Source organism: Lactuca virosa, chromosome 9, assembly GCF_052849685.1.
Source record: "Lactuca virosa cultivar CGN04683 chromosome 9, Lactuca_virosa_CGN04683_v6, whole genome shotgun sequence".
In the NCBI taxonomy this organism is placed as follows: domain Eukaryota; kingdom Viridiplantae; phylum Streptophyta; class Magnoliopsida; order Asterales; family Asteraceae; genus Lactuca; species Lactuca virosa.
This window is the reverse complement of record NC_136434.1, coordinates 159,464,452-159,536,540: the sequence shown is the minus strand read 5'-3', so window position 1 is coordinate 159,536,540 and position 72,089 is coordinate 159,464,452. Positions and strand designations below refer to the sequence as shown.

The following is a 72,089-nucleotide window of genomic DNA, read 5'->3' as shown; positions in this document are numbered from 1 at the left end:
TAGCATTGAAATGTGCCATAACGGCTGTCACAACAGCTGTGACCACAACCTGAAAAGTAGCGGAGTCTATCTGCAGAATTGGTGCCTCGCCTGTTGGTTGGTTTCCTCCTTGTGAAGACATGATTCTGTTGTATGGTGAAGAATGATCTCGTGAGTAATGATGGTCATCACTAGATGTATCCCAACAACTTAAATGTATTAAACAATTTCATGCTTTGCTGGACTACTCTCACTATTTCTGTCAACATTTCTGAGATATGTCCACGATAGTAAGTAGAAGTGGGTATTGTACGAGTGATATTTGAACTAAGTTATCCTTGTTTCCTAGTGTATCTGGTTCTGACTTTCATGGGGTTCTGAAAAACAATTCATAATGGAAGTCTATGTATAAAATAAACTTTATGAATCAGAAGTAGTTATCCTTGAATGAATTTCTATGAACTGAATATCTGTTACTGGCTGCATGAAAAGTAATAATCTTAACACATAGTGTGAGTAGTGTATTCACTAACTCAGTAAATCAATTAAGGTTATTATTTATTAGTGTGACGCATAAGACGTTTTAGTTCCTCTGGCTGATCACTCTTTGAAAATTTCTCATGAACCTACTTTTGTTCCTCCTTGACTCTTATGTTGACCGCTATGAGGATGTGGTTACATTTATCTGGGTTTGTCGTGCGAGAATGGAAGTGTCTAAAGAATTCATGAGTTTAAGTGTAACATTATGGGGTGATCCTTTCCGAATCCTCCTATAATTGCTCAATGTATACAAGTTGTATATAATTTAATATTAAATAGACCTTCGAATAAGTGATCCTACTCCAAAACCACAACCAAACAAGGAACAGGTAGTGGAGCATAGATCACAAATTCTAAGTCTATAAAATCTCAATTATATAAAAACCTTGGAAGTATACATTCCTAAATCATAGACCTACCAGAAGGGTCTTTTAAGTTCTCACATAAGTTATTTGTAGTGCCTAAAATACTCTTATAGTATTTTAATGTATTGAACTTCGTATGTTTTAAACTTGTTGTTGTCTTATAGTATCATAAAATACTCCCATAGTATTTTAACTTTATCTTCTGATCTAGAAATCCCTTGAATAGAGTTAGGTAAGTTTTAAGATTGTTGCAACACCACATCACTCCCAAACACATGTCGGTCACATCTCAAATGAATATAGTTGATCAGGCTATATTGATTCCAGATATGATTACATAACTGTCTAGGTTTGACCGCAGTGTTCAACCCTTAAATACTTCTGTTATGTTCTTCTTGTGATAGTTGGTCTAGTATGTATATATGTATAAGCAAGTATGTATACTTTTATAAGGTATTGTTATACCTTTAAAACATATTATTATCCAGAGTACTTTGGCCCCATTGTATTTATAGTTGTATATCTTTTATAGGTTGATATACTTAGTTCACTATAAACAATGCTCAGATACCAATCTGTCACACCCCCAAACCGGAACGGCAGAAACGTTCGGGGGCGGAGGACGTCATGTTTAGTATCACAAGACATTATCATAGTAATCAAAGTAACAAACAACCATTGTATTAATATTAAAGTGTTTACAAAGTAGTGATTCACAAAAGATTGAATCCAAAAGTAAATAATAAAACAAGACATGAAGCTACTATGCTCCATCTTCTGAATCCCAGCACGCGTACCTGTCTACTAGTTACCTGAGAATACAAGTTATTTTGAAAGAGTAGATCAAAATTTAAGTTGGTGAGTTCATAAGTATTTTAGTGATGTATTAGTAAGTTGAAAGTTCTTTTAGAAAAGTTCGCCTGTTCCTCCAGAAGATCCTATACCTTCTGATATGATGAAAGATAAGTATAAATGGCTCTACAATCCTTTCTATGAAAACTAAATGAATATAAGTTATATAGAATACAGATCAAACAAACAATCGATTGTGTGAATCTGCCCTAAGCCCACAACCAAACAAGGAACAGGGGATGAGGCGGAAGTCACACATCCCATTGTTTGTTAGATCTTTACTGTATATAACACTGGTGCATTCATTTGGTACTCACGGAGTTAATTGTAATAGTTCCTTTATATTTGATGAAAATTTTCTTTAAGAAAAGCCTTATTTCTATAATCACTTAGTTTATACTAGTTATATATAATCTAATATCAAACAGATAGTTAATTGTGTGAATCTGCCCTAAGCCCACAACCAAACAAGGAACAGGATGTAAGGCGGAAAGCACACATCTAACTATCTGTCGGATATTACATATATATAACCCTTATGTGTAAACTAAGGTATTATAGAATTAACCACTTAAGGTCCTTTCAGTTGTACTGGTTTAATAAAATGGATTAAACCTTTCACTGATAAGTTTCTAGTCTAGTTTACTCATTGTTCTATCTGAAAGTATGTTTTTGTACTAGAAAACGGTGTATTGAATTTGTATACTATGACCTGACCTATACCTGGTACTCCTTATGATTACTTGGTGTATACGGAATATATATATATATATATATATATATATATATATATATATAGTCAAGATCGAAAAAATAGTAGACTGGGTGCATTTGCTCTAAGCCTACAACCAAACAAGGAACAGGAAATGAAGCGGAAGGCACACATCCTACTATCTGCCGGACTCGATTAATATATATCCCTGATGTATCTACCGTGGAATCATAAAGTTAGCATTATAGGCCCCTTTCTAACTGAATGTTCATGTTACGAGTAAGTTATGTGTTTTATTTATTATTGTCCAGTACTTTGAAAATATACTTAAGTTTAGTTAATTATACACTAACGTATTGTTAATATCTTTTATGAGTTATTATAACCATACTGACTAGATGGTCTGACCCAACGCTATGAATGCGCTGAAAGCTGTTGATAACAATTTGTCACTCACAGGCGTGTATGCTTGACTGTAGCTAGCAGTCCGAGTGCGGGGTTGTCAATCCAAATATAGATCTATACACACATTGTTTTGATCCCCCGCTGGATATTCTGGTTATAATGTCAGGACTTTAACTATATTGTTTAAATGAATTAAACAACCAGTATCACTTGACTCATAAAAGCATATAAACGTTACATGTATAATAGTTATGAAAAACCCAATCATTCCGAAATAAATGACTGACAGTATGTTCTTGAATTAGTATTCTTAACATGTATCTGAAAGATGTATATCTGTCACAACTAGCATTTTTGCTAGGAAATTCTACTCTCATGTAAACATCATCTATTTTAAAACTTGTACTCTAAGTGTATATCATACCCTATGCTCAATCAAAATCGTTCATTTGAAATCAAACCACACTCAAGAGGTTCAAGACCTAATACAATACACCTCATATGTTCAATTAAGGGTTAGAAACCCTAGAAATCCCGGTTCCAGCTCTATATGAACTAAGATTCTCTTATTGGGCCTAAAGGACCAATAAGCATTCAATTCAACTACTTTGGGCTTGGAAACCCTTATATGGGCTCTAATTGGACCCATTTTCATGAAACTTAACATTTTGGGCCATAATAGGCCTAAGATGAATAGGGTTACCGCTAATGGGCCTTGTTGGGCCATAAGTAATTCCAATAGCCTTAATGGACCCTAAACATCTTTAATTAGACTCATTGGGCCGTGGACATCTATGAGGTCCCAATGGGCCGAAAAGTAATTATTGGGCCTCATAATTTCGAGTAAAAACAAGTAAAGGCCCAAACTACTCAACCCCTTTTCTCCTAGCCTAAGTTCTCGGCCCAACAACATCACTTAACAAAAAAAATATTGCATGGGGAAGAGGTTGACACCTCATTTTTACATGTAGGACTTCCACACTAATTACCTCTCATGTATCAACACACTCTCATACTTCCATGCAAAGGTCACTTCTCTCTCTTCCCTCCATATTTCTTTCTCTCGGCCGAGACCACACACCTACACCACCATCTTCAAATTTCTTCAAACAACTCTCCAAGAATTTCTCCCTCTCCTTCATAATTTCGCAAGTTGTGGGTGTCTTCAAGAGAGTTTTTCTTCAAGATCATCATATTAAGTAAGATCTTTACAAACCTAAGTTGGATTCTCACATCTTTACTCTTAAATCACTCCTCTTACCACCTTATTTTCTTGAATCATACTCTTAAAACTTCCTAGAATTCGAGAATCCCATCAAAGAAACAAGCTAGGCCAAAAACAACACCATCTTCTTCCATTTCTTCTTCAAAACCGAAACATCAAGGCAAAGGTGAGTTCATACCCCCTATTTTCGATTTTTACTTGGTTTTGGGGGAGAATACAAGTTGCTTTATGCAGGTCTATGTGTATATGCATGAATATGTGTGTTTTTCATGACTTATTTGTTGATTATGTGCTATATACTTCATAAATCTAAAAATATGTTAAGAATATTAAGTTTATCACTTGGATCTACATCAAAATCTTGAGAAAAGTATGTGTTATCACATATAATACATGTAAACTAGTAGATTTGGGATTTATACACTTAAAATAGCAAACATGAGTGTTGTGTTCAAAGATCTATAAACTAAACTCAAAATTCAGCCCTTGACAGAAAAGTTTTGGTCCAATCTCGAACTGTTTTGACCACCTACATGATAATATTTTTCAAAACTGTTTTACATGCAAAACTTTCAGGTTTATACCTTTAAAATGACTACTCTCACGTTTTCCTACAATTTTTCTATAATTTTTGGCGAATTTTACAAAACTGCCTATCATATTTGAAATAATTTCGGACCAGCCTGTGAAGGTGAGCAATTTCTCACTTGCTAGAGGCCATTAAAAATTATGATAAAAATTGTGAACAAAGTAGACACAATTTACAAACTTACATAATTTACAGATCTAAATTTCGACTTACGATGATTTTTCTACAAATTTTCCAACAACCGGGTCAGAAAAGCCAAAAACCAGAAAAATGTGTATTTTCACAAAAATCAAGCCAAAAATGATATTTTTGACAAAAATGGGTTTAAAATGTTATTTTTACCACAAACTAATCATAAACACAAGTTTTGAACAAAATGGGGACTAAAGTGTTATTATTACAAAAATTGGGCCTTAATTGTAAATTTTGCCTTATTGGGCCAAGAACGTCATTTTTACAAAAAAGTAGGCCTTTTATGCTATTTTAGTGAATACTTGAACCAAAACCAACAATAAACTAACAAACGGATTAATTTTGATCATTTTCTAGGTTATTGGGCCTTAGTGGCCCATTTATATGCTTGATAGGTTTTGTATACTATTTGCGTGCTATTTTGGCCTATAAATACCTTACATGTGAAATGGGCCTTAGTTGTCCTTTTACATATATTTTGTGCTCATGTTATATAATCTCATTCATATTAGGTTTTGAAATGACTCACATGTTTAGCGATGCCCTAGTGGCTCACTTACATGGTTCGTTGGGCCTGGAATGAGTTTTATACGTTTATCTTCTCGTAAATTCGATTAAGGATCTAAAGAGTTTTTGTCGGTTGACACCTATTAAGTGTTCGATCGTAGCCTGTAGTTATAATCAGAGTCTCTTGGAAGGAGAGCGGGGTTTTGTGTATAGATCTATACAGGGATGACACCCCACACCTGAGCTGTTCGCTACAGTTAGACTACATCGGTCTAGGGTGACTATAACCTTATTCTATTTTTCAGTCGACGTTCACTAACGCCAAGACAGGTGAAATTGTAATTAGTTAGTATGGTTATAACGGCTCACTTAGAGGAATTAATGTTAGGAAGTTTGCGGAAGACTATTTTCTTTTATGATGGATTGCTCGGAAACTTACTCACACTGGTACCCCCACCTCGGTGTTGGTATGGCAGCATTATCTATTTTCTTTTATGATTGGATTACTCGGAAACTTACTCACACTGGTACCCCCACCTCGATGTTGGTACGGCAGCATTAACTATTCTTCTTTTACGGGCAACGTCGGGTTGTCTGGGGACATTCTATATACATTCTCTTCAATCACTTTTGACATTCTATTAAACAATAACACACATGCATTAATACTAGATAAGACATAAACATACCAAACTATTTTAAGAAAATACATGATTTTCTTGTGATTACAAAGTTATACAAATCATTTTCTCAAATATACTTATGAACTCACCAACATTATATATGTTGACGTTTTAAAAATAACTTGTATTCTCAGGGACTCGTTAAGCAGAAGAATCAACAAGTATAGGGGATTTTGTTTTGTGTACTGTTAAACATCATACATTGAATGTTTTGGTCATGTTATTTAAAAGATTGTACTTGATGTAAACAATGGCAGTTGTATTATATTATGCATGGTAATGATGATGTTATGTTTCATTTATATTCACTGTAATGATATTTCAAGGTGAAGTCACGCACAAGCCCCCGGACGTTTCCGCCGTCTGGTTCGGGGGTGTGACAATATCCTTGAATAGTTTTGAATCAAACCCTTGTTCTTGTAAAACAATGTACTTTTAGTATACTTGACTCATGAATTAATGTTCTGTGAATCATAAATTATACCTATTATAATTTATATGTACTATATGATTTGATAACGACTATTCATGAATGCAACCCCTTGCTCAACATGTTACAAAGGGTAATTGAACTTAATGAACTAACTTTTATACTTGTATACATATACAATTATATATAAGTAAAATTTAAATGACACTCGGACAAATAACTGATGCTTATAATCCCACATCCAAACAAGGAAAAGGAACCAAAGTGGGTTATCAGTCCTAAGCCTTTTAAATCTTATTTATATGAATATATATATACTAGTATGATTTTTGGGAGAAATATAAGTTTATAAAAATATTTAAAAGAAGTTTGATATTTTGAAATTCATTTAGGTGACTTGATGTCATTTTGATAAAATCATTGAAAAACATTTGTTTATAACACAAAATCTTTGTGTGAGACTTGTATTCCCCCCCCCCCCCTAAAACAGTAAAAACTATGAAAATACGGGGGTATGAACTCACCTTATGTGGGTGATTCAATTGCAGATTCGCGTAAGCATGAGAAGTTCCACGAATGAATTCCCGAGACACAAACAAGTCCTAAATGACATATAATGGCATATATATATAAGCATGAAATTAGTGTTTAAAAGCAACTAACACGCAAGAAAACACCCTCCGGGACTAGGAAACACTTGGACTAAGTGTTAGAATCACATGTGATTGATCAAAGGGGGTTTAAGGCCACAACATGGAGTGTACGGCCAAGGGGTGTACGGCCATGGAGTGTACGGCCGTACACTCATGGTAAATCATGCAAAAGAGGGTGTTTGAACCATGGGGAAGCTAGTGGGTCTATTGCTCAATAAGAAAATGAACAAAGATCTCATTTTGGAGGGTTTTGAGGTGTGTACGGCCATGCAAGGGTGTACGGCCGTACACTCCTTTTCTTCCAGTAAAATGGTCGTTTCTAGGGTGTTAAAAAAGAGTTCCTAACGTATACTAGGCATATGGAAAGGATACTTACGATTTGGAAGCTTGAAGAGGGTTCACGGCCACCAAGAACAAGTGTGTGTTCCTGGTGTTCTTGGTGAAATAGATGAATGTTTGAAGATCTAACATAAAAAGATGTTTTCATGGATGAATCAAGAGATGTTTACAACACTAAGGAAGATATCAAGAAAGATAGAAGAATCACTTACGATTTTGGAGGATTTAGGATGAAGAACTCAATGATACTTGAGAGAGAATCGATTTTCTAGACTTGGAAGTGTGAGAAATGACTAGAAATGAAGGGATACTCTACATATGGGGGAGGGTTTACGGACAACATGGGTGTACGGTCGTACACCCATGTGTACGGGCGTACACTCCCTTTGATGGAGTGCTCGGCTCGATTACAACGCGAAGAACTTTAGCTGACACTCCCCTAAACCCAAAGCTTGATTGTACTGAGCTTAGAACCCTTAAACAGACTCTAAACAATGCTAAAAGATAGCAGAAATGAGTCTGACACACGGTTGAATTGCATGGCTGGACTTACAAGGCAAAAAATTTCGGGTTGTCACACTCCTGGTATTGGTCTGCAGCTCAGCCAATATCCAATACATGGTGTTCGCCACAATTAAGCTCCCAGATATCCCTCCTCAGAATACTTAAATATCGGATCACACGGGCCTGCTCCATGGATACATGCTCAGGGGAAAACAAATCCCTCTCATGAAACATCCTGGTGATCTAAGTCACCGTCTCTGTCCTCTGCTTGAGAGACAGGAACTCCTGGGACAGCCTTCGTCGCTCGAATACGAGTAAAAACTCATCCTGAACATCTCAGTAAACCTCTCCCAGGTCATCGCAGTATGCTCTGCAATAGAGTAGTCAACTGTCACAAACTTCCACCAGTCCTTCGCTCCCAAGGGAAACAGATTCAGTGCGAATCGAACCCTCAAATTCTCCGGACAGAAGCAGGTATAAAAACATCCCTTGACATCAGAGATCCATCTCATAGCAGAAATATGTACCTGGGTCCCATCAAACTCGGGTGGCTTCGTGTTGGTGAACTCCCAGTACCACAACGAATCACCCCTCTGCGGCCTCGCAGCAACAAGAACTGTGGTGGCTGTGGCAGCAGCAGCCTTAGTGACAACGGCATAGAGCTCATCAAAAGTCTCAATCAACGTGGTCTTGAGAGACCCAAAATCTCCGGGATAGCCTCTCTGATAGTTGCGGCTGCCTCCGTAACAACAATCCTACGGATCTCATCATCATTGGCACTCGGCCTATCGGGGTCGCTGGAGCCTGAACCTCGGGTAACCACCATAATGAAACACATAAGAAAATTATTAGCAAACAGGCTAAAAGCGAATATACCGACACTCGCACCCCTACAAGCTCTTTAGTCCCTTGAACTTATCCCTCGAGCCGTGTATGGATCCAGTGCTTTCAGTAGTACGGGCCCAATACTACCTTCCACATCAACCCATATTTGTCTCGAGTCGTACCCTTAAGACCCCAAGTCACAAGGACTCTACCTCCTCAAATCCGTTATGGACTCACCCTACTGGTTCCCTAGAACCACCACTAAGCATCTAGACTCTAACTCTAGACAGCTCCCAGCACTGCTCTGCCTCGCAAGGTCTCCGCTGCCCTCGCCCTTTGCTTCGTATATGCCAATTGTAGATAATATGAGATTCAATAGACATTCAAATAAATGATTCTACCTCAAATCCACAACCAAACAAGGAACAGGAAGAAAGGCTAAATCAGGCATTCTAAGGCTTTAAAATCCTAACTATGTACAACTATGTAGCATACACTAAGCAAATAGCAAGGACAAATTCAATCTCACAAGAATAAATTCCTAGGATAAGGCATCACAAATCAAGCAACTTTACCACACCATTCCTGCAAGATTCCTTAGCCTATCACTAACTAGCATGCAATTCTATCAGCTCATAGTATAGATATATCTGCTCTGCACTACTCCTAATATAAATTATGGTATTTTGGGAAACTACCGCTCGAGCGCTGGTTGATTGTACACACTGCTTCTCTGGGTTTTTTTCCTATAGAAATCTTCATTCCTTGTTAAGTTCTTAAAATTTTAAGATCCTTAGTTTTAGTTTGCAATCACCCAGAGGTTCATCCAAATCCTTCAAACCAGGGCTCTGATACCAAGTTGTAACACCTCAAATTTTAGACCAAAATTTTCATTTTTAGTTCTCCAAAATCAGAGTTTCACAACCAAGTTATCAATTACATAATTATCCCAAAACAACTAGTATCACAAATATCATAGTTCATAAACATGTCCCAGTAGTAAATCTCCCAGTACGTGTATACAATCAGACCTTCACCTTCTGCGGTCCTCGGAAGTCCCTCCCACATATAAATCAACAACTGTAAGCACAAAGCTTAGTGAGTTCCCCAAGATACCACATACAACACAACATACATATACAACTATGGGCTATCAGCAACCCTAAGGACTATCAGTAGTCCCAATGAGCTAACTGATGGGTTTTATGCATAAGAAACAATCCTATGTGCTCATACAAACCCTAATGATTGGATCTAGGTTTCTCTGTTGTACATGCTTTGAATCCAAGACTTACAAAACTAGATCTATCATATATAATTCGAAATTATCATAAAGAAAACAGATCTAAGTGGTTTACCTCTTTCAAGTAGCTTGAATCCTTCGTAATCTTCTTGATCTTGAGCTTAGAGTCACAATTGTAACTCCTCTAATGGTTCACAAACCCCACAAGCAAGAAGGCAATATGAGAGAGAGTTAGAGGTGCTAGAAATTGGCCCTAGGGTTCTCTTAGAAGGAAGTCTAGCCGATTTCCATAGCCTAGGGGTCTTATTTATACTTGCAGGCTACTAGGGTTTCAGTCTAAACCCTAATGGACAGCTTAGCCACCAAGCAGCCCAAAGAACCTTCTGGAATAAGGCCTTGGACGAAAATATGATGGATCCCCATCATAATTTCGTTCCCCCTTAAGTCCATTAGGTTTCCTTAACCCAAAACTTAACTATCATACATTTGACAGTTTATACCCCTTTATTTAATTAATCTCTTTTAGTCACCAAATTAATTCCTAATTAATTTATGACTAATACTAATTAAATAAATATGATTTCTCCTTTAATATATTATTCTTATAATATATTAATAAACCATAATATTCTCTCTTTCTCCTTAAATTACCTTGTCAAGTTGCTTTGGAGAAGGCAACCCAAAAGGACCATGCACAACCGGGTCAAGTACATACCAAATATAGTTACGGGCTTAGACACTATTCCAACACTAACAACACGCCCGATGGGTTATCAGCAACCCTGGTTGGCTATCAGCAGCCTCAGTCACATATAAATAGCACAACATAACCATAACAGCTAGACCCAGCTGGTCATCATAAATACATATATCCTACCACACAGGTAAGAGTAAGTGAGGAGACTCACATGATACTGACTTCACAAAAACCTAGCACCTGAACTGTCGGATCTAGACTCCGCCTAGTTAACAAAATAATTAACCCTAATTAATAATTAAGGTCCAAAAACCCACTTGCGAGTCCAAATCCCACGGCTAAACCTTCTAAGGGCAAAAGGACCATTGCCCTTCTCATGGTCCAAAAACCCTAAATCTTAACCAAGGATCAAAGTCAACAAAAGTCAACGCTCAGCGAGTACGCTGAGCGTACCAATCTTTACGTTGGACGTATAATGAAGCCATGTTTCATTGGGTAAGGATCTAGCTACATTGCGCGTAGCCAGGAGTACGCCCGACGTAATCTGTCTGCCTCTACTTCCACCAAGTTAGTGTCTTAATCCTTTAAAACAACTAACCCAACCACAGATCTGACTAATCTAAAATGTCTTCAGTGGCGGATGCTCTTAGGGGCTAGAGGGGGTCATGGCCCCATGGTTTTAAGGGTTAGAACAGGTACATATATGGTTATTTAACAATAAAAAATCATCAAAATGACTAAAGGCCCCCTTGATTTTAAGCTTTACATGCGTCTATAGATAAGTTAATTTTTTTGGAAAATTATCAACCAAATTATAAGACAATATAACTCATTAACAAAATTACAAGATAGTAGCTTTACTCATAAATAACACAATTTTATTTATTCATCAAATGTCAAGTACAAACTATCTATTACACGTTTCCTATCTAATCCAAACTTATATCATCCTTCAGCCCAATGCTCCTAGCGTGCTGCAAGTGTTTGACCCTACTCAGTCCCTTCGTAAGGGGATCTGTTGGGTTTTCTTTTGATGATACCCTCTTCACAACGAGGAATCCCTCTTCTACCCGATGTCTGATAAAATGGTATTTTCTGTCGATATGTCGAGATCTACCATAATCTCTCGGTTCCTTGGTCAAGGCAACCGCTCCTTCATTATCACAGAAAATTTCCATCGGCTCCTTTATGGATGGCATAACTCCAAGGTCTCCAATGAAGTTCTTCAACCATATAGCCTCCTTTGACGCTTCGCTCGCCGCAATGTACTCTGATTCGCATGTTGAATCAGCTACGGTCTCCTGTTTGGAACTTTTCCAAGTCACTGCTCCTCCATTTAGGGTAAAGACCCAGCCCGACTGCGATCGGAAATTATCCCGATCCGTCTGAAAACTAGTGTCACTGTACCCTCGTACCCTTAAGTCATCACTCCCACCGAGGACTAGAAACCATTCCTTGGTCCTCCGCAGGTACTTAAGAATATTCTTAACCGCAATCCAATGGGCTCTACCAGGGTTCCCCTGATATCTGCTGACCATGCTCAAAGCGATGGCCACATCAGGTCGATTACAAGTCATACCGTACATGATAGAGCCTACTGCAGAAGCGTAAGGTACTCGGCTCATATCAGCTATCTCTGCCTCTGTACTCGGGCTTTGAGTCTTACTCAACTTGGTATTGCTTTGGATTGGCAACTCCCCTTTCTTGGAATTTTCCATACTAAAACGCTTTAGTACCTTGTCCAAGTATGTATCCTGACTGAGTCCTATCAGTCTCTTTTCCCTGTTTCTTACTATCCTTATTCCCAGAATATAAGCAGCCTCTCCGAGGTCCTTCATAGCGAAACATTTCCCAAGCCGGTACTTGACCTCCTGCAAGGTTGGGACATCGTTTCCTATGAGTAGTATGTCGTCGACATACAATACGAGGAAGCTCACTATACTACCACTGGCTTTGACATACACACAAGATTCATCTTCGCTTCGCAGAAAGCCAAACTCTTTAACCTTCTCGTCAAAACAAAGATTCTATCTGCGAGACGCTTGTTTTAATCCATAAATGGATTTCTCAAGCTTGCATACTCTATTTGGATGCTTCGCATTGACAAAACCCTCTGGCTGATTCATGTAAACAACCTCAGCCAACTTTCCATTAAGGAAAGCGGTTTTCACGTCCATCTGCCATATTTCATAATCATGAAACGCAACTATTGCAAGCATTACCCTAATAGACTTTATCTTCGCAACTGGTGAGAAGGTCTCATCATAGTCAACTCCGGGAGTTTGAGTAAAGCCCTTCGCAACCAATCGCGCTTTATAAGTATGCACTTTCCCATCCATGTCCGTCTTCTTCTTGAAGATCCACTTGCACCCGACTGTCTTGCGACCCGGTACATGATCAACCAAATTCCAAACTTGGTTGTCGTACATGGACTGAATCTCGCTGTCCATTGCCTCTATCCATTTCGCATACTCCGGGCCTGCCATGGCTTCCTTGTAGCTGCTAGGTTCGTCCAAATTTACTAGTGTACTATCACTAATAAATGTATCCCCTTCAGTAGTAATATGAAAGCCATACAACTGGGGTGGAACACTAGCCCTAGTGGAACGTCGAAGAGGTAAGGACTCGTCAACAGGTTCAACAGGAGTTTCCTCCTCAGGTTGAGTGCCAGTGTCAGAGGTTCCTTTATCGCTTTGATCTTGAATCTCTTCAAGTTCAATTTGCCTCCCACTGTCTTCTTGGCTTATCAATTCCCTTTCTCGGAAAACTCCTCTTCTAGCAACGAAGACAACATTGTCACTCGGTCTATAGAAAAGGTAGCCAAAAGACTTATGCGGATAGCCGATGAAATAACACTTCTCACTACGAGGTTCGAGCTTGTCGTGAGTCTCTCGTCTTACGAAAGCCTCGCAACCCCAAACCTTGATATGTGCCAACGAGGGAGCCTTCCGTGTCCATATTTCATGAGGAGTCTTGGTAACCTTCTTGGTGGGAACTAAGTTAAGGATATGGGCGACAGTCTCTAAGGCATACCCCTAGAAAGCTATTAGTAACGAAGTCCGACTCATCATAGAACGAACCATGTCCAACAAGGTCCGATTACGTCTCTCAGCCACACCATTCAATTGTGGCGTCCTCGGAGGGGTCAATTGCGAAACAATTCTGCATTCCTTTAGATAGCCGTGAAACTGAAGACTTAGGTACTCTCCTCCTCGGTCTGACCGAAACATCTTGATTTTCTTGCCCAGCTGATTCTCCACTTCATTCTTAAATTCTTTGAACTTTTCAAAGGTTTCCGATTTTTGCTTGATTAAGTAGATATATCCATATCTGCTATAATCATCTGTAAAAGTCACGTAGAAGCGTCAAGCATCCCTTGTGGTGGATCTAAAGGGCCTACACACATCGGTGTGTATGAGATCCAATAGACCCTCACCCCTTTCACAAGTGCCAGTAAAGGGTGACTTGGTCATCTTCCCAAGTAAACAAGATTCACACGTGTCATCGTCCCTAAGGTCGAATGACTCCAACACTCCATCCTTTTGGAGTTGGGCTATGCGTTTCTTGTTGACATGGCCAAGGCGACAATTCCACAAGCATGCTTTGTCTAGACTAGTAGACGAATCAATATTCAAAACATTATTTCCTAAATTATCAACAACCATCACAGATTCATAAATCCCATTACAAGGTAATGCATTGAAATAAAAGACACCATTCAAATAAACATTAATAGAACCATTACTATTATCAAAAGAATATCTGAAACCTTGTCTAAACAACCCATGAAATGAAATAATGTTTCTTGCCATATCTGGCGAATAGCAGCAATTGTTTAAATCTATCCCTAACCCATTACTCAACACTAAAGAATAAACACCGACTTTGGTCACAGGCGACGATCTTCTGTTTCCCATAATCAGGTTCATCTTTCCATGTTCCACCTCCCTACTTCTTTTTAGGCCCTGCATATCAGAACAAATGTGGTAACCACACCCTGTATCAAGAACCCATGAAGTAGCAAATGATGAGTTATTAGATTTAATAGAATACATACCTGCAAAGGTGGGCTTAATCTTCCCATCCTTTATATCTTGCAGATACTGAGGGCAGCTTCGTTTCCAGTGGCCCTTTTGGTGACAATAGAAGCACTCTGCTTCCTTGGGATCGGATGAGGGTTTAACAGGGCCTGCTTTGGTCCCACTTGAGGACGAACCATCACAGGGCTTCCCCTTATGGTGGCTCCTACATGGAGCCTTCCTCTTTTTACCCTTTCCTTGACCTATTGCCATCACAGGAGCGGCCACAGCAGGGGATGGTGCAACGGATTTGTCTTTGAGGTTGCTCTCAGCAGTCCTCAAAAGTCCTTGGAGCTTGCTCAATGAGACCTCCTCCTTGTTCATGTGGTAGGTCATCCTAAACTGGTTGTAGCAGGAGGGCAAGGAGTGGAGGATTATGTCGATAGCCAAATCCTCATCAAACTTAACATTAAGTTTGAGAAGACGATCAACATACCTCTGCATTTTCTGCAAATGAGAGGTTAGGGATTCTCCACTCCCCATCTTAGCGGTGATTATGTTAGTAATGATCTCATAGCGCTCTTGTCCCGCGCTCTGGTGATACATGTCCAGCAAATCTTGATGCATTTCATACGGATACATGTCCTCATAGGACTTTTGGAGTTCGAGGTTCATGGTGGCCAGCATGATGCAGTGAACTTTCGTAGCATCACGCTCGTGGGCCTCAAAGACGGCCAGCTCTTCAGGAGTAGCAACATCTGGGATGATCTTTTCAAGCTTTTCATCGAGGACATATTCTTTGTCCTCGTAGCGTGTGATCATGCGAATATACCTCATCCATTCGTTCAAGTTTGACCCATCAAATGTCACTTTCTGACACAGGTTCATCAGCGAGAATGACCCAGAAGCGTTGTTGTTGTTATTGTTTGCAGACATCTGAAAAGAAAGGAAAAAAGTTTGGTTAGAAATGAATCCCTAATTAAACACCCAAATGAGAAATTAGGGCTAGGATCCAACAACATTATTTACAACTTAGAAAGGGATGCCGTACTCTAAAAGTAAATAATTTGAAGGTAAGTGAATGATGATTCACTAATTCTCACCATGAAAAACGAAAAAGAAATTTAGGTTTTAAATGTATTGAAAACTCCTAGATCTTTGAGATTCATTGAACTTTTCAATGGCATGTTTAAATCTCGATATGCATTTCAAATTTGCGACTGTGATACCGAGGATCGCAAACAAATTGTGAATAACCATGCGAATCAACATGGTGCACTCAATGTCTCTATCACCTAATCAATGTGTCGGTAAACCACACACGCTCCATTGATCTATGACAAACATCGAGTCACCCTTCGCTACCAATGTCATCCCCAAATTGATGTGTCGATTAACCACACGCGCTCCACCAACGTTTGATAAGGGTACAAAGTGTAATTCCATGGATTAGCATCATTTTCACATTTTACCCTAAAGTAACTAAGATTGGGAATTTGTAAAACATGTAGTTACTTTGTATTTTTTTCATTATACTTTTAATGAGGAGAGGGTTGCCCTATCCTACCCGTTCGGCTAACGACCCTCCACCAGTCAAGCAAGCAGTGGGTGTGAGTGTACACCCATTAAGCGCCATTTTATAGGCAGCAACCTTATACCCACCTTATAGACTGGCTTCGTGAATGAGGCCTACTAACGGTAAGACTAGCATTTTAAGTTATACATATATATATATATATATATATATATATATATATATATATATTAATTAAGCTTGTAATAATATATAATAGTATAGGGTTGAATTTTAAACTTGTAAAATTCTAAGGGTTTGAAATTTAAATTATTCAAAATTAAACTTTAAATCACAAAATTCAAATTTCAAAACTTGAGGGCAAGTTTTTGAACTTTTCAAAACATAAGGGATCAAATAACAAATAATTTAAATTAAACAATTAATATCATAATTTCTATATTTGACCTAATCTTATTTTAGTCATTAGATAATTACCAAATAATTTTTAAATAATCCATATTTATCATATAAACAACCAATATTCAAAAGATTTGAAATTATTTATTGTTTTTGCAAGGATAATCATTGAATTAAGATAAAATTCGGATTTTAACTTCAAAAAATGATTTAGGCATCAAATCCAAGTCAAAACAGCAACTAAATCACGAAATACCCTCTGCCTGACGCACGAACTCGCCGAGTCAGCTCTGAACTCGCCGAGTAGGGGCCAACTCGCCGAGTCCAGATACTGACTCTCCGAGTTGAGTCGGGCAGAGGCAAAAAACTCGATTTTCAGCAAGCAAAACAGTTAAGCATCACATACAATTGAAACCAATCATGGCTCTGATACCATTGATGGGTTTTATGCATAAGAAACAATCCTATGTGCTCATACAAACCCTAATGCTTGGATCTAGGTTTCTCTATTGTACATGCTTTGAATCCAAGACTTACAAAACTATATCTATCATATATAATTCGAAATTATCATAAAGAAAACAGATCTAAGTGGTTTATCTCTTTCAAGTAGCTTGAATCCTTTGTAATCTTCTTGATCTTGAGCTTAGAGTCACAATTGTAACTCCTCTAATGGTTCACAAACCCCACAAGCAAGAAGGCAATATGAGAGAGAGTGAGAGGTGCTAGAAATCGGCCCTAGGGTTCTCTTAGAAGGAAGTCTAGCCGATTTCCATAGCCTATGGGTCTTATTTATACTTTCAGGCTACTAGGGTTTCAGTCTAAACCCTAATGGACAGCTTAGCCACCAAGCAGCCCAAAGAACCTTCTGGAATAAGGCCTTGGACGAAAATATGATGGATCCCCATCATAATTTCGTTCCCCCTTAAGTCCATTAGGTTTCCTTAACCCAAAACTTAACTATCATACATTTGACAGTTTATACCCCTTTATTTAATTAATCTCTTTTAGTCACCAAATTAATTCCTAATTAATTTATGACTAATACTAATTAAATAAATATGATTTCTCCTTTAATATATTATTCTTATAATATATTAATAAACCATAATATTCTCTCTTTCTCCTTAAATTACCTTGTCAAGTTGCTTTGGAGAAGGCAACCCAAAAGGACCATGCACAACCGGGTCAAGTACATACCAAATATAGTTACGGGCTTAGACATTATTCCAACACTAACAACACGCCTGATGGGTTATCAGCAACCCTGGTTGGCTATCAGCAGCCTCAGTCACATATAAATAGCACAACATAACCATAACAGCTAGACCCAGCTGGTCATCATAAATACATATATCCTACCACACAGGTAAGAGTTAGTGAGGAGACTCACATGATACTGACTTCATGAAAACCTAGCACCCGAACTGTCGGATCTAGACTCCGCCTAGTTAACAAAATAATTAACCCTAATTAATAATTAAGGTCCAAAAACTCACTTGCGAGTCCAAATCCCACGGCTAAACCTTCTAAGGGCAAAAGGACCATTGCCCTTCTCATGGTCCAAAAACCCTGAATCTTGACCAAGGGTCAAAGTCAACAAAAGTCAACGCTCAGCGAGTACGCTGAGCGTACCAATCTTTACGTTGGACGTATAATGAAGCCATGTTTCATTGGGTAAGGATCTAGCTACATTGCGCGTAGCCAGGAGTACGCCCGACGTAATCTGTCTGCCTCTAATTCCACCAAGTTAGTGTCTTAATCCTTTAAAACAACTAACCCAACCACAGATCTGACTAATCTAAAATGTCTTCAGTGGCGGATGCTCTTAGGGGCTAGAGGGGGCCATGGCCCCCTGGTTTTAAGGGTTAGAACAGGTACATATATGGTTATTTAACAATAAAAATTCATCAAAATGACTAAAGGCCCCCTTGATTTTAAGCTTTACATGCGTCTATAGATAAGTTAATTTTTTTGGAAAATTATCAACCAAATTATAAGACAATATAACTCATTAACAAAATTACAAATATATCGGAAAATCACTAACAAATCAAAACTATCCTTCTTTCAACTATGTAAATGTTAAACTCTACAAAAAACCATAATCGTATCTAGTTTACAATTAACTCAATCGTTGAGTTTAAATAAATCAGTAAACCCTAAAAAATAATTGGTACCGTCGGAAAAGAATTTCTGAAACCTACCTGAAGAATAACACGGTCATCGGAAAGTTCACCTCTTGACCTTTCTCTATGCGCTCTCACTGCTTCCTCTCCACCGGTCGCCAGATTGATTTCTTTCTTCGTGAGCTTTCTCTCATCTAGTGTTCACTAGATTACTAATCTTGAAACTATGCTTTCCGGCGCTTTAATTTCTCCCCCGTCTCCTCTCTATCAGAAGTTGTAAGTTATCTCTTCCCTCTCAATATCTTTCTTTCTCTCAAAGTTATTAAATAAGATTGTAATAGTGGGTATATCTCGTTTATCTATATCAAAAGACTAAACTTGAAGGCGTTAAAAGACTACAAAAGTCTAGACTTAAAGTTGCAAAACACTTAAAAACAAAAGTCTAGACTTAAAGCTCCAAAACACTTAAAGAGGCATGTATTACTTTATCATAAAAAATCTACTCTTATTTTTCATTCTGGTAATTATTAAGTGTATATAAGATTTCTATAACAATAAAAAATCACTAAAATCTATTACAATTGTGTTTTCTTTTTATCATCAAAACAAGTTGTCAAGGTACAATAGCAAATAAATAAAACAATTTGTTATGACATTATAAATATACGTTTAGAATATAACAGTTGAAAACTTTTGTTAATTAATTTTGTTATGTATTATTGCGCATCAACATAAATAAACAATATATTGTTGAAGTGTTTTTAAACCGGTATAAAAAATAGTTTATATAAATTTCTTTTGATGTTTTGGTTTCGGCCCCCTAGTCATAACTAGATTACTAATCTTGAAACTATGCTTTCCGGCGCTTTAATTTCTCCCCCGTCTCCTCTCTATCAGAAGTTGTAAGTTATCTCTTCCCTCTCAATATCTTTCTTTCTCTCAAAGTTATTAAATAAGATTGTAATAGTGGGTATATCTCGTTTATCTATATCAAAAGACTAAACTTGAAGGCGTTAAAAGACTACAAAAGTCTAGACTTAAAGTTGCAAAACACTTAAAAACAAAAGTCTAGACTTAAAGCTCCAAAACACTTAAAGAGGCATGTATTACTTTATCATAAAAAATCTACTCTTATTTTTCATTCTGGTAATTATTAAGTGTATATAAGATTTCTATAACAATAAAAAATCACTAAAATCTATTACAATTGTGTTTTCTTTTTATCATCAAAACAAGTTGTCAAGGTACAATAGCAAATAAATAAAACAATTTGTTATGACATTATAAATATACGTTTAGAATATAACAGTTGAAAACTTTTGTTAATTAATTTTGTTATGTATTATTGCGCATCAACATAAATAAACAATATATTGTTGAAGTGTTTTTAAACCGGTATAAAAAATAGTTTATATAAATTTCTTTTGATGTTTTGGTTTCGGCCCCCTAGTCATAATGGTCAAGTCCCGCCCCTAGATGTCTTAATCCATAAATTCATTGGCTTTAAGCCTTTGCATGGCTATGAAGGACCCAATGCAACAATCTTTAGCTTCTAATGCACTCTAAGCTACTTTACTCATGCATGAACCAAAGGGAATGATCAAGGAACCATTTTTATGAATCTAAAGGCCCTAAAATGCATGAAAGGATAACTACAATTCCCTGGAGTGCTCCAAACTCATGAAGGTCCAATCTTGGTGACAAAAGTTCATAAAACTTCAAACATGGAGATCTAAAGAAAGGCTTGCCAAGGTATAAACTTTATACCTGAAAATGATGTACAAGGAGGGAAGGTTTCTGGATCTACAAGCTTGTTAGCACCCACTCCTTATTCTCCAGCTTCCTTCTTCCACTACAAGCACCAAGAACACTTAAAAACTTGCAAAAGCTCACACAAGGACACAACTCGGTATTAGGGTTTTAGAGAGGGTTTGGAGGCTGATAAGGATGCTCAAAATGAAGAAACAATGTTCTTTAAATAGCGGGCAACCCTTAAAATCATGGTTTGACATATGGGCTAGTACGCCCGACATACCACACGTACGCCCAACATATTAGTTGTCCATCATCGATCATTCACACTGCGTGAGTACATTGTGCGTACTCATACGTACGCCCTGCGTACGACCAATTATGCGAGCCTTTTTCTTTAAGGGACCAAATGTGCCACTTTTGATAGAGATTCAAGAGATAACAGAATATACATGATTTCGGGATGTTACATTGATCATCTCTCGTGTTTGAGAGTTCTATCAACTTTCAGTTTAAGCTTTAACAACTCTTTTGAATTCCGTGTTATTTACTTGTTTAACTTGGGTGGGTGTTGGTGTGATTTTTTTTTTATATTTCCACATTCGGTATTTGTCTATGCAAATAAAAATTTATACTTTTAGTATCATAAAATAGGAATATAATGGAAGTGTTTAAATCACGACTTACCTTAATCGGCTCTAATTCAGATGGTTCTTGTAGATGGTTTATAATCTTGTTATCTGTAAAACTCACACAAATTGATCGGGGGTACCTACTTACTCATTCAAACCCCTGCTTCTAATTTCAGAATTATTCAGAAAAATTGGTTTTATGCAAATCATCATTAGTTATTAAGTAAAAAAGATACAACAGTATGGAAAAAAGTATTAGTTATTTCGGGCATTTCTTGGCTTTCCAAAACATAACATCCCATTCCAGACCGTCGCGTTCCTAAATAGTTCTTCACATTTCAGACTAGTTCTTCCCTCCAAAAATCATTTCCAAACATTATGTATATTAATTGATATTTCAGGGTGTATTTCTAAGGGTGTTTAGACTACGAACAAGTCAACAATAACACTAGTGACCAATCTAACAAAAAAAAAGTACATGATATATGAAATGTCGGACATGTTTTACGCATTTCGGAGATGCTCTTCGTATTCTAGACGGCATCTTTACACATATTCACAAAAACCTAAGTAGAGTAATTTGTAAAACTAACAGTATTTGTGGAATCCGTGGTTAAAATTAGAAAAAACTTCAAAGTTTGGGTTTATAATATTTTTCGGATTTTCAGAATGACATTCCGGTACATGTGGACCCAATATATAGGATTGGACCTCAGTAATGGACTTGGATGTGGCGGACCTATGTAGTGTCGGGGGGGGGGGGGGGGGGTGGGGTCCCGGGCCACTATTTTGATTTAGCCTCATAGTGTAATTTGTTTCTATTAGGTGCAACATCTTCGAAATATGAGTGTCGCTATTATTTTTTTGGTGTCACCATTATTCAAAGGTTCTGCATCTGCCATTGGGACTTGGCCCATTTTCGTATACTCCAAAATGCCCCATTCCAAAGTAGTTGATTAGTTTGCAAAAAATAAATAAATAGTTCTTTTTTAAAAAAAAATCTACTCTAATAAATAAAGGTTTTTTTACCACATGTCATACTCTTATTCAAATTGTCAAATATCATTTTGTGTTTATTTTGAATTAATTTTTTTTCCACATGTCATTTTATGAGTTTTTCTATTTTATTAAATTCCACATAATATTTTAATGTAATAATTGCAATAAATGTAGTAATAAATGGATATCAATTTCATTAATGAACTTACTTTTTAATTTCAAAATTTTCAAATTAAAGTTCATTAGTTTCTTTTGTTTATTTATTTAAATTATTTGTTTAAATTTAAAAGATAAAAAATATTTCAATTATAATAATTCATTATTTTCTTATTTTCTTATAAATTCAAAGTTCTCAAATATTTTGACATTTATATATATACTTTTTAAATTAACCCATATAATAAATGGGTCTCACAAGTACTTGCTTAAATATATGGTTAGTTTAGCAATTTATCTATATTTTTTTGCAATCATACGATTCAATGTTATGACATCTTGCTATTCCAATCAAGTCAACTTTTCTAGTCAAACCAAAACAACTTGCCATCTCATGGAGTCATGGTTTTGTGATTTCGAAGGAAGGTGTCTCCGCCTATTCAACATCTAGAAGGAGCATGCTCATGCTACATTATATACTTGTTGAGTAGGCTTTCCTTTCCTTTTATAGATAAATCCAAAATGGTCTTGGGTTCCAAACAAGTAAGGTGTTTAGGAATTAGGAGTAATGTAGGAGTAAGTTAGATTTATTGTTCTAAAAAAAATAAACGTTTAGTTTTCAGTTTTTTAAAAACTTGAATTAATAAAAATAACTTTGTTGGAAAGAACGAATTTAAATTTTCTGTTTCAAAAGACAAAGCTACTCCACATAAGAGTTTTTAGTTTTTTGCTTTTATGTTTATATAATTTTACAAAAAGGTTTTTTTATACATAAATAAAAGCTATAATTTTTATTTTTCAGTTTCATCTTCTGTGATCAGCTACCTATACTACTAGTTGTTTTTGCCAACCAATACCCACATCTTTTATTAAATATGTAGTTCAATACTTCACTACCACTAATTTCATGACCAAACAGTTATCGTTTGGTATGGTCCGAAAATTTTAGAAGCCATTTGTCGAACACTTATGGCTGTTCCTTTTAGGCAAAAAGATAATGTTGTTAACCAACCAAAAACTAGGAGCAATCAAGGAATAAATTATTGGAACACGTAAAAGTTTGGTACAACGTGGATGGATGTTGCACATCGGTATTTCAAGTAACTTATTACGTAGGTTTAGCCATTAATTTTGGACGTGATTCCAACTTTATTCCCATGATGTAGAGACCTCAAAACATGTGGTTGAAGATGTATCTTGTAATGTGTCAGAAATGAATATTATTTATTTATTAAAACCGGATCATATTTGTTATTTTTAGTTAAATCTTTTTATTTGATCTCTACTTCGTAGAGTAAAAAGCTAACTTAAGGTGACTGATTAATAAGTGAAGTGGTTGTAATTATTAGCAATAAAGGAATTTAACTTTCCTTCTATAAAATAATAGAATTCGATTTTTTTTTTATAAAAAAATGAACGAATTTAAATTTTATTCCATCTCTCACCACCAAAACACATGACACAATTCAATACTTTTAACAAATTCTAATTCTTCCATAGATGCATAGCATCATACACAATTCCAAACTTACATAATAAGCAATTTCACACAAGTATCAACCATAGTTAATAGCTTTATATTATAAATGCACTTCACCATCATTTTGCAAATATATTTTGCTCAATAGGATGACTAGTTAACATTCAAACAAGGAAACAATCTTAGTACATAGTAACTAAAAACATATTTAAACCTAGTATTTAACAAACCAACCTTTTTATAATGTTTTTTCCACTTACGTGGCGGGATTTGGGTATTGCTTAGGTTTAGGCTTCACTTCAACTTCATTCACACTACGAACAAATATAGCATCCGGTTCATGTCTGCAAAAAAAACAAATAATAAATATAAATTGAATAGATTTTATGCAAAAACACAGTTTGAGTGCTCCTGTGTACATGATTTACATCTCACATGAGAGACTATGTGAGCCACCTAGTGGCCTCATGTGTACTTTATTTATATCTCACATGATGTTGATGAGACTGTGTGTGGGCCCCTGTATACCTGATTTACATCTGACATGATGATGTGACTATGTGGGCCCACTCAACACTTTTACAAAAAAGGATATGAAGATAGAAAAAATAGGATCTTACGGTTTCTCCCCCTCTTCGAATGTATAACTTGATGCAACAGCCAATAGTCGACCATCTCTACTAAATGATAAAGCCGCAATGCTTGTAGGGTACTTTGAATACTGAAGATACACCAAAAAGTAAGAACCTTGAAAAGGGTAAAACCGTAATTTGGCTATCAAAGGTTTAGAGAATGTACTAGTGTATTGTGAAAGGGCTAAAGCAAAAAAAAAAGCAATGTATTTTCGTTTCTTTGTTTAAAATTGTAGCATCTTACTTTCATTAAGTTTATTTTTCTTATAGCATTTTACTTTCCACAAAATTATTAAGACACTATACTTTGAAAAAATCTACCCATTTTAATTTCAAAAAAAAACTACTAAATTATGTATTATACTTTTCAAATTTCTTTTATTGTGACACTGTACCTTGAAAAAGCAACCAATTATAATAAATTAATTAACTAAAGTACATTACTATTCTTGTAATTTTAACCCTATGGTAAAAAAAAATATATACCTGATAGAGCCTCTTTTTGTTGTTTCCATCCCATACATTGACAAAACCATCACAACCTCCTGTTGCAAATGTCCCATAGCTGCATGTTTGTGTTTAATCGTTAATTTATGAGAATATGAATAAATTACATTTTAGGTCCTTGAGCATAGCTGATTTTTTCAATTTTGGTCCCAAAAAGCTCTCTTTCAATTCCTTTGCAACTCCTGAGACCAAAATTGCAAGAGAATTTTTTGGGACCAATTTTGAAAAACTAAGCTAAACTCAGGGACCATTTTTGTAATTTACTCTACTTATAATTATACAATGTGAATTGAGTAAGTCAACACAGTCAAACTTACACAGGGTGAAAGGCAATGGCATTTACAGGGTAAACAATGTCTCTTCCAGCTTCTGATTTTCGGTGACATTTGAATGCATATTTTTTTGATTGGCCAGCTGGCGAAAGGTCAAAAAACTCCATTGCAACTCGACCTTCTACAGAGCTAAGAGCATAACCTACATTACAAAAATCATCACATCTTTGTTTAATGGAAATAAGAGGGTGTTTGGAATTGGAATTCACGATTCCATTCCATCTGTATATTGACAAAAATCAATTCTGTCAGATTCCTTCAAAAATCCATTTTCAATGGATTTTTTCATTCCTAAGGGTGGGTGGAACAGGAAGGAATTCAATATTTTTCAATTCCATCCTTTTTTATTAAAAGACCAAAATACCCTTACCATATAACATGTAAAATATGCAATACCTGTTCCATTGGGATAACATCTGACACATCTTGTTTGATATTTCAATGAAGATTCCCTTTGTTGTTCAGGTTGAGACATATTCCTCAAATCATAAACATTAACATGTCTTCCAGCAGTTGCAACTACTACACGATTTCCAACAAGAGATAAAGAATAGACACGTTCAGGTTGAGCATATGTTCCCACTAGAGCACGCTCTTGTGCACTAGTAGCACCTCTTGGATCCCAACATTTCAGGGTTTTATCCCAACTACCCGTAATCACTTGCCCTAAAACCATAAACAAGATACTAGATTTTAACTTTTTAGATCATATCAACAAAGAAAACTCAACATATTATGTTACTGAAGGTTGCATACCTGTTGCATAAGAGTATTCAATGCATCGAACAGGGGCATCATGGCGTCCAAGAACATCTTCCCTCTCATTGTTGAAAACAAGTCTGAGATTCAAGTAGAAATTATAGTAAAAAAAAATGTGTCTTTTTCCATGATTATGATAGGTTCATATCATATGTAATTCAGTATAACATTCATGCTTACCTCCTGACAGTATTATCAGCACTTGCACTGAAACCAGAATTATCATCATGAAAGCAGCAATCAAGAACTGCACCTCCATGTGTAAACTCTCCTCTCAATACATTTTCGCTTGCATCATATAATCGAACAGTCTGTGAATAAACTTTGAATCTTGATCACCAATAGTCTGATATAAATTAAGCTTTGAATGTATGTGTGTAGAGAGAAAGTTAGATACATTCAAATACACTTTGTATATGTTTCATTCAAGCACTATCCTAATATAATACTTCAACCATTCCTAAACCGAGCTGCCAAGAGCATGGCAGTTGATGCTTGAAAGTTGAAATTGATGTAAATGTTAAGATTTAGGGAGAAATTTTGCTACATGAAGTTTAAATCTGCAATAAATTTGGTATCGACTTTAATGTTGGAAAGTACAAGTCTACTAGATCATGTGGCTCTTTTGGGGAAAGAAATTATGAGTTAAGCTCTAATGTTTGGATATGTACTCCCTAAATCCAAAATAAGTAACATTAACACACTTTAAAGATACTACAGTTTACAATTTGCACTTGTAATCATATACAGACTAACAAAATGTATCTTTTATCTTATCATAAGCGGGAAAAAAAAAACTGGTACTTCTTACACATTTCATTTTATGTTAAAATCTTCAAATATGATTCAGAATTTCGTAAACGAAAACCGTATATAGGAACATTTCTTTAGGCAGATGGAGTTTGGAAAGGAAAACATGAAGCGAATGAGTTCTTTAGCTTCGATTCTAGTTAAATAAGTAGATAAGGAGGTGGAGAGAAGTAAATACGTACTTTGTCCCAAGAAGACACAAGTAGGTGATCGGAGTGATGAGAGAATCGGAGGTTGGAGATACCGTCAGACGGAGGATTTATTAGTTCCTTGCCGGTGACCGGTGGCGCCACTGCCATTTCAATTTGCTGATCGGAGTTAATTATCTAGGGTTCAGATGGAGCTCTGGTATGCGTTGAGAAAGAGGAGGGATTGGGATTTTAAACTGAAGTTTCAAATTTTTTGTTAGATTCGAATCTTGAGGGTTTTAAATTCAAATATTGGGGAATATTTTTCGGTTTGAGTTCCAGAATTCAGTCGGCACTCGATTGTCGTAATTTTATTCGTGATGTTGGGTTCTTTATGGGCCATTGGGCTTAATTACCCGGTTTAAGTCTTTGACAAAAGAAATTGCAAGAGTTATTCATGATAAAAAGTGGATTAATATTTTAAAAATCCTTTTTTTTTAGTTTACAAAAAATGACCATCATATTGATTATTTTATATTTTTCTGATAAAGATGATCACTAAACACTAGTGATTAAGAATCACTAAACACTAGTGATTAAGAATCATCTTCGCGATAACATCATTTCACATATTCGTCAGCTGATTAGTGATTTTATCAGAGGAGTTCGACGAAGGAAGCATATGGATTAGGAATGGCAACGGGGCGGGTTCGGGGCGGGGCATGGTTTCCCAAACCCGCCCCGATATCTTTCGGGTATCTTATCGGGGCGCCCCATTGGGTTTCGGGTTTTCCTGTCGGGTTTCGGATATCTGATCGGGTTTACAACAATTCATAACGAAATCTTTATTTTGTTTTAGGGTACCCCAATGTCTTATAAAAAATACATGTTCTAGCATCTCTTTTAAATTAAAAGAGTAAATTACACGAGTGGTCCCTATGGTTTGGGGTAATTTGCGTGTTTGGTCCCTAACTTATTTTTTAACTCGGGAGGTCCCTACTATTTGTTTTTGTTACGTGCTTGGTCCCTATTGTTTGTTTTTATTACATGTTTGGTCCCTATCTTACCTAAAAAGACTATTATTTAAATAGGAAAAAATTGTGGGGTAGGTAAGGTAAGGTGAGGGGGTGGGGTTGGGGGTCTGTTTATTTTTAATAAATTAAAAAATCAAGGCAAAATAGTCTTTTTAGTTAAGATAGGGACCAAACGCGTAACAAAAACAAACAGTAGGGACATTCCGAGTTAAAAAAAATAAGTTAGGGACCAAACATGTAAATTATGCTAAACCATAGGGACCATTCGTGTAATTTGCTCAAATTAAAAGTATGATGCATCACTTTTAATAAAATAAACTAGATGTTATGTTAAAAATTATTTGATTCAAGTTTAGTGTAATACGTCAAAACATAAAAAAAAAAATGATCATTCACACCGGATTGTTAATAACTAAAAAAATTGTCCACAATAAGTATTTTATCTTTGAACGCATGCATTTAACATTAAAAGGTTTCAAACATATATATATATATATATATATATATATATATATATATATATATATATATATATATATATACTAGCCGTTTACCCGCGCCAAGCGACGGGTGCGAGTAGATTCTTTCATAAATTAGTTTCTAGAGACAATTAATTTTTTGTGAAAAGCGACAAGCGGCCAATAGTTTCTTTGTGGCTGCTGGAAAAATATGTGGGGTGATATTATTAATTATAAAAAAAAATACCGACTGAACTTGATATTCCTGGAAACCGGGACCATTTTTGAAGATTTTTTCTTTTGTATCTTTATTTTGGACATAAACCCTTTGGTGATATTCATTGTAATATTTCTTCTTTTATCAACCCAAAAAAACAACAATTTGTTCAACAAGTGCACATGTTTATCAGTAATGCAAGTAAAAAAAAAACATTATCATAAATTGTGCATCTCAATTTACTCAATCTAAGCCATTTTGTTTAGCCACACACACATACCAGTAACACTTCTATGAAATTATTATTTCTCACATTTAACCCAAAATGGATAAATCCAATAAATAGAAACATCCATTTAATCATTTTTTTTATCAATCAAATTAATTACATTTACAGTCGACAAACGGAAGATAGATTACGATTTTTATATATTCCAACTTCTTTGATGTTTTAAACTTTAAAAAATTATGCTACCAATTCTCTCAAGTTAATAGTTACTTTGCACATAATTTTTTTTATCAAAAAAGAGTGAATATTAAGGAGGGCATATTTGTCTATTCTAATTTTATAATTTCGATGCATTTGATATTCAAATATAATTAAAAATAATGAACACATATCATTTTTTAATTTGATATGATATATAATTCACGCTTCTTGGTTTTTTTATTTTTAAAGACAACACTTGAACCGCTAAGTAAACATGTATTTTTGTAAGATGGACCATTTGATGATAATACCCTTTACATGTATAAACATCAAATAAATTCAATGTCTACCGCAATTCAAAACCTTTGTTTTATAAAGCATTTCACAACCCACTCAAAAAACCTTTGAATTTCTTGTAGTAAATGACTTATTTCAAAACATTTCATACTAAATCTCACATTTCTGTCAAGAAAAATGATAACAGTACAATCACAATCATGTCAAGAAAAATCTCATTTCTGTCCCGTTTTATAAAAAACAAAGTTGTAGATCCATCAACTAATTTGTAAAATTTTACAAAACACACCGAATTTTTACCCCTGTATATATAACAACAAAAAAATAATAAAAATGCCAAATTTGCCCCTGGAGTGAATAAAACTCCCAACCTGGTGTTAAACTAAGAAAATAACATGCAAACACACACACACATTCCATTTGTAGCAAAGAAAAGTAGGTCAAGAATACAAGCTTTTTCTCTTTTGAAAAAAAAAGTAGGTCAATAAGACATTTTTTTAAATGGAAAAAAATCAATTTTTCACTATTTCTGTAAAAATAAAAAACAAAAGTCAAAGTGCAATGCTATTAACATGCAAAAACAGAATTAACACAACCATTTCTCTTACAATATCCTACAGAAATGAGCATTTAGGCATGTACTTGTGTGTCAACCTGTTTCATGTTCGTGAATATATCGCAAATTGGACCTCACTATACTATCAATGAAGAAATATTACAATAATAATAAAAAATGGTAACAAATTTAATCAAAATAACATGTTGACAGTATAGATGCACACATCATGCAATTAAGAAGAAAGTGAAGGTATTTCTATGATTTTGGGGTAAACTTTAGGTTGGAAAATTTCAAAATTTCAAAATCTTTCTTAAAGAGAACCAACGGATACATTGTAGCACCTGGTTCTTGGTATGTATTTTTATTTAAGTATTTTGCATTTTTGGCCTTGGACTCGGCGAGTTGAAGGACCAACTCGCCGAGTAGAAGCGGGATGAGGCGCGGGATTTAAGTGATGGACTCGTCGAGTCGGGTCCCGGACTCGACGAGTAGGCTCTGACTGGACAAAACCCTAATCAGAGGGTTTGTACCCTATTTAAAAAACCTTATGCAGCCTCCATCGCCCCTTTATGCTCCCAGAAACCCTCCATAGCAAACCCTAAGTGTTTTGGTGCAAGATCTAAGGCTTTTGAGTGATTTTGGTGGTTTTGTTCACAAGGAAGAAGGAAGAGCATAGAAGGATCAAGAGGGAACTGAAGGATTCGAGTTTGGTTCATCATTTGCAGTCTTTGAGAGGTATAAAGTCTGTACCTTATTCTTTCATTTGATAAATCCCTTTTTGGGGAGATTTAGGGCTTTTATAAGCCATTTTTGTTAACCAACCATGATTGCAAACATGGTTGGGGGTTAAGGCTTTGGAATCAGGTCTTTAAAGGGGTCACAAGGCAGATTTTGGTTGCTTTTGCACCCAAGGAAGGCCCCATGCAACACTAGAGCCATTTTAGAGCCTTTTTGGCTCAAAAGTCTCATGCATGTACGTAAAGTTCGTAACTTTACGTGCTAGATCGAGCTTAGGGGCTTGGATCTATCATTTGGTCAAGTGTTGTACATCAGAAATCGAGGATTTAGGGTGTGGATGTTATCGACTCGGCGAGTCCGTTCTTGGGACTCGACGAGTCCAAGGCTTTGAGCCCCATATCTGTTGAGGGTCAAAGAACTCAGTTGGGTGTTAGAAGGGTTGTAGCAGGACAGAAAGGGCGACCCAACGCATTGGACTTAGTTTTAGACCTGGAGTTCATGGGACTCGACGAGTGCTAGAACAGACTCGGCGAGTCCAAGGCAATCTCCTTATGATTGAAGATGAACTCGAAGAGTTGTTCATACAACTCGGCGAGTCAAGGTCAGAACTTGTTCATCTGATGAAGGTGAACTCGACGAGTGTTCATACAACTCGGCGAGTCGGATGAAGGTTCATTCGATGTTCATATCGAAGAGGAACTCGTCGAGTCGTCGCTAAACTCGACGAGTATAATCGTGGATGAGGACAATTGAAGTGATAGGGACTCGACGAGTTAACAGCCCAACTCGGCGAGTCGGGTCAACTGGAAGTTGACTTTGACTTTGACTTGGACTTGGTCAGGGGTAAAATGGTCATTTTACCCTAAGAATAGATTCAGACTCTGATTAAGTGTTTTGTGGGGATTGTAGCCGGAGGATTTCCGGAGCGGCAACAGACAGAGGTTTCCCGCACAGATTATCAGCAGCTACTTGTACGAGATGAGTTACCTTCCAGTAGGGATGGGTCTAAGGCCACAATACCGGCCCACCAAAGAGGAGTATTTAGAAGATGATTGTCTTTGTGATAATTATCTTGGTCTGGTTACATGCTTTGGTCATGAGTTTTATTTGTATGATATGTTACGTGTATGATAGGGATTGGTTTCCCTGATAGCGGTCCTTAGGACCAAAGGGTAGGTCAGTACCCGGATATGCCTGACTGTATGTTTATATCATGTTGTTGTATGCTAGTGGTAAGGGGTGGAATAGTCCCCAGTTACCGGTTGAAAGATACCGATGACAGTTACCGGTTGAAAGATACCGATGATGATTACCGGTTGAAAGATACCGACGATAATTACAGGTTGAAAGATACCGAGGATATTGTATGGTACGTGATGATTACCGGTTGAAAGATACCGATTATGATTACCGGTTGAAAGATACCGACGATGATTACCGGTTGAAAGACACCGAGGATATTGTATGGTATGTGGTATGATGGGGGAACTCACTAAGCTTTGTGCTTACGGTTTCGGTTTTGGTTTTAGGTACCTCTTCGTCTAAGGGGAAGGAGCCGGCGGCGTAGCATCGCATCACACACACACATGATTTCTGCATGGAGTTTTCTGGGATGTTACTCTGATATGTTATGATTTTATGACTTGGGTTTTCAGACATGATGCATAGTTTTATGAGATGATGTGTTTCCACAGTATTTTCTTATGAATGTTTTTATGAGTCAATTAATTAAAAAGAAATTTTTGGACCTTAAAATTGGGATGTTACATACATAAATTACTTTGTCATGTCTTACATTGAGGCCATGATTAAGCTAAATGTAGAAAATAGCAATATACTCTATGTCTTATATATATACGCATAGACGCATAAAGCCACAAGCATACATACACACAACACCCTCACACATGTTACCCAAAAACCAAACAAAATTACCATAATTTAAGAAGTTTCACCAAAAATATTCAGAATCGAGTCCTAGAGTTTTTTCACCTGAAACAATACATACATACATCAGTGAATATCAATAAAGTGTAGCCCACCACAGATAATACTATTAAATATAAAAAAAATTATAAATAAAAAAGTACAACTATAGTATACCCTAATCCTAATTAACAAATTGGAAAAATGAAATGGAAAAAATTGAATTCATACCAATTGGAACATTATGTTGACTAAAAGAAGCTTGAAACATTGCATTCATCTCCGTCTCTTATTCTTTCACTTAGTCAATTTTCTATTCATTAAAACAAAAAAACATCAGAACTAAAACCCAAATAAATAATAGACAAATCTTAAATGATTCAATTTAAAAAATATTCATTTTCATCTTCATTCCATTCTCTTGTTTTGTTTTATAATTTGCAAATATTGTTGTTGCTTAACCATCACTTATTTCCGTTGAAACTATGAAAAAAACAAAAAGCAGCTACCAGACCAAACTCTGATTGGGGGTGAAGATGGAAGGAAGCTGATATAGACAAAGGACCACGTTTTTCATTGAAACCTACACTACCACGGAATAAAATATAAGAAATCCATTGAAAGCTTACCTGATTTCATGGATTACGTATACTATGAGGTTCATATTTCTAAAAAAAGAACCATTCTTGACCTTCTTATGAACCATCCTGCCAACAGAACTTCTAAGAGTTAAACAGACCTGCAAAATGAATTCGAGAGGCTAAGTGAATTTGCAGCTTGTAAATAGGTTTCAGATGAAGAAGCATTTATACAGGCACATGGCGTGCAACATACTAACACATAGACATTTGAGAAAATTCCCTGCAAATTTCAAATATTATTTTTGTGATAAACTTCATTTGTTTATTAATCAAATTGGCCAATCGAAGGTTACCAGTGATTGTAATATTAACAATTTTTACAAATAAATTGACCAAATAAGTTTAACAAATAAAATAATCTAACATATTACTAAGCAATTGACAATTAAGAGCCTTACTGGAAAAAGAAAAGAATGAACAAAATATAAAAAAAACTTGGCCCTATTTTTGGTCATCCAAATTTGGTGGGAGTGTGGTTAGGTTAAATAGATATGAGAAGGGAAAAGTATACAGTTAACCAAATCAAGAACAAATAGTGTATGTGCGCAATTGGGGAGATTTAGAGGCAGAGAGTAACGAACACAAAACAAAAATCATACCCGAAATTGGGCCATAGAGGAACGCAAAACAAAATCTTATAAATCTGTAAAATAACAAAGGATTAACATGTTTTGTAGCCATGGCTGATTATCATAAACAGAAAGATGAAATAATTTTTATAGATCGGTCCAGATCTTCTTAAGTAAGGTCGAGAGAGAGAGAGAGAGAGAGAAGGAGACAGAGAGAGGGAGAGAACAAAAATGAACCTCTGTGATGCCGATGAAAAGGGAAGTAGCAGAGTCATTAGATACGGGAACGATGTTGTGCTAGTGTTTCGATGTTGGGGTTTGGTGATGTTATGGCGGAAACGTTTAAAGTAGTTGTGACCGGTAGATCAACATCGGTAGGATCTGGAGAAGAAAGCTATGACGATGGCAGTGGTGGGATGGCTTTCGAATGCATCTCAATGGGTTTTTGAGGACGATTAAAGAGCAATGTATTTGTTCCGATACCACCGTGTAGTTTACATCCATTGATCGTGGATCCTAAAAAATAAAATTGTATGTGACTGGAAACCATCGATGAATTTAAGAAGACTGGGCCGAGATAACTGGGATTCAAGTTTGAATATAATTATAACTCCTTAAATGTTGGTAAGAATCGGTATTGAATGATACTATAATTCTTATCTTGACTTTTTTACTTATTGACCAAAAGTATGATTAGGTAATGCATAAAATGATTGTATGTATTGCAATTTCATTTCTACCTCTTAAAATTCAACTTTTGACCAAAAAGTATGATTTTTTTAAAATTTAAATCTTCTATATTGGGTAAGATAAGGATGTAGGTTTGAATTTTTCAATATTAATTTTACATTTGTACTTAATGCATTGTATTTTGTAATTTGTTGATAAATGTTTGTACATTCAGCTTAAAGGTTTGGACGTCTTAAATCTATTTTTAGAAATAGTAAGATTTGTATAATACTCTATCCGTCCCAAAATTATAGTCCATCTTTCCTTTTTGGTTTGTCCCAAAATAATAGTCTACTTCTAAAAATGAATAACATTTTTACCAAAATATCCTCTCATTATTACTTAACCAACTAAGCATTTAATGGAACATTAAATGCAAAGTAAGGACAAAACTATCATTTTATTAAATAAAGTTAATGGTAATTAATACTTTTCTTAATATGTGTGTTTTTTGTCTGTGGAAAATAATATTGGGACGGAGGGAGTAAGATAGTATATATATATATATATATATATATATATATATATATATATATATATATATATATATATATATATATATATATATATAATCGGGGCGGATAACGACCCGTTACCCGAACCGAAATGTTCGGGTTTCGGATTTCCCCGTCGGGTTCAGGCTTTTTTGCCATCCCTAATATGGATGATGTGGATGTGTGAAGCAACAAGGTGCCGAAAAGGATTTGGATTTATTATATTCGAAAAGAAATCCATAAGATCATTCTGATCCATTGGATATGATCCAGATACCCCAAAAGATTTGAAACCGAATTTTGATCCAATTAAAAATCCTATAACTTTCATCCAAAATCTAGAAAAAAAAAATCCGAATGAATCCTATCCAAGGGATTATCCAAAATCCGATAATTTCAAGCAAAAAGTTTTGGATAAATCTCATCTAAATTATATTTATCTGATTTCCGTATATACGGTTTTATCTTTGATCAGATAAAAATGAACCAAATACAATATATAATTTATGGAGAAATTAAATATCCTCCTACTTTTCCTCCTAATTATCTTCCTACCCACTTTAAATGATGACAAGTGTCTTAAAATATAATTAATTTTATCAAAATATGACACATGTCACCATTTCAAATGGGTAGGAAGATAAGTAGGAAGAAATGGTAAGAGGATATTAATTTCTCTAATTTATGTCATTGATCCCAAACATGACAAGTATCAAAGGATTCCACCCCTTTATGGGATCAAGGGGCATGATGGTCCATTCATAGCCTTCCACTTGTAAATAAAAAATATGTTCAGACTACAAGTGAGGTGGAAAAATGTGTTCCAATGCATATTAGTGTAAGGGGTTGAATTTGACTAAGCCAATATTGGATTATCCATGTCTTAACTTTCCAACTTATTTAGGCTTCTGAAATTTCAGTAATTTTTCAAGTTAAAGTAATTTCCAAAGCTCACGAGAGCCTTCTGGAGGGCTCTACAAAGGCTTAAGTTGGTTGTTTTTCTAGAAATTTCGGAGGTAAGAGGCTTTCTAGAAATTGTTTTCATGTAGAATATCCATAGGCTTTCTAGAAATTGTTACTCATGATACTAGTCGCATTTCTCTTAAATATTAAAATAAATAAAATAAAATGTAACCTACTATTATTTATGACCTTTACAAATGCAAAAACCGGATATAGTAATTTGTCTTAAAAAAAAAAAAAGCGAGCGAATCAGGTTTTCATTTGATTTTTGAACCGGACCGGGCCCATGCAATACAGCCCGGTTTGTTTGGCAATTTAAAACCGAATTAGGAATTACGTACGATCACAAAACTTAGAAATATCATATACATGATACATCCAGCAATATGAACCTACACATCTTCCTTCAATGAAGAATATGTCTCAGAATTCGCGACACATATCCGAAGAATCACACATAACCATCTTCTTCAAAGATCTCTTGCTCGGATCTTCCATTATTTTTTCCTAAAACCCTATAAATTTACATAAACAATTTGCATCATTAAATTGATCTATATTCTATCCGATTTCACATGTAACGTACAATGGAAGCTTTCGAATTTAGGTTTTCCTATGTGTAACCAGTTACACTCATTCCAATGGTGGTCTGCAAGTGCCGAAAGGTACGCCTTCTCCCTTCCTTCACATCACGTCGTAATTTTACACAATTTAACGTATTTCCTCAGTTTGATTGTGCGAAGCGACTGGAATGTAGTTTTCTCAGTAACAATTGAAGCTTTTAGATCAAACCGAGCTACTAAATTCATATTCCAATTGCTGTTAATTTTGGATTACAAATTCCAATTCGATAATAGTTTGATAATCGAGAGCTTATTCAACGATGTTATACGTTTATTGTTGCTTTGATTGAGAGGTAATGAAATTGGAGATTTTCGTCACAGGCAACTAAATTGTACTGCTTCGTCCACAAGGTTCCTGTTTGTGGTGAATGTATATGTTTCCAGGAACATCAAATTTGCGTGGTATGTTGTAGTCACATGTATATCATTCTGATATAATCATAAAATTGAGCTTCTGAATGACACAATTTGGCTGATTTTGTAGGTTGGAACATACTCAGCATGGGTAGTTGATGGAGAATATGATTGGCCTACAAAGTGCTGCCATTGCCAAACTGTGCTCACAGAGAGCAATGATCCTCAAACAACACGATTGGGTTGTTTGCGTATGTTATATTGCACTTGAATTTTTATATTGATATTCATCTTCTATGAATACTAGATTACTATGAATTGCTACATTACTTATTATTCTTCTTTTATCTATGTGTTTTCAGATAATATACATACAAATTGCTTAGTTTCACATATAAAAAGTTTTCCTCAAGATACTGCTCCAGATGGATTTACTTGTCCAGCATGTTCAACTCCAGTAAGATCCATGTCTATGGTTCGTTTTTATGTAGCTTGTTATCTGCTTATATAAATCTTGATAGGAAAGGTTGTAAACTGTTAAAAAAATGCTTCTCTTTTGTAGTTTATTAAAAAATTCAACATTTTGGTTGCTTCATCTTTGCAGATATGGCCTCCTAAAAATGTAAAAAACTCAGGCTCCCGCCTGCATTCACAGTTGAAGGAAGCAATTATGCAGGTAATTAGTATTTGTTTCATTGCAATTCTTATATGCTAACTTTTCAATTACTGTCTACTGTCTAATCTGTACAAAAAGACGTGAATCCCCTTCTCGCACTAAACATTTTTGTTTTACAGAGTGGAAATGAGAAGAGCTTGTTTGGAAATCATCCAATTTCATCACCACCCAAACATTCTCATGGACCACCTCCTGCTTTTGACTCTGATCCTTTAAAACCAAAAAGTTCCCTCTGGAAACAGTTCTTCAAAACCTTCAAGCATTAATGTTGTGGAAAAAGATGCTCCACATGAACCCAATTTCTCAAAAAGCCCAAATTCTGGTGCTACAACAAGAAAGACTACTCCACAAGGTGAAAAGCAAACATCTGAATTCTCTTATTATGCAGATGATGAAGATGCTAATAAGAAGAAGTATACAAGAAGAGGTGAGCATTAAAATTCAATATTTATTTATTATTGTATCGTGTAATAATTCTATAATTATGAATGTAGGCAGTTGTTGTGACAAGTTTATGAGATCATTGGTACCTTTTTGGTCAAGTGCTTTGCCTACTTTACCGGTAACCGCACCTCCTAAAAAAGAGGGAAATGCAGATGACACGTCATCGCGTCACCATAGACCATCAAGAATGGATCCAAGAAAAATACTTCTCGTCATAGCAATCATGTAAGACATGACATGACAGAACAGGTTGCACTGCGTCTGACATGCATCGGACTGAGACTGGGACTAACGTCGCTGTAACAAAAATTGCAACTTTTTGCCATATCCAAAAAGATGGAACAAGACAGGGAACCGCTCTCGATCTCTCTCGTTTGTGTAAAAAGACGTAAATGCCCTCCTCATATTCATCATAAAAAATAACCATCGAAAGCTTGTGTAGTCCTGTCCTGTCTCATTTAACAAACGCAGCCTTACGGCTGCGTTTGTTACACAGGACAGGATTGGACAAGCTTTTGATGGTTATTTTCGATGATGAGATGCGGAGGGTATTCACGTCTTTTTACACAAACGAGAGAGATCGAGAGCGATTCCATGTCTTGTTCCATCTTTTTGGATATGGCAAAAAGTTGCAATTTTTGTAATAGCGACGTCAGTCCCAGTCTCAGTCCGATGCATGTCAGACGCAGTGCAACCTGTTATATCATGTGTACCAAGTTATTACCATTTTTTTTGTTATAAAAAAATTATAAAATTATTGATGCAGGGCGTGTGTGGCAACAATGGGTGTTCTGTATTACAGAATCGCACAACATGGTTTGGAGGATAAGTTGGTTGATCAGGTAGTGCAACAGTGACATGTTTTGATACTTTGATCGAAGATCATCTCATACTATTCAGAATCATGATTTGATTGATATAAAGTGGATCATTTGTTTCATGAATAGTTAATAAATGATAGTTTCGAGTTTTATAGTAAGCCAACAGTTTCTTTCTTGATTAAATTTGATTCACATAGATACAAAACATGCGTACACATTTGCAAGTATAATTTGTTGATTTTTAATTAATCTATTTTGCAAATGACTTCAATGTTATAATGTATTTTGTTGATTTTTGTGATAACAATGTTAAACTATTCTCAACTAAATAAACTAGGGCTAAACAACTTTTAAAATCAGTTATTCGCTAAAATTAATCGAAAGTGGAAACCATGTTTAAAAATGAGTATGTTTTCAACTTTTATCACAATATGACTACTTAATGCACGAAAAAAAATCTGACGGATTTTCAATATAGTTCATGTTAAAATGATGGAAATATGATTAGTGAAGTTGATTCGTTATATAACGTGATTGGAAGATAGCACATGATAACAAGATAAAGGCTTTTGAGTTTATATTCCAATTAACGTCGTTATTTCAAATAGATCAATAGAATATGTTGAATAGTTTTTGGATTCCAATCAATGTTGTTATTTATGTCTATCAAAAATTCGAATTATATTTATATACATGTTGTTTTGATATTGGTCTCAACACTTATTTATTTATCGGTTTGATATTTTTTGGTATTTTTTTACAATATGTTTATTAATTATAGTGTAATTTCGGGAAAAATATGTGACATATCATTAATACTTTAATAAAAAGTACATAATAAACACATGCTAGAAAACGACATGTTACATCAACAAACCATCTAGCATGTGTGCTATAATTGTAAAAAGCACTAGCCTCTCTAATATTTGCACCTTTATTGGAGAATATATGCTTCATTTAATAAGTAAATTTTGATATTAATAATCAACATGTGCATTATGATTCAAAAACACTAAATCCGGAGACTTCTTAAAATTATTGGTTTGGGATTTAAGTTTTAGTGTTATGGTGATATTGTCTAGATGACCCAATTGTAGGTAAATCTTGATCATTGATATTTTGTGGACGATCATTAAAAAAAAAAAAAGTCTTTAGGATTGCTTATTTAAGGTTTGTATTAATTTTAGTAATCCATTTGAAATGTACGTTTTATTAACTTGTACGATAGTTGCAAAGGTGTTGTAACTCATGTGGATGAATCAATTTATTAAGTGGAAATATTAATTTCCATTAGTTTAAGCACCGATGGTAAGTATTTTTAAGTGTTCAACTCAAATAAGATAATAAAAAATATTATTGACTTAAATAGATAAATTTCATAAGTATTTTTCTTGTAACTTATATGAAAGTGTTTAGAACTTATCTAAGAGTGTTTATGATAACGTGGAAACCAATTTACCTTATCTTTTACCAATTTTTAACTTTAAAAACCATATGAATTTTATCCTTGTTCTTATTTTTTCTTGACCAAATATGTGTATATTATTTTTCCATTTTACTGGTATCTTCTTTTGTCATTCTACATGAATAAATATAATTTATCAGACACTAAAAAAACAATTTATCTGCTGGTTGTCTTTTGGTACTATATAAGCTAAGCACTTTTACAAAAAATTAAAAAAATTAAAAAAAATTAAAAACAATTTTAAATAAGCAATCCCAAATATCCCTTAATAATTTAAAAATAATACTTTCTCATTTTATGACTTTATACCTTTTAACAATATGATGTGATATACATGTTATAATCAGTATATAAATTTTAAATGAGGTAATCCAATATGAATACTTTTGATATTTCTGGAATGTACACACAAAAATGATGTTGAACATGAAAAATGAGGCTCACTTGGCTCTTCAAAGTTCAAAGAGTTGATAAGTTTCTGATATATTGTGATGAAAATTGAGAAGTAACGAAAACCAACCCTTTGTTTTATATCATTAAAGGTATTGACATACACACAATTTCTTAGATTTAATTAAACTTCATTACACTAAATACAGGCCTTTAGCACACCTCAACATTAACTATAATACATACCTTTTTATCTCTATAATTAGTTCAAAGTTGTAATACTCGATATAAATTTAAATATATCATTTAGATCATCTTATTTTATCTACATAATGATGTAAATTTAATCCAACATATATCGGACATGTTAAATTTTTATTTTCAAAAGCCGTTTTTATTCGCCGCTATAAAGCCAATTTTTTTCTTTATATCAATAAAAATTTACAGCTTTCATACATTATACCATTGAAATATGAAGCTATACGGATATTCCACTACACATGAATTTAATATCGAACAATCTAAAAACTAATTAGATTGTGCTAATCATTATAAATCACCAAGTTGAATTGTAATTCCTAATTTTTATCTTAATACAAAATATCATTAAAAAAACAAAATTCAACCAATTTCTTATTTTATATAAAATACTAAACGACTTCACAAAAACTAATAAAATAATCTCAATCCCATAATTCTACATCCACTCAACATGTTAATCAAAATTCCATAATATCGATCCAAACGCTGTTTTTATTTATTTTTCATTTTTTCATACAACACTTTTGCATCGAAAATGCGTTGTTAAAATATAAATTTGACCGATCACATGTTGTATATTGCTTCCGACTTGTAACTGAAATAATAATTAAAAAAATAAATAAAATGATATGACAAGCTTTTAACCATACAACACACCATCAAATTTTCCTATCAAATCTCATCCCCAAAACATCCAAACTTGACAAAGTTTTCTACACTTTCTTATCATGATAATGGTACACCGTACACAACAAATTCATGGGTTGGATGTACAAGGGTATTATAGTAATTACCCCTCAAACACATCACCATATAGTTCCAACGAATCATCCAACACTATTTCCTTTTCTTTTTTTCTTTTTTTTTTTATAATTTCATTTCAAGCACGATTTTCACTAACATGATTGGGTACTTCACTTTGGTTGTCCAATGGCATGTATTGTGCCATAATCGCTCTTATCTCCGAATCCATGTAAGTCTGAAATTTTTACACCACAAACAAATAAGAACCTACTTTCATTTATCTCTTTATTTACATATTTCTACTTTCAATTTTTTTTCTTTGAAAAATCTACCAAATAATAATAAGCAAATTAATGAAAAGATATGCCCTTTGGTGACTTACCCTTAATCTATATTTGTAGACAAGATATGCTCCACCAGCAACCGAACCTAACACCAATAAAATGATCCAAACAGCACTCCATGCAGATTTTCCTTGAACAGCCCTTTTGCCTAATTAGAAGGGCAAAAACGGAATTTTACTTATGGTGGAATGATGAAAGGAATGGAATGAGTTTATTAGATTCCGTGATCATGTATTGAATGTTGGTATGATTTTTTTTTTTATATTTTATATGGAATAAGAAAAACAGCCACCGACTAATTAATGAAAAATTAACAAAATGGGAAGAACGGAATGGTCCATTCCATTCCATCTGGCAACGGAATGAACGATTCCATTCCTTTTTTGATTCCATCAGACCAAAAAAAAGAAGGTGTACTTACTTATGCATGTATCATGGTCTCTTATATACAAAAGGTCACCACTACACGTGCACTCATAGCTTCCCCATGTATTCTTGCAACTACATTCAGGACATTGACATGCTTTCTTCTCTTTGCATTCATCAATATCTGTCACTCAAGGGCAAAATCGTAAATTTCTCTTCTATCCACAATAAATTTAAAAAGAAAAAACATTAATCAATTACCTTCACAACTTTTGACACCATCACCTTTAAACCCAACAGGGCATGCACATTTCCCATTTCCACTATCCTGTATTTTTATAATATGTTTTAAAATTTATTTTTTTTAATCTATAACTTTAAAAAAAATTAAATTATAAAATTTGAGAAAAGTACAAACCGAGCAAGCGGAATATGAATGCCCATCTCGGGTTTCATGCCAACATCCTCCGTTATTGATCTTGCAACGTCCGGGCCCACTTGCTACAATAATTTTATTTTTATAATATATTATTATTATTATTATAATAATAATACAATATATTATTAAAAATTTACCTTCACAGGAGGTATAACCATCTCCTTTAAATTGTACACCATCAACTAAAGGGCATTCACAAACTCTCCCACGAAAAGTGTCCTAAATATGTAGATAATAAATATAAAAAATTAAGCAACATAATAAAAAACATATATAATAATAATAATAATAATAATTCTAAAAATTACAAAATGTACCTTGCATGCAGTGACATTGGCAATTTTGTCATGCCAGCATCCACCATGATTCTCCAAGCACTCATTTGTTTCCACATCTGAAAAAATAAAATAAAATAAAATCAGATTAAGGTCAGTTTCTTTTTTCCCATTAAATGCTCTGAATGTGAACTGTCAGAACATGGTAAATGACCATTTCACCCTTCTCAAGTGTCATGTGTTATGACCTATAGAGAATGTTTTTATTTTTTTTTCCCATTACGTGATGTATACATAAAAACTATCCCTTTTTTGGACTGAATAAGACAGTCACTAAATGACCATTCTACCCTTCTCGAGTGTCATGTCATGACATATAAGGACTTTTTTCATCCAACTAAGTGTTGTATACATAAAGACTATTTTTTTTTTGGACTAAATGAACTCTCTGTATGTGAGTAAATGACCATTTGACCCTTCTCAAGTGTGGTGTCATGACCTATAAAGACTTATTTTCACATCCATTAAGTGTTGCATACACAAAGACTGTTTCACTTTTGGGGCTAAATGATTGTCTGAATGTGAGTGAATGACCATTTTACCCTTCTCCAATGTCGTGTCATGACCCATAAACTGACGGATTATATCTTACCATCACTCAGACAAGCAGCTGGCTCAGTTGTTTCTTCAAAACCAGCACAAATGGCCTTCAAAACAGCACCTTTCTCCAACTTTCCTGTAAAAAATAAAAATATTTATAATAAAAACACATTTAATTAATTTTCTCCTTCAATGTGAACATATGCAGACACAAAAAGCTAAAAACTAACCTCTGTATTGTCGATTATTAACAACTAGTGTGGGCAATATGGTCACATCACCTCTTGACCCTTTCCCAATCTGCCAAAAAAAAAAACATAATATTTTTTAATTAATCACTCAAGTATTTTATATAATCGCCCTTTATGTAAAAAATATTACTTGAGCATCTTGTTCTTCTTTGAGGAGAGGATTATCAGAATCTGCATTAGGGTCTCCCATACATCTCTCAATCTTCTTCAAATCAAGTCCTGTAAAAAAAATATTCATTTTCCTTTTTCAACCTTCCATTTATACATTTTACAATAACAATTAGAAAAAAAAATCACCTAAAGAATTGATAACCCCATCAGCACAATCTTTATTATACTTCTTTTCCTTCATTGGACACCTTATTTGAAAATCCGTAACATAATCCCACCAAACCCATGGCTTTTTTGTCTCATTTGCCACTTTAAAAACACAAAGTTGCCTCAAATTTTCAATAACCACATCTTTCCCTTCATACCCTTGACTAAAATCTTGTTCAGGGTCAGGAGCACAATACCTCCCATGGTTTATACATTGTGACTTACATTGTTTACTTATTGTAAAAGCTTGAGGACAATACCATGTTATATAATGAGGTGTAAACAATGTATACCCCCCTTTTTCTAAAATTTGTGCTGCACCTTTGAAATTTTTAACAAAATCCATTAACATATCACATTTTATTCCACATTCATCGTTGCTATTTGTCCAAAGTTCGTATTCTACACGATCATCTGGATGTGGGACCGATTCTCTCCAGTCAAGGTTTACGTTGACCATGTCTCCATCACTTATGGATTTTTTTAATTTTTCTCCAAATGATTTGGAGATTAGGGCGGATGGAATTGTTATGTTTTCGATGTATTTTGATGATGCGCTGTCTTCTTCCGGTGTGTCCATGGTGATTAGCGGCTCGTCGAGGTCGTCTGCTACCAAGACTGCGGATGCGCCTGCGTTTTGCGCGTTCCATACTTTTAACGCGAAGAAACAGTCTGGGTGGAGAAAGAATATGAATTGTGATTATCATAAATATAAAACCGGTAGATATTGGTTCAGTAGTGTAACTTACACAGTTAAACTACTCAACCAAATTATACCCATGTTCATGAATTCATGAACATGGGTATGTTCATAACTAAACATACATATGGACATGGATGTTTAGTTATGATCATCGCATACACATGTTCAGTTATGAACATGGAATGTTCATAACTGAACATGAGGAAATATCCCTAAAAGAATATAATTAAAGAATAGACAGCTACCAAATTATCCAAAAACAAAGAATAGGCAACAACAAGATCAGTGCTCAGATAATACAAACCGTTTTTTTTTTTTTTTTTTTTTTTTTTTTTTTTTTTTTTATGAATCAGAAAAAAGATCATGAAAATTACGAACCAGGAAAGAGTAATCCAAAAAGGAAAGTCCAAATTCATTATGGAAAAACAATTTGAAGCAACAACAAGAAACAAGCTTAGGTTTAGCTAGAAACAATAATAAAGATACCTAAGAATAAACAATCGAAAATCATATAGTAAAAGTTAATTGCATACCTCCACGATCGAGTAAAACAAACGTCGGCAAAGTACCAGGTTTGGCTTTAAAAGCAATACCAAATTCATCGAATTCACGACAACCTTTTCTGTTTTCTTTTGGGTAACTCACAGTTCCGGCCATACTACCACCGTATTGAGGAATACCGAAGTTGCCGATGGCACTATCGTGATTTCCCTTGATGCTTTCTGGTGAAGATACTGTTAAGCTGTTTTTTTCCACTACGAAACGACCCATTGCTGATTGATGATAGAAGCAGCTTAATAATATGAACCCTAGAAAGAGTTTCGTCATCATCGATTCTCGACGCAATACAGGGATTGATGTGTTCGAGGATCTGTGAGTGTTTGTGTGTGCGTGTGATGGGGGGTCTGAGTGGGTGAAGTTTTTAAGTAGAGATTAAAAACCCGAAGTTGGAGATTTGGGGTTTTGTTGTTGAATATGGAATTGATTGGCGAAATAGTTTACAACATCTGTTGAAATTTGGTGTTGTTTTGAAGAAAAAATGTTAAACGTGTGACCGAAGAACGGAAAAAGGGTTTCAACTTCAATCAATCACTGTTGTCGTATACTGAATTTTCTAGTGTTCTCCTTGTTGACTACAATTCTATAAACATTTTTCCCCCAAAATGGAGAGAGAATTTCACAGTTTACAGATGGAGGTCAAAGTCGGTAACTTTTGACTTTGACCAAACTACCCCTTTGCATATTTCCATCATTTTTTTTCAGACGCACACGACGGAGCTCCGCTGCCACCTGTCGCGACACCTTCATTAGCACCGCCACCGATGAAGTCTCCTTATTTTTGCATTGGTTATATCTTCGTCTACATAGACATCTAAGCGCGAGATTAGCCATATGGATTGATTATGATGATAATTTATGGAGCAATAAATACGATGGTGGAAGCTATGGCTAAGGTGAGTACCACGAAGCTCCGGTATCGCGCGTCGCGCCACCTTTATCACACTGATGATTGATGAAATATTCGTATTCTTCATTGATTTTACTTCTACACAGACATCTAGGAGTGAAATTAACAATGTCGGTGATGATGATGATTCATGAGCAACGAGTATGACCATGAGAGTGGTGATGGTTGTGATGACGATGAGGCGGATGTTTGACGGATCCACCGGCGTCTGTGAGGCGCCGATAACCCTCTTCAGTGCCTTAGACTTGTAATGCAAAACTGCAAGACTGCAAGTGAAGTGGCTACAGCTTATATGTCGGAAATGATCAAAGTTTAGAACATTAATAAACATTTTTATTTTATTTTTTATTTACAGAAAATATTATATAGACAAAACTTCAGAATTGGTCCCTGTGATTTTTATAAAATGTCAGGTTGAGGACAACTTTCAAAAACGCTTCAAATTCTGACCGTGGTTTTACAAAGTTGCAACTTTTGTCATTTTTCAACATTCTATTAGTATTTATGGATTAAGTATAGGGGTGGAAAAAGTCAAAATTAGGGATGTCAACCGGGAAAAATAGGACGGGGGTTGCATCTCCCGCTCTCACCCTCAAAATTTCCTCATTCCTCCATCCATGCCTCTGAAATTTCCAGTGTCCTGTTCCCCCGCCCCGATTGATTTTGGGATGGTTTTTTTATTGGGCTAAAAGAAGTTTTTTTTTTGCTTAAAGATGTTTTTTGGATTAAAAATACTTATTTATAATATAATTTTACATGTTAAAAACAAAAATGTTATCACATCTCAAAAATGTTATACTAACAATTTAAAAACATGATTTTTTTTTGTTGGATTGTGGAAGCTCAATAAATGTTATCACATCTCAAAAATATTATACTATATATATATATATATATATATATATATATATATATATATATATATATATTAACGGGACCCCCATGGTGGGTTCGGGAAGGGACTGCCCACCCCCGTCCCCACCCTTGAAATTAAAACGGAGGTTAGATTTCTCTCTGCCCCCGTTTTTTTAACAAATATCCCCCATATGTGATCGAGCCCACAGGTTCGGGGTCCCACGAGACTTTTTGACATCCATAGTCGACATGACATGAAACGAAACGAAATTGAAAGAATCAAATTTCGAATTTGTGTTGATGTCGTTTTCATGTTCAAATTTCGACACGATAATAGCATGAAATATCATGTTCATGTTTCAACCACATAAACAAGGTAACTCGAGCATCCATGTTGAAGATACTGCCTAGCCCTGGCGGCCAAACAAAAGGTAGAACCAACTCTAGTACCCTCCCCAAAGATGATTAGTTCTCCCTTACTATGGGTACGAAGTACCATTAGCTGGCGTTTACAGTCGATCAGTGCTCCGAACCGGCTCAACCAATCCATACCCACAATCATACATACATCCCTCATCGGAATAGGAATAAGGTCTATCGGAAATCTCACACCAAAAATCTCTAACATACAGTCACGGTAAACATCCAAGGCTAAAACCGTGCGGTCATAGGCGATGGCGACCTCTAGCGGTCGATCTAATGATCCAAGGGAAACATGAAAATCCCTATTAAAAGACGAAGACGCAAAAGATCGACTCGCACCTGCGTCAAACAAAATTAACGCATGTAATGAATTGACTAGGAATGTACATACATAAGCATGGATATATGCATACATGAAAATATAAATTGGCAGAAAGATAAATAAATACATACCGGTAACGACGTCCAACGTCGCCCTAGCCTCCTCTGCTGTCAAATGGAAGGCTCTCCCTTGGGCATTTAGGGCCTCGGCCTTCCCCTGGCGTCCATCAGTAATACGTAAAGTCGCGGGAGCTGGAGTCTACATTGATCTCAAGGCAAGTAGTGGGTAATCGGTTGATGGAGTGCAGATATACCTATCAGTTTTAAATTTATAACCTAACAAAACTTATCAACTAATGCACTTGTAGGCAGTGGACCTAATTAGATTACGGTAAAGAAAAGTAAGGCGGGTGTCGATCTCAGGGAATGGTATGTAGCTAGTAAAATAACTACTAAAATTAATCTAGAAAAAACAACTAAAGTGGGGGGTATTTTATCTGATTTTGCAAGTCCAGATTTACTTAACTACTTCAACTAACTAACGTAAACAACTAACTAAAAAAGATTGTAATCAAGAGAATGAAGACACTTTCATGTAGCTTTGAATCCCCCATTTGCATATGGTTAATTTGAAGACATGGATTAATTCAGTCGGTTACCAATGTAAAATTTATTAGAAGTCTTGGTCCGATCTCCTAACGTTTCACCAATTCATGAACTACTATGCAATGATCATATACGAGTGGGCATAGAATTGATTATTTAAGATTATTGGGTTATGTAATATATATCTAAGATTAATTTTCTATGATCAAGAGTATGATCAAATTATAACACAATTAAAGTTGTTATCTTTATTATATATTCTTGGATTTGGTCCATCACAAGATCTAGTAATTTAATGTTCATAAACAACTAGGTAAACTAGTTCATGCAATTAAAATGGTTATTCAACTACACTAAACTTGAAATCTAAGCAACAAAAATTAAAAATTTTAACATGATATGTATTGATAAATCAAACACAAGTTAAACCAACTTCATAAATCCATGTAAATTAGAAACTAACTCAAAGTATTAGGGTTCATCATCACTAAATGAAAGCCTAATGATTTAGCTCATAATTGCATAAAAGAAACACATAAACACATAAGAAAGTAAATTAGACATGATCAAATCTAAGCAAACCGAATGTATGATGTGAATTCTTGCTACAATCTTCTAAACTCTTGATCTTCAATCTTCTCCTCCTTCTAAAGATTAATTTTCGCAGGTTTTATGTCCAAAAGTCATCTAAAACTCCAACATTCATCCTCAAACAAGGTCCTCATTTTCCTCGATAGGACCATCGTCATCAATCTCTTGGGCATCCTGGAGTATGCCATCATCGTCAGACTCTTCATCCTCAGATGGGTCATCCTCATTTGGGTTATTAGTTGGAGCATCTTGGGGAAAGTATGGATCCCCAACCAAGTGCATCGAAACTTCTTGTAGCTCCTCAGGGTCGGCAATCTTCATCCAAGCGGGATGGTCAACAGGCAAATCTTCCATCTACATAAAAGGGTTTTAAGTGTGTTAGTAAGTTTTTAAATGTATAAGTATTAAAATTACATAAGTGTTTTAAGGTTGATACAAAAGGTTCTAAGGTACTAGGTATCGCAACGGATCTTGAGAACATTCTTCAATCTCTAAAACTCTCAACCATTGTAGTCTGTCAAACTTCTTGCTCAAGGTTGGTTGTGCATCGGCCCGACCATAAATAACATAGGCACGCATTCCAAGTTTATTTGTGGTATAGCTTATGTACAGTACTAACCTTAATTGAGGCGTCTGACCTAAAGGGTTGAGTTGGTAGTTTTAGTTGAAGGGATGTTTAGAATTTTTATTAAGTGTTCTCGTCGCGGGTCAAAGCATATATAAACTCTTATATATTATGGTTGGTGGGGTTTGTAGTATTATTAATTTTTGTTTTGTACTTCCAGACTACCAAGCATAGACGAGGGCCAGACATGAAACACCGGAGGGCAGGACCATTTTAGCAATTAAGCCATTTTGAACTCCAACAACCTAAGTAGCCCTTCAAACCAGTTTCCCCGTACCCTAAGTAGTCCAGAAGTAGTGTTATTATTAATAATACTTTTATTAGAAGCTATTTGTTATAGTTGTATTCCTCTTTCAAGGATACGAGTTCTCTATAGCCAATTTAGCTCTAATACCAATCTGTCACACCCCCGCCCGAGGCGGCGGAACATGTCAGGTTGTGCGACTAAGTCCATGGATCATAGATAAACTGAATATATAGCACAAATACAACAATAAACAAAACAACATTTGTATTACATCTTTAAGTTTGAATACAGGGTACTTACACATAATAGTAATACATGAATTGCCATAATAGATAGGCTTAATAGAACAAAAACTACAAATTTAAAGTGCCTGCAATCCATCCATGATTTTCCCAATGTCTGAATATGCTTGAATTCACTGATTCCCTGAGAATACATGCAGTTTGAAAGTCAACACAAGGTTGGTGAGAGTTACAAGTTTTCTGTTAACCGTAGTAATATACTTTAACAAGTCTAAAAAGTATTGTCTTTGTAAGTATAACCATACTTAAAGATAGTTTTGAAAACAACCAAATCCATGGTTTGTAGGAAAACGAGAGTTTTTAGTTAATGTTTATAGTGAGTCCTATAACCGAGCTATGTGACTGAATGTACCCCCTACAACGCTTCATTGGACGTTGCAGTAACGATTGTAGACACTTATCACCTGCTTTTATTGATCAATCGAGGTTGTAGCTAGCAACCGCAGGTGGGGATGTCAACCCCGTATAGATCTATACATATGTATCACACTCCGAAGATTAACGGTTATAGTAGTGTGGGTATACTAAGTGTTTAGACTTATCTAATGAATATAGTCTCACTAAAAAACCCTTAACTAAGGTAGTTGAAAAAGCTCTCAGCCTAACTTATATGTGGATAAGTTATTAGGCATAATGAATTTGTATAGAGTTTACGAAAGTATAATTGATATACATTTAAGTATACTTCCTTGTATAAACTATGTATTAGTAAGACATAAGTTATTTAGATAGTTGTAATATCCTAACAATATGTCACATGATTATCTTGATATTGGAAACTAGTATAATGGCAAGCGATGATTTCATAACTAGTATAGTATTCACATAAAATAATAGCATTATATGTGTATTTTGTATAAATTTATATCATATTTGTAACATCCCAAAATTCAAGACCAAAAATTTCATTATTAATTAGGTTATTATAAAGCCAACAGTATAAGAAAACATCCATAATAACATCCCATGTCAAAACCAAAGTGTCAATAATCAAAACATGTTATCATAAACAATATCAGAGTGTAATCCCAAAGATCTCATGTGCGGAAAATCATAGTGTGATGCGCTGCGATTGAGTCGGCTCATTTCCTTTGAAAACGAAGTACCTGAAACAAAAACTGAAAACCGTAAGCACGAAGCTTAGTGAGTTCCCCCATCATATCATATACCATATACACATAATGCCTATCCCTCGGTATCTTTCAACCGGTATCGGTCTGGCATAACTCGAAGTTGGGCTCCCCTTCGGTATCTTTCAACCGGTATCCGGGAGCTGGCCTCCCCTTCGGTATCTTTCAACCGGTAACCGGGAACTAACCTCCCCTTCGGTATCTTTTAAAACCGGTAACCGAGAGCTAACATCCCCTTCGATATCTTTCAACCGGTAACCAGGAGCTAACCCCCCTTCGGTATCTTTCAACCGGTAACCGGGAGCTAACCTCCCCTTCGGTATCTTTCAACCGGTAACCGGGGACTATTTCACCCCTACTACTACTAACATATATAACAAAGCATCCTAGCACATAAAGCATATCAGATATTGGAAAACTAGACAATTATCACAAAGACAATCATCTAAGACATATCTCCTACTAGTGGGCCGACATTGTGGCCTTAGACCCACTTCTATTGGAAGGTAACTAACCTCGCACTGTTGAAGTCCCGCAGACAAAACTCTAGCTGCTGGATGACAGATTCCCGAACTGTTAACATCAAAATAACACCCAATTAATAATTGGGTTCCAACACATATCCATAAGTCCATGCTTGGGGTAAAAGACTACTCTACCCCCAACTTAGCTTGATTCAAGCCTAAGGCCCAATCCAAAGGCCCAAAAGTCAACTATGAGTCAAAGCCCAACATATGGCCCAATTTTCCAGATTAGGCCCAAACCTTTACATGGTCTTACCCTAAGGCCCAACCATTTATTCTAGTCCAAGCATTTGGCATTTCCAATGGTCCAATATCTCATAATCATAAAGGCCCAATTATAGCCCACCTATGGCCCAATTTTTCAAATTGGGCCCAAACCCTCACATGGGCCTTACCCTAATGCCCATCTATATATTCTTAGTCCATATGATTGTTCTTGGATGGCCCAACAATAGCCCAATCACCAAAGCCCAATAGAAAGGCCCAACTCAAGGCCCAAGTGAAATTAGGGTTTTCATATAAAATGACGATTAGGGTTAAGTGTTTCTCACTTAACCCATTAAGGACTTAATCCATTAAGTCCATCACTCTACTAGATAAATCATATGGTGTGATTAGGTGTAATTCTCAATTCAATTCCAATGGCCCAAAATGCGGGTCCCGATAAGTCCAAACCAATAAATCCAAAATTAGGGTTTTCTAAACCCTAATTAGGGTTTCCAACCCAGTCGCGATCCAATTAGCCCATAATTAATTATTAATTAAGTTGGGCATCACCCACTACCACCTTGGGTAGTGGTGGTCAATGGCGGCTCATGGCGACCACCTCACGGTGGTGGTGACGGGTTTTTCTTAATTATTCCAATCAAAATACAATATTTCAACGAATTAACCAAATGAACACACACAAATATCACATACACACACGCCCAACCACCCTTGTGGCGGCAGAAGGTGGTTGGAGGTGGCAGCCACCACCTCACGGTGGTGGTGGTGGCCTTTTCTTGGTTTTCCGGCCAAACAAAACGACCACACGCCTCTTAATTGCAACAAGAATCCACCCACCCACCTGGTGGCGTACGGCGGCGGCGGCAGAGAGTGGCAGCCACCACCTCATGGTGGTGGCGGTGGGGTTTTTCTTCGGATCTCCGGCCAAGAAACGCTCTTGTAGCTCTAAACCATCACAACACACGCACACAAACACCATAACACACACACAAACGCCATAACACGCACACAACCAACTCTAACGGTGGCTGGTGGCGGCATAAAATGGTAGCATGGCGGCAGCAACACTAGCGGCAACAGTAGTGGATAAAGGCGGCGTAACTCCCGGACGTCAATGGCTACCTCGAACGACAGCAACAACAATAGAGGAACGGACCCGCTGGTGGTCCTCGTCGTCACCAACAAGGAGGAAAAGTCGATCCACGATGGCAGCAACGACGTTAAACGTCCGATGGCCCACTAATTCGACGGTGGCTTAGTCTTCACGGGGACGGTGCAGTGGCGGCTGTTCGGTGGTGCTAAGAAATGACTGAAGAGTAGTCTAACAAGCAAATGGCGGCAGCAACACCCTCAACTCCGTTTCCCGGCGGTAGAATAAACGTGAGGTGGTTTGGGACCTTAACAACGGTGGTGGCGGCTGTTGTATAAACCTAGGGTTAGGGTTATGAGCAAGGTGACGGGTTATATACCCGGTCACATACACTTCTCCCATATTTACGGTTCCAGCCCTTCCTTACCGATTTCTTCTAATATGAGTCCATAATTTACCTTTTTAACCCCAGCCATCCAAAAACCCTTCAACTTAAGTCCCTATAATTACCATGCAGCCCTCCCTTTACAAATTATTTTCAACTTAGGTCCATAATTTACTCATTAGCCCCTGCTTCCATAAATCCTTTCATATTAAGTCCAAATGATACCAAAACACCCCCTGTCTTCTAAACATCTTTACAAAATAAATCTCCAATTTACACTTTAACCCCCGAATAATCCAATTTATAACATTTGGCTCCCGAAAACCAACACCCCACTAAAAAATATGGATTTTAGGGTTACTATTCATATTAATTTTATCTATTTATTTATTTACTTAAACGGGGTGTTACAATATTGCACATGTATTATTCCCCAAAACATGTAAAAATATAAAAAAAGGGGCAGTAACACTCACATTAACGTGCGGTTATCGAGTTGTTTTGAATATTGGATACGAGAATCGGAACGTGTTGTAGTAAATTCGAAATTTCGGGCTTAATTTAATTCCATAGACAATTTCAATATAAATAAATATTTGGAAGAGTATTTGGTATTTTAACTAAGTATATGACTTAATTAATAATTTCCAAACGTTTAGTTAATCCAAAATTTATTTAAATAAATTTGATCTAAACCAAAATAAATTTAATATTTTCCAAAATTTTAGTTTAATCCAAAATTTTATTTAAATCAAAATTTATTAAATAATTTCTAAAATTTTATTTAATCTAAAGTTTATTTAATACAAAATTAATCAATATTTTCTAAAAACAAATTTATTAAAATTTTGTATTATAATTTAGGATTTATTTAAAAGAGTTTTTCCATAACAGGGTAGGTTTTGACACTTTTAATTCAAGTTTGGAACACTGGGACTGATTTTGAAAAGAATTTAAAGAATGGGTAGGAATGATTTATTTTAAAACATAGTTTGAACAGGGGAGGAGGTTATCCTCCTCCTGCTTCTGTTTTCATTTCATGCACGAGAGGAAGAAAAAAAAAGAAATGCACGTTCGGGACTTCGATTAAGCACGATTGACTGGACCATTTTAACAATAAAGTTGTTAGGGAGGACTTACTGTTGGAACTTTGTTAAATGGAAAACTCTCTCTATGGGACTTGTCCCACATTGGAAGAAAGAGGAACCTTATACTCCCTTAAAAAGCCTCCTACTAGTTGTTTACTAATTAGATCAAAGGCTTGGACTAAAGGGATTGGGTTGGATTTGGTGATTGGCTAGTCAAAATGGTCTTGAAAGACTTAGATTAATATATATATTTAATACTCCTTCTACAATGGAAGCAGAGTTTGTTGCTTTAGACAAAGTTGCTGAAGAAGCTGAATGGCTTAAAAGCTTCCTAGAAGGTATTCCTTTGTGGCCTCAACCTGTTACTGCCATTGGCATACATTGTGATAGTATGGCTGCTCTTACTAGAGCACAAAGTCATATATACAATGGCAAGTCGAGACACATTAGGCGCATACATATTACCATAAGAGACTTGCTGAAGAATGGAATCATTTCCATTAGTTACATAAAGTCAAAGGAAAATATAGTTGATCCCTTGACAAAAGGCCTTAGTAGAGAGCAAGTTCTCTTCACATCGAGGGGAATGGGCTTAAAGCCAACACAATGAGTCACCACCTGGCGGAAACCTAACCTAACAACATTGGCGATCCCATGGTCTAGGTTCAATAGAAAAACTAGTTGGGGAAGACTCAAAGAAGCACTAACACAAAGGTATGCTCACTCCTATGATATTTATTTTGTGTTTTTCCGTTGATGATATAGGGATGAAATCTTTATTCTTAATAATGCTGATAGCTTTTATAGTGGAATAGTACATATTGTTCCAGATTAGCATTACCTATGTGAGATGGATGTGAGGTCGCATCTTTGGGAGATGATATGGCTAAGCTCTCTAAAAGTCTCATGAAGAAAGGATTGTTTATGACCGAAATGAACACAACGGTAAGAAATGATCTATGCTTAGCTATGATATGTGTGATACTTCTTGTTTTCGATTCTACTATAAAAAGTGGTTAGTTCAAGAATCTAGTTCACTACCCACAAAGTAGATCCAAGTAGTACTCACTATGAAAGGTTCAAGTTTTACAACACCTATTCAGATGCATGTCATATCTTACTTCCCTTATTTGAATATCAAAGTTGACTTATTTTCTATTCAAATGTGGGGTATTCTTGGAGTTTGAATAGAAAATGTGGGGTATTGTTGGAACTTTGTTAAATGGAAAACTCTCTCTATGGGACTTGTCCCACATTGGAAGAAAGAGGAACATTATACTCCCTTAAAAAGCCTCCTACTAGTTGATTACTAATTAGATCAAAGGCTTGGACTAGAGGGATTGGGTTGGATTTGGTGATTGGGTTAGTCAAAATGGTCTTGAAAGACTTAGATTAATATATATATTTAATGGTCAAAAGATTGGCCTTGGGCCTTAGGGCTCTTGGGGTCTCATTGACTAGTTACATTATTTTATATATATATATATATATATATATATATATATATATATATATTAATTCCGATTTTGACTTTTATTATCTATTAAAAAAATCTGTTAAATTCGTTTTAACTGTTTTGACAGTTATTTTCAGTTAGCAGTTTTTGGAGGGAAAAACAGTCAATCTATACCTATAAATAGATCACCAAAGAACATATTTCGGGTTCAGAAAAACCATACAAATATTCCTCATATAAATTCGTATTCCACATACAATGAAGGGAACATAGTGAATTTCGTCAGAATCAAGAGAAGATCTTGGTTGATTGTTGTATCCTCTTGACAGATCCCTACCAGGGAAATTTCTGTCTTAGGACACTACAAGGCAGGCCTCAATCTCTACAATTTCGTGATTATATTTCTGTGTAATCATCAAACAAGTATATTTTCTGTAAATTGATTCTTGTATATTAAATATATCTGAATTTAGTTCGTTTTATTTCAATTACTTTGTTGACTGTATACTTCTGTAATAACAATCTAAGATAGAAATCAAAGAGTGAAGAATGGATCAAAATTCCATCATCAAAACACATGTGGAAAAGCCTGAGAAATTCAAAGGCTCAGATTTCCGGAGATGGCAACAGAAGATGTTGTTTTATCTAACAACTCTTCATGTTTCCAATGTTCTCATTGATGATTCTCCCTCTCCTCCTACTGGTATAACCATTTCAGAAGGAACAACACCACCCAGTGAAGCCCAATTGGCAAAACATCAAAGGGCAGTGGAAACTTGGAACACAAATGAATATAATTGCAGAAATTATATTCTGAATGCCCTGGATGATTCTCTCTATGATATCTACTCTACCATGACTACTGCAAGAGAGATATGGGAATCATTGGAAAAGAAATACAAAACAGAAGTGGCATGTTCCAAGAAATTCGTGATTGGAAAGTTCATGAATTTCAAGATGGTGGATACCAAATCTGTCCTCAAACAAGTGGAGGAAATTCAAGTCATTGCACATGATCTTGAAGTTGAAGGTATGGGTATAAACTCTAACTTTATTGTTGGTTCAATCATTGAAAAACTTCCTCCTTCTTGGAAGAATTTCAAATTATATCTTAAGCACTTAGCTGATGACATGAGTTTTGAGCAACTTGTGTTGAGAATTCGTGTGGAAGAAGATAACAGATTGAATGAGAAGGCAGATGCAAATTCCTTGGAACCAAGTGCAAACTTTGTTGGAGAAGCAAGTACTTCAAGGACAAAGCACAACAACAAGAAAGGGAAGCAAGGCTCCAAAAACTCTTTCAAAGATGGCAAAAATCATGGCCCTAACAAGAAGAATTTCAAAAAGAATTCTGGTCCATGCTATGTTTGTGGCAAAATTAGACACAAGGCCAAAGATTGTAGATTCAGGAGGGGTCAAGGAGGAAACAATGGAGGAAATAATGGAGGGAACAATGGAAACAATGGTGGTAATTCTGGTGGAGGAAATTCTGGTCAAGCCAACATGGTTGAATCACCAAATCAGTTTGTTGCTGTGATTCAAACCAACATGGTTAGCAATTATGTGGATTGGTGGATTGATACTGGAGCCACAAGGCACATTTGCAACTCCCGAACCATGTTTTCTACATACCAGAAAGTCTCGGATTCTGAACCAATGTTTATGGGGAATGGCTCTACTGCAAAAGTTGAAGGAAAGGGAAAAATGAAGCTGCAACTGACTTCTGAAAAAGAACTCATTTTAAGTGATGTTTTGCATGTTCCTGAAATTACTAAGAATTTGATTTCTGGTCCTATTCTTAGTAACAAAGGTTTCAAAATTGTATTTGAGTCTGATAAGTTTGTTCTCACCAAGGGTGGGGTGTATGTTGGAAATGGATACCTTAGTGAGGGTCTCTTCAAAGTCAGTGTCTTACCTTTGTACTATGGTGTTGAAACACCAAACAATGATGTAACCAATGTTAATGCTAATGCAATAATGGGCACTACTAGCCCCTCTTCTATGTATATGCATGATCCTTCAATTTTGTGGCATTCTCGTTTGGGACATGTCAATTTTCGTTCTATTCAAAGAATGGCAAAACTTGCCATGTTACCAAAATGTTCATTAGATAAAAACATAAAATGTGAGGTTTGTGTAGAATCAAAATTTTCACAACATCTTCATAAATCAGTTGAAAAATCTAATGAAATACTTGGCTTAATCCACTCTGATTTATGTGATTTTAGAGCAACACCTGCAAGAGGAGGAAAGAATTATTATATATCTTTTATTGATGATTGCACCAAGTATTGTTATATTTATTTGTTAAATACCAAAGATGAAGCCTTGAATTATTTTAAGAATTACAAGGCTGAAGTTGAAAATCAACTTGACTAAAAGATCAAAATTCTAAGATCTGATCGAGGAGGAGAATATGAATCCAAAGACTTTGCTGAATTTTGTTCTTTAAATGGTATTATACATCAAACAACTGCTCCATATACTCCTCAACAAAATGGAGTGGCAAAAAGAAAGAATAGAACATTGAAAAACATGATTAATTCAATGTTAATTACTTCTGGAGCACCACATAATCTGTGGGGAGAAGCATGTCTTGCAGCAAATTCAATACTTAATAGAATTCCTCATAAAAATTGTGATAAATCACCCTATCATCTGTGGAAAGGGAGGTTACCCTCTTATAAAAGGATGAAAGTGTGGGGTTGCCTTGCTAAGGTACAAGTACCTCTTCCTAAGAGGACTAAACTTGGACCAAAAACCATAGATTGCATCTATCTTGGCCCTGCCATGAATAGTGCAGCCTATAGGTTTCTTGTGTTTAAATCACATGTTGATGATATCTATAACCAAACCATCATGGAATCAGCAGAGGCTGAATTCTTTGAAAATATTTTTCCTTTTAAGGATAAAGGGAAAGAGGTTACATGCTCTAGGAAAAGACCTCTAAATGATGGACTAAATGATACCATTCCAGACAAAAGTTTACAATCAAATGAAGAGAGCTCTTCTAAGGTTCAATAAGAGAACTTAGAACCCAAAAGAAGCAAACGGGGAAAAATAGCCAAAGATTTTGGACCTGATTACATGACCTATGTAGTGAATAAGGAACCACAAACCTACAAGGATGCTATGGATTCGTCTGAAGCTCCCTTTTGGAAAGAGGCAATCAAAAGTGAGATTGATTCCATTGTGCAGAATAACACTTGGAAATTGGTAGATTTGCCACCTGGGCAAAAACCAATTGGGCACAAATGGATATTCAAGAAGAAGTTTAGACCTGATGGTACCATTGAGAAGTACAAAGCTCGTTTAGTAGCTAAAGGGTATCGTCAAAAAGAGGGTCAAGACTTCTTTGACACCTATTCACCTGTTACAAGAATTACATCAATTCGCATATTAGTAGCAATTGCAGCCATTCACAATTTGGAAATACACCAAATGGATGTGAAAACTGCCTTCTTGTATGGTGAACAAGATGAAGAGATATATATGAACCAACCTGAAGGGTTTGTGGTTAAGGGTCAAGAAAACAAAGTTTGTAAGTTAGTTAGATCACTTTATGGACTAAAACATGCTCCAAAGCAATGGCATGAGAAGTTTGACAACACATTACTCTCTAATGGATTTAGAATTAATGATTGTGATAAATGTGTTTATGTCAAACAATACAAGAATGCTTGTGTCATCATATGCTTGTATGTGGATGATATGCTTATAATGGGTACTAATTTGGATGTGATCAATCAAACCAAGAAAATGCTACACTCCTCCTTTTCCATGAAGGACTTGGGAGTAGTAGATGTGATCCTTGGTGTAAGAGTTCAAAGAAGATCAGATGGTTATACTCTTACTCAGTCCCATTATATTGAAAGTGTACTTAAGAAGTTTGGACACTATGATGACAAGCCGGTAGTCACCCCTTTTGATCCTTCAAGTCATCTTAAGAAGAATAAAGGTGATAGTGTAGCTCAGTTAGAATATACTCAAGTTCTTGGTAGCTTAATGTATAATATGAATTGTACTAGATCGGACTTGGCTTATAGTGTAAGTATATTGAGTCGTTACTCCCACAATCCTGGGAAAGATCATTGGTATGCATTAGTGATAGTGCTTAGATATTTAAAGCATACAATGAATTATGGACTGCATTACATGAAATATCCTCCTGTTCTTGAAGGGTATTGTGATGCAAATTGGATTTCAAAAACTTCAGAGGCAAAATCCACAAGTGGATATGTGTTCACTCTTGGTGGAGCTGCTATCTCTTGGAAATCATCTAAGCAAATTGTGAATACTCGCTCTACAATGGAAGCAGAGTTTGTTGCTTTAGACAAAGCTGCTGAAGAAGCTGAATGGCTTAAAAGCTTCCTAGAAGGTATTCCTCTGTGGCCTCAACCTGTTACTGCCATTGGCATACATTGTGATAGTATGGCTGCTCTTACTAGAGCACAAAGTCATATATAGAATGGCAAGTCGAGACACATTTAGCGCAGACATATTACCATAAGAGACTTGCTGAAGAATGGAATCATTTCCATTAGTTACATAAAGTCAAAGGAAAATATAGCTGATCCCTTGACAAAAGGCCTTAGTAGAGAGCAAGTTTTCTTCACATCGAGGGGAATGGGCTTAAAGCCAACACAATGAGTCACCACCTGGCGGAAACCTAACCTAGCAACATTGGTGATACAATGGTCTAGGTTCAATAGGAAAACTAGTTGGGGAAGATTCAAAGAAGCACTAACACAAAGGTATGCTCACTCCTATGATATTTATTTTGTGTTTTTCCGTTGATGATATAGGGATGAATTCTTTATTCTTAATAATGCTGATAGCTTTTATAGTGGAATAGTACGGATTATTCCAGATTAGCATTACCTATGTGAGATGGATGTGAGGTCGCATCTTTGGGAGATGATATGGCTAAGCTCTCTAAAAGTCTCATGAAGAAAGGATTGTTCATGACCGAAGTGAACACAATGATAAGAAATGATTTATGCTTAGCTATGATATGTGTGATACTTCTTGTTTTCGATTCTACTATAAAAAGTGGTTAGTTCAAGAATCTAGTTCACTACCCACAAAGTAGATCCAAGTAGTACTCACTATGAAAGGTTCAAGTTTTACAACACCTATTCAAATGCATGTCATATCTTACTTCCCTTATTTGAATATCAAAGTTGACTTATTTTCTATTCAAATGTGGGGTATTCTTGGAGTTTGAATAGAAAATGTGGGGTATTGTTGGAACTTTGTTAAATTGAAAACTCTCTCTATGGGACTTGTCCCACATTGGAAGAAAGAGGAACCTTATACTCCCTTAAAAATCCTCCTACTAGTTGTTTACTAATTAGATAAAAGGCTTGGACTAGAGGGATTGGGTTGGATTTGGTGATTGGGCTAGTCAAAATGGTCTTGAAAGACTTAGATTAATATATATATTTAATGGTAAAAAGATTAGCCTTGGGCCTTGGGGCTCTTGGGGTCTCATTGACTAGTTACATTATTTTATATATATATATATTAATTCTGATTTTGACTTTTATTATCTATTAAAAAAATCTGTTAAATTCGTTTTAACTGTTTTGACAGTTATTTTCAGTTAGCAGTTTTTGGAGGGAAAAACAGTCAATCTATACCTATAAATAGATCACCAAAGAACAGATTTCGGGTTCAGAAAAACCATACAAATATTCCTCATATAAATTCGTATTCCACATACAATGAAGGGAGCATAGTGAATTTCGTCAGAATCAAGAGAAGATCTTGGTTGATTGTTGTATCCTCTTGACAGATCCCTACCAGGGAAAATTCTGTCTTAGGACACTACAAAGCAGGCCTCAATCTCTACAATTTCGTGATTATATTTCTGTGTAATCATCAAACAAGTATGTTTTCTGTAAATTGATTCTTGTATATTAAATATATCTGAATTTAGTTCGTTTTATTTCAATTACTTTGTTGATTGTATACTTCTGTAATAACACTTACGATGGGGAGGCAGTAGGAGGTAGTGGTGCCCAGTTGTATATTCACGGAAGCATGCAGTGGGGTGGCCACGGGGTGTTATTTCCCCGTTTTCCTTTGTTTTTGACTGAGTTTGGCGAGAGGGAGCAGGAAGGAGGGTGGAGAATTTTTTTGCAAAGCAGCAGCAGCACAACAGGAGTACGTGGAGATGGTGGTTTACTGGTGGAAAAAGGGAGGTGACAGTGTGGTGACGGGGAATTCCGGCAGCCTCCTGCTGCCAGTTTCTACTGTTGTTTGATGGAGATGAAGGAAGGGGGAAGAGATCGGAGATGGAGGGGTGTTTAGGAGGGTTGTTGGTCGAGAAAGACAACAAGAAGGTGGTGATGGAGTGGTGGTTCGATGGTGGTGTTATGGTGGTGTTGTGATGGGTCTATAACCGAGTGAGAAATAGAGAGATTATAAAGAGAAGGGAGTTTTAGAGATGCTGAGTTTTTGAGTGAGGATGCATTCCTATTTATAGTAAAACTTCACACACATGCCAACAATGGCCATGCCTAACCACCCATGCTTTGTACTTGATAGTTGAAGTGTATACACGAAAAGAAATGGGATCAAAAAGAAAAAAATGGGCAAGGAGCTCAATTTGGTTGGCTTCTACACTTAGGCAAGTCATGTGGGCCCCACATGAGGTTACACTCTCATTACATGCCAAAAAACACACATAATTAGGTGCATCGGGAACCTGTTGTCGAGAAATTTTTTCGAGCTTTCCATTAGATAGAGCTTAATTCAAGGATTCCAAAAACCTGAACGGATTAATTTTTCGAGTTACGGAACTCCGGAAAATCGCGTTTAAAGTTTCGCGTCTAAATAGTCCGTAACGTTCGATTTTTCGATTTTCGCAAATAATTTTGCTAAAAATATTTTGAGTATGAAATTAAATATTAGGCTATAGCCTGAGTCCAAAAACGCTCTCGGAATTTCCATCGGAGGTGTGTAAGTGCCTTAACGGATCGATTCGGTTTTACGCGATTAAAGAAAACCAATGTTTTACTGTCTGTTTTCTTAAAACTGTCGTATCTTTTGCATACGAACTCCGTTTTGGACGTTATCTATATTTTCGGAAATAGGGGAACATGTACTATTAGGTTTTAATGTTTGCTTTGCTCATAACAGCTTGATACAAATTTTCATTTTTTTAGACGCATTAACCAGTGTTGCAGTTTGAGCTGTTTGATTCGTTTGACAATTTACACATTTGGAAGTAAGGTATCGTTTGATATCTTATAATATTTGAAATGAACTCATTTAGGGTGTGTTTGGGATTTTTTTTAAGTTAAAAGTCCTTTTGTAAAAAGGACATTTTCTAAAAGAACTTTTTCTAAAAGGAGGTCTTTAAAATGTGTTTGGGTGAACTTTTAAGACTTTTAAGAGATAAAAGCCAAAAGTCACAAAAAGATGAGATTTTATGACTTTTAAAAAGGCTCCTTTTTGGTCATGAGTAAAAGTTGATTTAAAAGAACTTTTCTATTTTGCCAAACATTTTTTGGACTTTTTTAAATTTTTGGAAAAGTTAAAAGTCCAAAAGTTGTTTTAAAAGGAAAGCCAAACACTCCCTTAATTTACATTAGATGCACTAAAGCTGAATGAGTTAAATTACAAAAAGATTTACTGTAATTTAGTTGTTTGTAGTCTATGACCTAAATTCCGGGATGTCACAATATACATGGGGGTGATGTTAGGTATAAATGTAAGATTGTTGTTGATGTTGATCCAACATTTGAGGTTGATGCATATGCAAATGATCATGAAAAACTAATGATATTGGTTGATAATGGTAATATAACTTCACATGCAAACGCGGTGGAACAGTTGAAGTCATTTTCTGAATTTTGTGGGGTGTGATTGAATTTGAAGAGGAGGAAACTATACCCTGACAAGAAAGTTACCCTTATTATTTTTTTTCAGATTACGAAGAAACAAAAGCAACTCATTGAGGGATGCCCGAATCCTTACCATCGCCTAAATCATCAGATAAAAAAAACGTAAAGGTTCTATAGCCCACAATCACTCTTCGTATTTGAAGTTGTTTCAATTGTTTAAAAACAAAGAAGAGCTTAAGCTTAATTTGGAATTCAAATGTGTAAATGAGAGCTTTCAAATAAGAGTAAGCAAATCTACAATATACATGTTTGAAGCTGCTTGCTTTGTAGAAAATTATAAATGATGGTTAAGGGCTACAAAAAGATAAGTATATTAATTCATTTCAAGTTCGTAAACAATCAGAATACCATACTTGCTCAAACACACAATACTGTCCTCATCATCGCCAAGCCAACAAGAATGTGTTGGGTCACTTGTTATATGACATATTAGCTGATAGTACTGGTAATATGCTATGGGAAAACAAATCCAATGAACTATAAATGAGTATGTTAATGTACATATTTCGTACTGCAAACATGGAATGCAAAAATATGTGCTCTATAATTGTTGAGAGGGACCCATGAAGAAAGCTTTCAAAGACTTCCTTTATATTGTTACAATTTAGAAGGAAGAATCTAGGGACAATTACACACATAAAGATAGACTCAACAATTTGATACACGACACAAACACGACACGAGTTTTCGTGTATGAATTTTAGAAATTCGTGTTACGTGTCTATTTGTGTCGACAAGAATTTAAAAATTCGTGTTTTGTGTCTTATGGGTGTCAAACACGAATTTACCTGTTTAAATATGTATAGACACAAATTTAATTTGTGTTGGGGCGCAACACGTATAAACACGCGACACGCGACAGGGATAAACACGCATAAACATGTATATACATGAATTGAATTTGTGTAAATTCGTGTATATCCGTGTTTTCATGTAACACGGTTAAAAACGTATCTACTCGTGTCATGTCACTTGTCACACAGATTAATTATGAGTCGTGTTCGTGTTTGATACCTAAGACACGTTTTACAATTCAAGTCGTGTTTGTTAAATTTTTTATGGTGTGAATTTGTGTCTGATACGCATACACGACACATAGACACGGATTGCCAAATCTACATAAAGATAGATGGCAAGAATATATTTGAATAATTTTTCTCTACTATCGGTTACACGATAATATTTCTTATGTATACTTTTTTGTATCATGTTGCTGAAGAATGGGAGACTACAATGGATAAAGTAATACATGTTTGTTTTTGTGTAGTCCTCAACCTCTATTGTATTAATTATTTCTATTAATTTATTTTCTGGAGGTGCCACCCTCTTTTGGCAAAAACATTTTATTGAATTAGCACATGTTATTGTTTCGAATATTAATTGTAATTATTTGATTATAATTCTTTTACATAGAAAGCCTTATTTTTTTAATTTTGTCCCAAGTCTCAAATCGGTTTAGACCGGTTCTGGATGTGTTTCATAGAGGTTCATTATAAATTTATAATTAAACTATATTCAAAATAAAATAGATTTTAAAAATAAAAATAAATGAGAATTAATCTAGAAGTTCACATGGAAGTCACGTTCGTGTCATGGATGCCATAACACATTCTAATGAAGAAATTCAAACATGGAAGGTGGTAGTGATTGTGGTTGAGCACTATAAACACATAAGACATTCTAATGAACAAATTCAAACATAATTTGTACGAATATAAAAACAAAAACCACTTAGCTTAAACTATATTCAAAATAAAATATATTAAAAAATTAAATACAAATGAAAATTAATCTAAAAGATTACATGGATGCCATATCATGTGGACCTATATAGTGCAATCAAAATTTGTCAATGTAGATGACACAAACTTGAAAACTATTTCCACATGCTATAGAAGGTTATAGTGACAAGATAAAACCAAAAACCATACTTTGGCCACAAGTTTGTCCCAATTATAACTTTCTTCACGGATAAATTGGTCATAGTAAATTATCTAAATATGACATGAACCCTTGAAATGAACATATTTCTAATGTTACAGGCATATGATTATTCATTCATAAAGTACGTCTTATTTTCCATAAATTCGACCAAAATAACTAAAAGTACGCTTAAAATATATAATTCCCCAACATGCACACAAATCATTGTTTTCATGTGATTTGCATTATAAACAGAATAAGAAAAATTACAAAAGTGTCTAAGTAGAGGGCATAGAAATTTTAACACAATATGAATCTAATTCGTGACGACCAAAAACGCTAGAAGGAGGGGTCGAACCTCCGACCTTGTGGTTAACAGCCACACGCTCTAACCAACTGAGCTATTCCAGCTTTTGTATTCATGTCTTATCGATAATGTAATAAACATTACCACATGGTCGAATAGATACCAACTACTCTATTACCAATTGTTGTTGAATTAAAGTATATTGAAACCCTCCTAATAACTCAAAAAAGAAAAAAGAATGTGCAAGCAACATGCACAATCTATAATATTAATGAGGAATATAAATGATAGAAAATCTCTTTTGAGCCTGTATATTTTGTCTTTTTAAGGTTTCATTATTTCCACAATATTGAAATAAATAATATGTGGTTATTATCAAATAGTAAATATTTCAAATATGTTGTGATGCTTTTGTTTGATGAATATTTTTTTACCTTTCTACTGTAACAACCTAACACGTAATTAGTTGAAAACTATATGATTTTATATAAAACTGAAAGTAAAATAGTTAGAACCTTTTAGAAATAATTAAAATACTTTGAAAATAATTTGATAAAAAATCATGCTAATTTCATATAACATTTTTCATGAAATAGTAAAAAATTAGCTCAATCACCAAAATAAGTTAATAACCATCAATTTCACAGAAATTGACAAACCATCCGCAAAATAATGATGTCATCTGGTAAATAGTGATGACGCAGCTAAAATAATGTAATTTTTAAAAGAAAATATCTAAAAATAAAACTATGTGGATTTGGTTATAACATCACATTTATAATTGAGTTCATCATTTTAACGTTGGTTCCAGTTAGCTATTTTGGTGATTGATAGGACTAGTTTTTTTAATATATTTTAGAAATGCTTTATGAAGTTAGTGTGATTTGTCTTTTTGCAAATAATTAAAAAACTTTGATTATTATGAGTGGTTAAAAAAAGATTTTCTAGAAAGTATATTTTTAATTTTGATTGGTGTCAAGGTTACCCAATTGCCAATATTTGTTACAACTAAAATTGTGTTTGGAAAGTCATCGTCAATGAGTGTTGTGTAGTTAGTGGAATTTGACCATTCTTTGGATGCGCAAAAAGCCGCCTCTCTCCTGCTTGGACTTGGAGCAGGTGATTGTAGGAACAAGTATTTGCTCATTGACATTTGCCCCCCTATATAGTTTTGGGCTTATTTATTTAATTACTGTGTTTTTCCTAAAATAACCTTAATCTAAAGTGAGATTGCTTGTGGTGTTGGTTGGTAAATGGTAACCTAGGGGGCAAATTGGATTATTTGGACCCCCTTTGATAGTTTGATTAACACTTTAATTAACTCAATTTGTCTATAAATATCATTAATTGATTATATTATTAAACATTTATATTGGTGGGCAAGAATGAATTTTAACTTTTAAGTAAAATATATTAATAAATCAGTATGCCATCAGGATTATTGAACATTAAACCGAAATAAGCAAATCGACAAGTCTAGTTTTATATGATAAATTTTAGGTTTTGTTCAAAGAAAATCTTATACATAACGCTTGATTCATGATTTTCTTGATGTGCCAAAATAACAAATGTATATTTTTACAAATAAAAGATGATGTTGTTTTTGACATTTTCAGTGTGGGATGTCTTAATCTAGGATCTTATATATTTGAATATAACATTTTTTCGAATTAAAAGTTAAAAGTAAGATAATATGGAGATGAGTAGCTCGCACAAAACCCACTTTAGTAGCAATATAGCAAGTGGTATTATAACTATGAAATTGTCAAGGTTTAATAATGGTCAAATTTGGCATCCTTTTCAATCCTTGGATTAAATATTACCAAATTGCCCTTCAAGCTAATTGCAAATTGTTTTGGTCTAATAACACCTTTCTAATTGAGAAAAAAACCTCCACCCTACCCCATGTAACACCTACTTTGCCTACCATGTTGAACATGTGGGCTTAATGCATCTAAAGTCATTAGTTATAAATCATGGATTCAATTTTAAGTCTTTGTTAGTTTAAATATAGATACATCAATATATTATTAAAACTTCTAAAACAATAGGTCAAACAAGTTTTTTTGGAAGGTTGACATTGATCTTCTGGTATACTAACCAAAGCTTGGTTCAATTAGATTATGAATTCATAGTTTAGGTACAATGTTTGATTATTTTGTACATTTCAACAACTTTTTTAAGATGCGTGAATAAGCAAGCTACACATTACACAGGCTTTATCCATTTGACTTTCTTGTCACTTAAAAATCCAAGGATTTTATGCATGCCTTATCTAATGGTAATGTTCTAGAGAATTTGTAAATACAATTGTCAAGTTCAAATATATGCATTATTTTATATGTTTTATAGGCATAGCGATTTACATTTTTTCTTTTTCATATTTTCCTTAAAATCTGATAAAAGTGTTGGAAGATGACGTTTACTTATTTAAGGTATGTTTGACGTTGAGTTTTTAAGATTTTTTTAATTGTTTTTTAGAAAAGTAAAACATCGAATTGGACAACTAAATTTGCCAAGTAATTTATGAAAATGACTTTCAGATTTTACATACTAGTTTCTTCATGAGGTTTTATATAACTTTATAATTATGAAAACTCATATTTCTTCATGAGGTTTTATATAATTTTATAATTCTGAAATCTTACAACTAATTTTGCCAAGTAATTTATAAAAGTGAAAGCTACAACTTTGAGATTTTGAAATCTTACTAACTACTAGTTTCCAACTTTAAGATAAAAATCAAAATTTCCATTTATAATGGAAACCAATTAATTTCAAATAAGAAAAATAACATATGATATTTATATTACCATTTGTTAAATGACATGATAGTTAACATTATTTTGGCCTTACTTTTTATTTTATTTCTATCGGTTGATAAATTATTTTGTCATACTATACCACCAAATAATAAATTCCATATATTAACTTTAGCCAACATGATATATTTTCATTTCTATAACCACCCTTCTCCTACAAGTTAACATTGTTTTGTTTTCAAGAGAAGATTAAATATATAAAGTAGGTTTAACGAAAATCGGAAAATGTCAATTTGCTTTATCCTGAAGGGCATAAATGTCAATAACACATCAAAAACAACCCTCCAAGTTTCGTCAATCCTTCATTTCAGTACCTCGATTTTCAAACCGTGTGTCCCCACCATCTTCATGTATATAAAACCCAGTGGCACCTCATTAAAGTCATTCATCAAATTAACTACATAAGATCGAGTTCAGATCTTCTAGCATCGAAGCAAAAAACCATTCGTACTTCTGCAAAATTCAATCGAGTTATGGAAGGATTGATCCCATTTCTGATGCATGCCATGAAGAAACAACGGCCTCAAAATAATTACAGGTCTCGATCCGTCGGTTCCACCCGCAGCTACCATGTCCTCGTCGGAGCTGACGCGACGGTGGATAACTCCTCCCACCGCCGTACCAGATCGGAGTTTCATTCACCGACGAATGAATTTATGGAACAGAGATCTGGATTTGGTTGTATTCCTCAAGCAAAGAGCTACAAGCGAAGTTCTACTACAGGTTTAACTCCAAAGTCATATCAAGGTTCAAATCCCTAAAATTTGTAAATTCACGGAGAATTGAAAGGTTTTTGATGAAATCTACACTTGAATTTTTTGATTAATTGTAATGAACGGTTGTGTTTGATTGTATAAATATGTATGTGTGTATCTTCTAGTTGATAATTAATAGAAGATTATTGAATCCATGAAGTATGAAAGTGAAATTATGTGTGATTCTCTCTCTGATCAACAATCACCATATAAAACACTCGCAATTAATTATCTTCGATTCATAATCATTACTCATTAGGGGGCTGATTGCGTTTTTTGAAAGGGTAATATAGTTGATTAAACTAAACAGTTATAACATGTTTGTATAAAAATATATCATAACTCATTGCATACATATGTTTTATAGAATGCTACAATATAGTAATATTTAAAAACATAAATAAATTGTTATGTAAAAAGTAAAATTATACTGTGGGTCCTTTTTAACAACGAAAATTTCATTACAACTACTTTAACGAAAGATAGAGCAATCCCAAAAGAAGGGGTTACATGGATTTTAGAGCAATAAAGAAGGGGTTACATGGTTCTGGCACAGTTTGATACTAATAACGCCAGCGGAAGCGGAAGTGGTGCCGGTTATGCTAATCACAATAGTAATCAAGGGAACCCGCAAGTGTCTGCTGACAAGGACACCCCAGACCACAAGCCTAAGAGCAATAAGCGAAAGTTCTGGGACAACAAAAAGGGGAAAAAGTCGGCTCAAGGTTTTACCCAGAGGCAACAGCCCGTGACTACCCCTGCGGTCACAACAACAGTCATAACATCTGACACTTCATCTGCCACTACAACCTCCGTCAAACGATATGCTGGGAGTCTCCCAAGGTGCGACAAATGCACCTACCACCACAACGGAGCTTGCCGAGAGATACAGTGTACCAATTGCAGCAGGAAAGGGCACATTGCCCGTTTCTGCAGGGCGCCGACACGGTCAATCCCCCAAGTAAACCTGGCTTGTTTCAAGTGTGGCAAATCTGGACACTTTAAGAGAGACTGTCCAACAGAGGGAGGTAACAGAGGAAATGGAGGAATCTAACGACAAGACATAAGGGAGCAACGAGGAACCCCGCTTTTGAAGTTTTGGTACGTCTTCGAAATAATAATTACTTTAAAAATTAATATATATTTATATAAGATTAAAACTTGGGGAAAACACTTAAAAAGTAATTATAATAACTCACTTATCGGAACAAGTCATAGTATTCAAGAGAACTAAAAGATCCGTTCAGAGAAGCTATGATGGCTTAGTATGTACATCAGGGTTGTGCATAGCTAAGATTTTGCAGACTTACAGTGAGTGATTCCGCCTTAATTCATGTTCCTTGTTTGGTTGTGGATTTGGGGCAGAGTTACTCAGTCGACGGTCTTATTCATCTTAATTAGTCATAACTTGTATATTCCAGACGATCATAGTGGTACCGAGGAGGATCGTAGTATAAAGTATCGACACTAGTTATCAAAGCACTTTCACAGTATGTACTCGCTCATCGCGGTACAATACGTAGAAGTGTTAACATCAAGGAGAAAACAGAAAGCACTAGAAAGTATACACATAGTACATTGTCGAGCACACTAGGGATACATCATCGTATAACAAACATTTCTTTCAAATCGGCCAAACTTTGTTCAGTAAAGAGTCCGTTGCTATCATTCGTCATGAATTGGCGTGGTCCTCACCATACTAAGTTCATATGTTTCCATCGCCTTGACCGTCAAATTCACGAAACCTTCGTCATTCGTAACGACAGTACGACCCAGACTTCAGAATCGTCTACCTCGTATTCTAAACCCCGAAGTACTCATGCGAAGAGTACTTTGCCCTCCGAAGCCTTGCCGACGTATGTTCAGTAGACCTTCCCGAAATACCACTCGTTC

The 72,089-nt window shown here is 35.2% G+C and overlaps 2 protein-coding genes, 1 non-coding gene and 1 pseudogene across 5 annotated transcripts; 1 reads left to right on the top strand and 3 right to left on the bottom strand.

The window, feature by feature from the left end:
* Nucleotides 1-23,923: 23,923 nt before the first annotated feature.
* LOC145137759 (mitotic checkpoint protein BUB3.1-like) lies at nucleotides 23,924-27,351 on the bottom strand. Its single transcript, XM_079071897.1, has 8 exons — nucleotides 27,063-27,351; nucleotides 26,251-26,381; nucleotides 26,068-26,150; nucleotides 25,708-25,977; nucleotides 25,297-25,453; nucleotides 24,959-25,037; nucleotides 24,461-24,561; nucleotides 23,924-24,184 (listed from the first exon to the last, which is right to left on the bottom strand). The coding sequence occupies exons 1-8, from the start codon at nucleotides 27,177-27,179 to the stop codon at nucleotides 24,097-24,099; spliced, it is 1,026 nt and encodes a 341-aa protein (XP_078928023.1). The 5' UTR covers nucleotides 27,180-27,351; the 3' UTR covers nucleotides 23,924-24,096.
* A 9,091-nt stretch (nucleotides 27,352-36,442) lies between these two features.
* Nucleotides 36,443-39,164, top strand: LOC145138544 (uncharacterized; annotated as a pseudogene). Its single transcript, XR_013721587.1, has 8 exons — nucleotides 36,443-36,728; nucleotides 37,008-37,088; nucleotides 37,171-37,291; nucleotides 37,403-37,497; nucleotides 37,645-37,716; nucleotides 37,836-38,143; nucleotides 38,211-38,385; nucleotides 38,927-39,164. The product of XR_013721587.1 is annotated as an uncharacterized LOC145138544 (transcript).
* A 2,571-nt stretch (nucleotides 39,165-41,735) lies between these two features.
* On the bottom strand, nucleotides 41,736-46,256 carry LOC145136344 (vacuolar-sorting receptor 3-like). Of its 2 annotated transcripts, XM_079070477.1 has the most exons (12): nucleotides 45,671-46,255; nucleotides 44,414-45,106; nucleotides 44,247-44,335; nucleotides 44,096-44,165; nucleotides 43,918-44,001; nucleotides 43,308-43,384; nucleotides 43,128-43,209; nucleotides 42,970-43,052; nucleotides 42,813-42,879; nucleotides 42,607-42,735; nucleotides 42,224-42,333; nucleotides 41,736-42,076 (listed from the first exon to the last, which is right to left on the bottom strand). In XM_079070477.1, exons 1-12 carry the CDS (start codon nucleotides 45,966-45,968, stop codon nucleotides 41,978-41,980), a joined length of 1,881 nt encoding a protein of 626 aa, XP_078926603.1. In that variant the 5' UTR covers nucleotides 45,969-46,255; the 3' UTR covers nucleotides 41,736-41,977. The 2 variants fall into 2 exon arrangements, with proteins under 2 accessions (XP_078926603.1, XP_078926602.1); XM_079070476.1 differs by having other exon boundaries at nucleotides 42,970-43,209; nucleotides 45,671-46,256.
* Nucleotides 46,257-66,649: 20,393 nt separating this feature from the next.
* TRNAN-GUU (transfer RNA asparagine (anticodon GUU)) lies at nucleotides 66,650-66,723 on the bottom strand. The gene has a single exon. It is a non-coding gene; the product is annotated as a tRNA-Asn (tRNA).
* Between the last annotated feature and the right edge of the window lie 5,366 nt (nucleotides 66,724-72,089).

Excerpts from the sequence above, each read along its gene's own strand:
- LOC145137759 (XM_079071897.1), bottom strand. The coding sequence starts at position 27,179 with ATGGCAGTGGCGCCACCGGTCACCGGCAAGGAACTAATAAATCCTCCG. Across the intron at positions 26,151-26,250 it reads GCTGATAATACTGTCAGGAG|ACTTGTTTTCAACAATGAGA; the intron begins GTAAGCATGAAT and ends CTTGAATCTCAG. Across the intron at positions 24,562-24,958 it reads ACAAAAAGAGGCTCTATCAG|TATTCAAAGTACCCTACAAG; the intron begins GTATATATTTTT and ends GTGTATCTTCAG.
- LOC145136344 (XM_079070476.1), bottom strand. The coding sequence starts at position 45,968 with ATGATGACGAAACTCTTTCTAGGGTTCATATTATTAAGCTGCTTCTAT. Across the intron at positions 44,336-44,413 it reads TGGGGTTATCAATTCTTTAG|GACTTGATTTGAAGAAGATT; the intron begins GTGATTTTTTTT and ends TTTTTTTTACAG. Across the intron at positions 43,210-43,307 it reads CCAATGTCACTGCATGCAAG|GACACTTTTCGTGGGAGAGT; the intron begins GTACATTTTGTA and ends CTACATATTTAG.